Genomic DNA, 72089 nt, shown 5'->3' on the forward strand with positions numbered 1-72089 from the left:
TTATCGCTTTCTTAGATTAGTTTATTTGCTTAACTAATTTAGTTGGTCCGTAATATTTAATTAGCTAGTCAGTTAGTTAAATTGTATTATTCTTTCGGTCCCTCCGAGGGAGGGCAAATTTGTAATAAGTGTGGGTGCGTATGTGCATGTCTTCCAACCCCCACTTCTTTCTCCCTTTTATTTACCTGCTTTTGATGGTTAGTATTAGGACATGTTTACTTTATCATACCTTATGCTATGCATGCGTGCATCATCCATTAGTCTTGCATGCACCGGGCTCGGCGCATCATGCTAACTGCATAAGTATTTCAAAATCTAACTTGAATACACGCTACTTGTGCATTTTCACATATCATTCATAGACTAGCCGAGCCTGCTCTAGTGACATTCCGTATGCGTTGCATTAGGCATTTAAACATGGACTTGGATCATGCATTGATTGCTAACGAGTTCTTTGTTTTGGCACGGAGTACAATGTAAGCTTTTATGCTTTAGCATCTTGCATAAGTGTGAGTGTTTGCCATGACAGCATGCTTACCATGTGGCTAGATGCTTATGTGATATAAACTGCTTGAATGCCTGTGGGTGAAGGTTAGATTGTTTGAGTTGGAACATCTCGTTAAAATCCGTGCTTTAGCTTACTTGCGAGTAGCAAATTTCAAACTGTTTTTCAAACAAACGGATATGAAATGTTTTACTCCAATTTAGGCAATTTGCTCTATACTTGTTTGCTGTGCGCATAACATAGTAATTCTAGGCTAATAACTAGAATAAGAACACATAACATTTTCAAAAACGGATATCACGGTTAGTAGAGGCCGATCTTCGGATCGGGCAAGAGGGGGTGCTCATAGCTGACCTTCCCCAATCATACCCAAGCTCCCGAGCCGAGGCAACTTTGGTGATGACGGACACGTGGCCTTTGGCACCGAGTCAGGGTTTTCTAAATTCCCCCATAATAAAATATTTAGGTGGCGACTCTGTATCTGGCAAAGCAGTCCATGTTTGGCACTTCTTTTTCAAAAAAATCTGTTTCTCAAAACGATTTGCCAGATTTGGGCTCTTTGGTTCAGATTAAGAACCGTGACACAAATTGAGTCCAAACTGTAGCACGAAGGCCTCACGCGGGCTTGTCTACAGTTTCGGGCGACTCTGCCGGGGACTTTAGAGAGCTTGACTCGAATTTGTGATATCCTGTTTTGATTTCATTTATGTGTCTCTTTGCATTTGCATGTGCATTGGTGCGCCTAGGACACCGTGTTTGCCATATGCCATTCCTGAACGGTTTGCCGGAGGCTTGACTTTGTCAAAGCATGCCATAAGGCTGACCGGTTGTGGGCTCTGACAGTATGGGAACACAAACCCTGGTTTTATCGGGGCACCCTTTTCGACCATTCGGCCTAGTGCATATCGAAATCCATAGTGACCATTCCAAATTAGGACAGGTTGCTTACCCGATGTTAGGTTGTTTGAAAACTGCTGCGTGCATAGTGAAACCCTAGCTCCTGACAAAATAGGACAGGGAAACCCTACCTCTCCATAGGGGTGTATTGGCTCTCTTTACTTGCTATGTGTTTTAGAGTGTATCTATGCAGGGAAACACACATATTAGCTCGCAAGTTTGAGTATCAGACCTGAGGGCATCAGTGTCGGTTTATGAGAATCAGTTATATCTGTGGGTATCCGATTCAGTATTTTTGGGGGCAGTGATTTCGGGCAAAAGTGATCAGTAGTAGAGTACAGTTATTCATCTATACTAGCGTCCGTTTTGGTTGGTCTGAAATGCTGCATGTTTTCTCTTTCAGTTCAGAGAGTTGATACAGAATAGCTAGTGTTCCTCCTTGCTGAGGCAAGATAGATATCTGATTCGTCAGTCACCGTTCAGTACAGCGAACTTATCATGACGCAGAATTCAGAGGAAATTGTGGTTATGACGGCCGCATCAGATCAAGGAATCACTCTGCAAAGCGAGACCAATGTCGATATACCGCATCCACCCAGGTCGCCTGTCGCGCACCCAGTCTGGACCCCCCAGTTGTATCAGGCTCGTGAGCCCACCACATTTGAATTGATGGGAATGATAGGCGACCTCCAGAGATCCGTGGCCGATCTGGCCTATGGAATGTCGGCTTCGCCGCCAGCGGCACCGTATGCCGAGAATTTCATACCACAGGAGCCCCCGCTATTGGGGCGGATTATGATAGAGCACAGCCAACCAGAGTTTGCCTCCAGCTACAGCAACGACGTGTCAGCAACAACCGGGCTTCGCTCTGATGAAGTAACCCAAACCCTCGATCAGGATGAGGCCAGAGGCAAGAACAAAATGAAGGCAGATGCCTATCCCATTGAACAACTGCTGCGGGCAGTCGAGGCTTTGAAAGCCGGGGGGATGAACAAGCAACAAATATCCGCAGTTATGGCAAAAAACTGTGGAGGATGCTTTCCCTACTCCACCTGAGGGTAGTTCAAGTCAGTTAGAAAATCGGGATAGGCCCCGTCATACCAGAACAGTTCCTCCTATTCCCAACCCTGCACCTGGGAAAGATCAGAAAACCAAGGCAGTGCCCGCCGATCCTTTCGCTAGTGTGTCTAGCAAGAATACTCAACCTTCAAAGTACCTGCCCCGAGGGCGCAGGGTCTTTCACGCTCTCTATATGCCGTTGTCAAAGGCACTTCAGATTCTTGCCGAAAGGGGGCACTTCAAACCCCTTGAACCTCGGCCTCTCCCGAAGAATCTCCCTCTCACACATGATGCTGCTTTGTACTGCGCGTACCACCAACAGACCGGTCACGCCACCGATAACTGTTTTCGCCTTCGCCATGAAGTGCAGGATCTGATCGATAATGAGGTCATTCTTCCACCTACCTCAGCGAAGTCTTTTACCACCGAGCTGTTGGACTTTGAGGATACTGCGAGTATGTGATCAGGGATTGGACCACCTGCGGGCGGCGCTCGGTGTATTTCAGATGTGGCGTCTGGCACGCACTTTTTGAGCATTTGTAAATGCAGTTTTGTAGCTTCTGGCTTGGGTTTTGAGTCAGTTCTTTGTTTTGTTTTTGAGTTTGCCTCTTCGCTTTGAGTCAGTCATTTTGTTTTTGGGTCTGTCTTATGGTACCGAGTCAGCCCCGTTGTACAGAATGTCAAGTAATTCTAGAGTTGTTGCCTTGAACACCATTTTGGTTTTGTAAATCCCCTTTTGTTTTGAGTCTGTCTCTGTTACGGAGCCAGTTACAATCAGGGAATTTGAATGGAGCAGTTGCGGCTATCATGTTTCCATGCTTATTGCTAATTTTGAGCTAGTTGTGACAAAGGATTTGAAACGGCCGTGCATTCCACTTGTTCAGTTGTGCCCTGAAAATCATTGCATTGACCTATGTTTTTCAAAACCTCTTTAACACTGCAGTGAAAACAAAGGGGAAGGAATTCCCCGAGTTTTGCAAAACGTTGATCAATTTGAGAAAAGGAGAGCATGCTAAGCCTTTAATGAATGAAACCATGCTTGTTAGCGTGAGTACTGAGAAAGACCCTGGCTTGATCCAGATTGGTTCCACACTATCTTCGGCGCGAGCGATTTGTCGCTTTCTTAAAAACTTTCAAAAACAAATGTTTTGCATGGCCCTGTGAAGACCTGTGTCAAATCGCTCTTGAGATTGTGCAGCCTAGGATCGCTCTCAGCCTCAAGATTCAACCCGTTTGTTTTCGAACCTTGAACCCGTTCAGAACGTTCAACGGTCAACTGCCATGTGAGGTCTGTGTGGCCAGATTAGAAGCAGCCCTCGAACAAGAGGCACCAAAATCAGATCAAGAAGATCAGATCTCACCGGAAGAAGTGTGTGAAGCAACCGTGATGGATCCTTCTACAAATCAACGCAACAGCCATTCTCCTGGATTCAGATGATTTCGGGATCTCAAAACCATTTGGCATGGACTTGTTACACTTTTACCCTTTGAGAGGCTCGCTGGGTCGAAAACCCGGAAGGGCGTCCCAAGCAAAAGTTAGAGCAAGAGAAAAATACAAAAAAATGAAAAAGAAAAATACAAAAAAAAAAGAGAAAAAATATATATACAAGAAAAATACAAAAAAAAAAGGGAAAAGAAAAATAAAAAAAAAGAAAAAATATATATACAAGAAAAATACAAAAAAAAAAGAAAAAATATATATATACAAAAAAAAAAGCTCGCAAGGTAGAAAACCCGCTACGGGTGCCTTGGCGAAAGTTAGAGCCTAAAAAGTGAAGGTTAAAATACCCGAGTGTACCTTAATCGGAACTACGTAAGGCTTGATTCCCATGTTTGGGATACGTAGGCAACTTCATCCTGAAGTCCAGCCTCCAACACTTTCAAAGCGATTTTGTCCATGTAATGGTTTCGATCATCCTTGCCTTCTCTAAATCCAACAGTTCGATTGTGACAACATGGACCACGTGGGCTTGATTCCCATGTTCGGGATACGTAGGCAACTTCATCCCGAAGTCCAGCCCCCAACACCTTCAAAGTGACTCTGTCCATATATTGGTTTTGACCATCTTCGTCTTCTCCGTATCCGAGAAAGTTCGGTCATGATCATCACTGGTAAGGATTGTTTACAATATGTTGCGGCATCATCCAGACAAGGGGCAACTTTCCGTTGCCATGAGTCGCCGTTCAAACCAGGGACAACTTTCCGTTACCGTGCAGCGTCCTTCAAACAAGGGGCAATTTTCGATTGCCTTTGATCCGAGGTTGTGCATCTCGAGAATGAGTTCCGCGCTCGTTTGGCGGCGGCCGTTTGCCAAAAAAATAAAATAGTTTTTGAGAATTTTTACTGAGGTTGACCATTTTCTCGAAAATTATTTCATTTTCCAAAACTGGACCATTTTCTTGGACCCAAAAAGGAAAATTTTCAGTTCTCATAGCCTGACTTGCATGATTTTCAAACCAAAAATCACGCAAGCATGTTAATCTAACTCTCATATTGGTCAAAATTTTTTTCGTAGAAACCAAAACAAAAAAATGGTCATAATGATGAACTAAGGGCACGGTTGAGTCAGGCTTCCTATTTTTCCCCCATCACCAACATACTTGCCAAGAAGGGCACAACTCAAGCTTTCATTAAAGGGCTGAAAGCTCTCTCAACCTCTGAGCAATGAGGTATCGAACCTCGTGCGAAGTACGAATCCAAAGGGATCAAGGTACTCCGTTCCCTTACCTGGGGCATCGACCAAACGCCACCAGAAGAAACAACCGTGAGCTAACCATGTCGGGTGTGAACCCACAACTTCCTATTCATCCATTAAACACCCCAGGGAAGGATAAAAATGAAAGAATAAAGAATAGAGAGGTGTAAGTTGAGAGAAAAAGCGAGACAAAGGGATTTTGTGAGAAAAAAATTTACTTGAGTGCCAGAGGGATGTGAGGATCACAAATGAGAAAAGGGTGGGAAACACTACCCGGATAAACTGGCTCCTCGCGAACAGAGAGGTCTCTTGTCTTTGTAACACCTCTGTGTCGTGTCTTTTGTTTTGTTTACCTTAACTCTTGTTTTGAGTCTTTTTCAAGTGTTACTCGATGTGTTTAGGTCGTGTACTTTTTGTTGAGTCATAGTATGCTGAGTTCAGTTGTAGGCTCAATACCCCGGTTTGAAAAAAAAAAAACCTTTTTCAATTTAAAAAATTAATCGTTTTGTGCGCAGAATGCTGTGCCATTCTCTACATTTGTGCAAAAACATGATTTGGTTCTTTCATACAAACTGCAGGGTCCACCCCCGATAAGTGTGAACAGGAAAAGCTGGGCCTCCTTGAAGCTTCTAGGTTTCAGATCGCATCTGAGTGTGCTTCAACTTCAGTGGATTCAACCTTCATGGTCCGTCTTGTCAGATTTGGGCTGTTTGTTCAAGATCCGCTGTGTGCAAAATGAGCCAAGCACTGTGTTATGAGCTGTATGCAGATTAATCCCCAGTACAGTATGAGCCGAATGTTCAAAATTTGCAGTGGTTGGTATGGTTTGTTTTTTGCTGTTGACTGGTTCGTTATCTGATTATTACAATGCAAGTGTTCAATTTTCAAACAACAGATCAATTTCATTTCATTTGAGGTGCAACATGATGCAATGCGATGCAATATATGGAATGTACAAATGCAACACTTTTTCAGACAAAAAGTTTGTTTCATTTCATCATCTTTTTCAAGTACATGGTTTTGGAAATAAAAATCTACCCGCGGCAGTACAAGGTACTCTAACTACCAGCAAAAAGTACAAAAGAAAAAGAAAAAAAGAAAAACCAGCAAAAGTCTAGATCAATGACAAAAGCCCGTGGGTCTAAGGGTCCGTCCTTGTCCTCTTCCTGGACAAAGGTCCAGGAACATCATCAGCGCTGTCATCTGAGTCCGAGTCTGAGCCGTCTCTGGTCTCATCCGACGACGACTCTGCCTCCGCCTCCGCCTCTGACTCCTCATCATCATCATCAGGGACGGGTGCCCGTGAGCTACTCCCAACGTGAGCGCGCCCCACCTTGGTGCGGGGGTATGCTCTGCCATCTCCTCTGGTAGGAATAAAAGGTCCAACTGGAACACCACCCACAGTGGGAATCTGGAAAGGAGGCTGAAAAGTATAAGAGGCAAACGCATCAGTATGCCGTGAGTAGTTTATCAGTGCAGAATGCAATGCAACGTGCGAATGCCGTGAGTAGTTTATCAATACAGAATGTAGTGTATGAGTACAGTGTGCAAATGCCATGAGCAGTTTATCAGTGAAGAATGTAGTGTATGAGTGCAGTGTATGAATGACGTGAGCAGCTTATCAAGTGTTGTGTTGTGCACCAGATTATGTGAAGCAGCTTATGAGTATGGTTTGAGGCTGTGATCAGAAGAACATACCAGAATGCTGTAGAGGGCCAGGAGGTCGAAAGTCCGCTGCAACATCCCCATCATGGAGGCATTCAGCTCCAAGGACTGCCGGTATACTCGGAAGAAGCCTCCAAAAGTATCAAATGCTTCAGTATTCTACGGAATATCAAAATAAACTAAAATAAAATGACAATGCAAGATGCAAGATGAAGTAGTGCATACCGGAGGTAAGTCATAGAACCCGACCAACTCATGGTCAGCCGAAGGAGGAGCAAAGGGAATCTGGTACGTCGCTCCACCCTACCCTCGGCATGTCATCATCATGGGTAGCGCTGGCCATCTAAACCCCCGACCCCTCCGAGCTCCGCTCCTGCCACGGACACGAGCCGTCCTCGACGTCCCTACTCCAGCTACTGGGGCCGCAGGTCCCCCTCTCTCAGCTCAGCAGCCACCACTCAGTGGCTGCATACTGTAGGTCTGGACGTACTCTCGGAAGTCGCCCTTGCCCCTGAAGTCCTCCGCGTCCCAGCCGATCGTGTAATCGGCCATCTCCTGGGCAGTCAACCTCTCAGTATCTCTCATGTGGGCAGGAGGTGGACCCGGGACTATCTGCTCTGGTAACCCCAGGGTCTGGCGTAGGAAATGCTCGCCCAGGTACCAAGCCCGACAGACCGGGCCATCCAGCAAGATCCGAAAGCGTGCAGTCTCCTCTGCCTTAGCAAACCGATCCCGGGTCACGGCTGGCAACGGAGCCCAAGGCTGCCAGGTCATCTGAAAATGAAATACGGTTTGTTATCTACTGTTATTGAAAACTTACAGTGAAAAGCGAAGCTCAAATAAACTCTAAAGTCGAACATACCTCCGCGGGGGTGATGGTGTCAAAATAGCGACGAAAAAAGGTGAATGTCTCCCGGGGCCACCGCATGCACCTCCCGTCAAAGCGGCGTGAGAACGGGACGACGAGAGGGGTCTCCGCGTCGGGTACTGGGGCTAACCTGGGAAAGTAAGCGTAGACCCACAACTGCAAACCAAATACCAATATGATCATCAGATAAAGTAGGACGCAGAATAAAACAGAAATAGCAGAGTCGTGTGCAATGTGTTGAGCAGAGTGTACAGTGTGAGCAGTGTACAGTCTGTGTAAAGCAGAGTATGTGTGTGCCGTGTGTACAATATACAGTCAGTATAAAGCAGGCCACAGCGTGTGCAGTGTACAGAGTACAGTACAGAGTATAGATGATCGAAAGCAGAAATGAAATGTGAAGAAGAAAAAGGAAATGTACCTCCCAAGCGCGCCAATAGCCCCCGAGCAACTATCCACTACCACGGGAAGCTGAGCTCATGTACCCATAGAGGGTGGCCAGAGCGGCACCACCCCAGTCATAGTGCAAAATCTGCCTGACATCCACCAGTGCACTGAGTAAACAAAGGGGCACGATGTTCGCCCGGTCGGCGAAAATGGTAGTCCCCAGCAGAAACATCAGAAAGCCGCTGGCATACTGCTCCACTACTTCCTGGGTCATCAGAGCCTCCTCGGTCAAAGCCGGCTGGACCCTGAACTGCACCTCGGACCACGAATATCGGACGAAGCTGGGATGCGTAAGAGGCGGCATCTCGCCGAGCAGATGGATCTGAGCAACCGTCCACTCGTCCATATCAGTATCAAAGGGGATCGGATCACCCCCTACCTCGATGCCTGTGAGCATCGAGAAATCATAGGGAGTCATCGTCATGTCTCCCATCGCAGAAAGATGAAACGAGTCGGTGATGTCCCACCACGTCTTCGCTAGAGCAGCAAGGAGAGGCCTGCTCGTAGTAAGTCTGGACAGCCCTCTGCAGAATGCACCAAAACCGGCCTGGTCCACGATGTGGCGGACCGCATCAGGTAGCTCTGCGTACCAATCCTGAGCGGCGATGTTCCCATACCCCCGGACGGTATGGGAATCTCCCTGTTTTCGAACAGACAATTGCGAAGCAATGATAAATATACCAGTTTTGAAAGGCATTCAGAACTCAGGCAAATATAGCATGTGTGCAAGTCTTTCAGATTCAAACAGATACCGGGTGCCGGTGTGCTTATAGTGAACTGCAACGTGTGATGTGTCGGCATGTTTGAATGGTTCAGTGCAAGTATAGCATGTGTACATGTTTTCATTGCCGGTGTGCTCGTAGTGAACTATAGTGACTGGTGTGTCAGTTTGTTTGAGTGGTTTAGGGCAAGTGCAGCGTGTGTGCAGGCGTTCAGATTCGAATAGATAATAATTGCAAGTGTGTTCACGGTCGATTACAGTGTACAGTGCCTCAGTGCATTTGGGCTAAGCAGTTAAAGAGCATAATCAATTATGGCAACTAGGTGTTCTACGTTGCGGAAAGTAAAGCAGAGGGAAAAATGTTACCTCGAAAGCGCCGAAGGACAAATGAGATGTAGGCTCACACAAGAGAAGCTCTGGAGGCACGCCCCTCTCGAAACTCCTGAACTGGCGCAGTCCATCAAGAGGAAGGATGTGAATCGTCGGTCGGTAGGTCACCGGGTCGAACGGGCGAACGCTCAAGGGGAAGAGCTCGGCCCCGGGGTCCATCTCGTGATCCGGAGGAGTCCCGCCCTGTGGGATATCATCCTCCATGTCAATGGTCATGAGAAAATGGCCAGAGAAGCGAAAATCAAGCTGGAATATGAAAGGTCAACGGAAAGTCAACCCACGAGAGGGTGGAAAATGGCCGAAAAAGCCGGGAAGTGAAAAAGGTATAGGAATCAAGAGGAAAATGAGGGGAACAAACCCCAAAAAGTGGAAATGGCAAAGGAAGCACCGAAACAAAGAAATGTTCGGTTCAAAATGTTCGAAACGCGAAGAACTTCGCGAAGCCAACAATGGAACGGGCGTAAAACGTGAGAAAAATGGGGAATAAGGCTCGGGAAATGTCCTAGAGAGAGGGAGGAAGCAATTTCGACTACAGGGAAGTAAGAAAATAGGGTTTGAAACCCTATTTTAAAAGACCCGAGGTGAAAAGTCAACACTGTCCCGATTCAGGCATTTTTGGCCGGTCGGCTACATTTTTGGCCGGCCGGCCAAATATTTGGCCGGTGATGTATTTTGATGGCCGATGAACAGCCGGTGACTCCCCCTTCTGGCCGGTGAGCCCCCTACAACATTGTTTGGGTTAGATCTGTAGTTTGGGGCCTTCATTGCTCAAGTCAGTGCAAGAATAGTGCATTTCTGAAGCTCAATCAGCCTCCATTTTGGCCTTGGACCGTGTCTTCTGTGCGTGGCACTCGAATATGTGCGAGGAGTATCCTTTTTGTATCCTTTTGTTCCCTACAAGATGTGAAAGTTGCCTTACTTGCATTGCATTACGACGCTTTGTCATGAACGCGCGCAGGTTATGCGTTATCTAGTTCGCGTTGTTGCGCACATATCTTGTAAGTATCATTTCAAATCCATCGTACTGTCTTGTGCATTTCAAATCAATCGCACTGTCTTGTGCACTCGCGTTGTCTAACGCATCGCGCTATTTTGCGCATCTCATTGCATTTTGCATGCATTCCATCATGCTATCTTGCGCATCGCACTGTCTTGTGGACTCGCGTTGTCTATCGCATCGCGCTATTTTGCGCATCTCAATGCATTTTGCATGCATTCAATCACGCGATTTTGCGCATCTCATTGCATTTTGCATGCGTTCCATCGCGCTATCTTGCGCATCGCACTGTCTTGTGCACTCGCGTTGTCTAACGCATCGCGCTATTTTGCGCATCTTATTGCATTTTGCATGCATTCAATCGCGCTATTTTGCGTATCTCATTGCATTTTGCATGCATTCCATCGCGCTATCTTGCGCATCGCATTGTCTTGTGCACTCGCATTGTCTAACGCATCGCGCTATTTTGCGCATCTTATTGCATTTTGCATGCATTCAATCGCGCTACTTTGCGCATCTCATTGCATTTTGCATGCATTCAATCGCACTATTTTGCGCATCTCATTGCATTTTGCATGCATTCCATCGCGCTATCTTGCGCATCGCACTGTCTTGTACACTCGCGTTATCTAACGCATCACACTATTTTGTGCATCTTATTGCATTTTGCATGCATTCCAACGCGCTATTTTGCGCATCACACCGTCCTGTACATACGACGGTCTAGGAGACCTTAAATCCTCGGAAGGTGCAAGACCTTTGGTGCATTGATGTGCACATTCCATTTACATTGCCATGTACCTCAATAACCGCACGTTGCCGCGCATTTAAAGTTCATGTATTATCATGCGTCCAACGCCGCGCGCTGTCGCGCATTTCAAAAAAGCAACATGCATCATTCGCATTTCATCAAAAAAGCAATAGTGCATATGTCGTGCATCATTATAAATAGTGCATATGTCATGCATCATTGTAAATAGCGCATATGTCATGCATCATTGTAAATAGTGCATATGTCATGCATCATTGTAAATACTGCATATGTCATGCATTTTACTGTAAATATTCCATTCCATTGCATATCGTAGATATTGCATTATAGCTTGCATGCACCCACTGCATCACCTCCATCTAGGGTTTGCGCCTTTCCTTGTTGAGCTTGGTCTGGTATGTGCCCATACTTTTCACGTCTATACACTCATAGTTCTGTATGACCGTTCTATGTTAGACGTGGTTTGTTTGTGTCCATGCCTTTCCTAGGCAAGATTTGGTTTGGCCCGCTTGCCATATCCATTATATATTACATTGTAGTGTAATTTTTGCATCCAGCATTAGGATCATTAGTCTTTCTTCAGCGGGTCATTTCCCTCACTTATGTCATTCCACCCAATTACCTGTTCCTGTGTCCGTCTACATCACTCATAGTTCTGCATGTGTATGCGCCTATTCCACGTTGGTATGTTGGTTTGAGGGTTGCGACACCTTTTCTATGGTAGACGGACTTGTTAGTTCCATCAATCTATTTGACATTTGTGTGGTTTTTAACCGCTTATGATTTGATTATGATTCAATTGCATTGCATTTTCATCTGCATTACTATACGTAGTGTTGTATATATTGCATATCATTTTGCATTCATTTTGCATGTTATGTATGTTGCTAACGATATCTGTACCTGTTAAGTTTTCTTTCTCTTTCAGACACGATATTGTATGTACGGTTCATTTGAGGCTGGTGCAACCAGACGAACCGCGCAGGTATTGTATTCTCTGAGTGAGACGTATCGAGAATTACATAATTCTCTTACATCCTTTCTGCATAGTAGTGTAGTTTGGTGTGTGCTAGCTTAAAACTGGTGCATTATTATGCTTCGTTATAGCTTTCTTTGCATGATCATAAGTTATGTTCGGCTTTGTGCATTTTCTTGCATTTTGCCCCTGCCTTCGGCCGTATATCTTGTCTGTCTTGTATGTTTGTCTAAGTCTTCGGCCTTGTCAAAAATGGGTCATCTCTGGGCTTTGACATTCACTCCCGTCATTGTTATGACTTTCGAGTTCTGTCAAAGAGGGGCAACTCTAGACACCCCATTTTTGACCGTCCTCAAGACTTGGATGTCACCGCTTGAACACTCGGTGATCATCCATGTTTGTGTTCGCCTTGAGTTCTCGGAGGTCTCGGATACGCGCCTTGCCTCAGGATCTCTCGACTCGACTGTTTTGTGTCTGGTTTTGCACCAAACACTTGTGTTTTGCCTTGAAGGGGCAGGGAATGCCTTGTGAGGCATCTCCACACATCACCGGCCAAGGCTCGAGGCCACCGGCCAGTGATTTTATGCCATCGGCAATATATATATTGCTGGTCGGCATTCTTTGTTGCCGATCGGACATTTATTTTGTCAAAATGGCAATTTTGGATGGCCGATCATTGTTCATCTACTTTTAGTAAATATTTTGTGCCAGCTGTGATAGCTGGCACCCATCTTTGCTCCCCTCCATACACGTGTATGGAGGGATTTCCCTCTTAGCAAGTTTATTTTGTAAGCATTGCAAGAGGGAGCTTCTATAAGAGGAGGGCTCTCCTCCCTCTTTTAAGGTTAGAAAACATTGTTAGAGAAGCTCTGGTTCTAGGTTTAGGGTTTTATATCTATCCTATATCTATATCTCTCCTTTTGTATTATGTGTGTTTAAGCCATAGTTTTGTACACAAACACCTACTACTACACCTTTCCCTTGCAACTGAGGTTCCAGAGGGTTGTTTTGGAAGTTTTAAAGCTAGTTTGGACCTAAGGAGACTGCTGGTCCACAATTTGTGAAGAGGGTCTATAAGGGTAAGACTTTTGTCCCTTTTTACCCTATTTTTGCATAGCTTTTTAGCCTATCTTGCATCTGTTTTTGAGCTTAGTGTATAACATAAAAAAGTTCTATTTTTAGGCCCTCTAAATAGGTGGTTAAGGTTGCTTCAATCTTTGGGGTTGTTTGACCCCTCTTAAGCCTTGTAAGGCTCCATTTTGTGACATTTTGGGTGAGCTCCCAGACCTTGGTGTTTGGGCCTCCTCACCACTGAAATCTTGAGGGATTTCAGAGGTGAAGATGGTGCCTTGAGGTCCCAAGAAGGAGAGGGCCACCCCCTCTCCTTATTGTCCTTGAAAAGGATCATTTTTGCCTCTTGAGGGAGCACCTAGCTTAGGCTCATGTTGACCATGCCTCGCCTATTTTTTATGCTTATTATGCCATGATATAGCATTGTTTTAAGTTGGTTTTGGTACACCATGCTTGCTTAGCATACATGCCTTGTAATGCCATTTTGTTGCCTTAACATGCCTTAGGTTGTAAACCATTGTTGTAGCATGCTTTAGGCTTAGCTTTGTGAAGCTTTCATGTTTATTTTGCCATGTTTAAGGTCTGTCCTTAGTTGTTTGGGTCGACTTTAGCATGCATTGCATAGCCTCTTTGCATTTTAGCATGTAGGCTTCAAGGATGTGAGTGTGTAGCATGCATCCTTGCCCCATTTCAGTGGTTTGGAACCACTTGCCATGTCATTTCAGCCCACTTAGCATGCTTGTATACTTGCATTTCATGGCTCTTTGATGTTTCAAGAGTTTGTGTTTCATGCTCCTTGAAAGTGCATTTGTGCATGCTTCCATGTGTAAGTCATTTAGATGTCATCTAAGTGGTTTTTGGGGTTCATTTTGACATGCTAAAACCCTGATTTTAGTTGCTTAAATCATGCCATGTTCGGTCTTGATAAGTGTAGTCCAATGCCTCTTTGGTGAGCCTTAGGCGTTGGGCTTGGTTGCATGATATGCTTGCTTTGTTTAGTTGGTTTGGCACCTCCTATAGCATGATTTTCAGAGCTTCATTTGCATGTTAATTGTCCATGCTATGCCTCTTTTAAAGTGCGCTTAAAAGTTGCCTTTATGTGCTTAAATGTTGGTCCATGTTGTCATGTATGCTTGCATGTGCATTTGCCCTCATTTCCTTGGTTGATGGCCACTGTTTTGGGCTTCCTTAAGGGCTGCCCAAACGAGCTTAAGTCCATCCTTTGCTTGTTTGCATGCTTACCTTGCATGTTTGCTTGCATACTTGCAAAAATGCATTGTATGCCCATGTTGCATGCTAGTTCACATGCCTATGTTGCACTCCATCTAGCGTGCATGCCTTGTTCCTTGATTTAGTGATGGGAGTTGGGCCTTTGTTTGTTGGTTTGCATTGCATTTGAAATCAATATGCATAACTTGGTCTCTTGGGCCATCACGCATTGAAATGCGCGATTGATGGTCCGAGAACCAAGGACCATGTCCCTTTGAGTCATAAACATGATAAGGGATATGGTTGGTGCATACATTGCTTGAATTATATTGCCGTGCAAAGCTCTGTCCTCTACTGCTGTCAAACAGATTCTGCAGGAACTTTTTGCCGATCGACTGCACAGAGTGCCGACCGGCAATCCATCGGTGGCCGATGGATTCATTTTTGCCCGATCGACACCAAATCACAGCCGATGATGATTCCCTCCAGCCGGTGGCATTCCCCAACATCCAGTGAGCACATCCTGAGACTTCGGCAGTCTTCAAAGGAGTATAGCAGGGAAAACAAAGGCAGTTTGTGCATGGCGGTGGACTTCCGAGCAAGACCGAGCATGCATTGCATTGGGCTCTTCTCCCGAGGACATTTATCGCTTTCTTAGATTAGTTGATTTGCTTAACTAATTTAGTTGGTCTGTAATATTTAATTAGCTAGTCAGTTAGTTAAATTGTATTATTCTTTCGGTCCCTCCGAGGGAGGGCAAATTTGTAATAAGTGTGGGTGCGTATGTGCATGTCTTCCAACCCCCACTTCTTTCTCTCTTTTATTTACCTGCTTTTGATGGTTAGTATTAGGATATGTTTACTTTATCATACCTTATGCTATGCATGCGTGCATCATCCATTAGTCTTGCATGCACCGGGCTCGGCGCATCATGCTAACTGCATAAGTATTTCAAAATCTAACTGGAATACATGCTACTTGTGCATTTTCACATATCATTCATTGACTAGCCGAGCCTACTCTAGTGACATTCCGTATGCGTTGCATTAGGCATGTAAACATGGACTTGGATCATGCATTGATTGCTAACGAGTTCTTTGTTTTGGCACGGAGTACGATGTAAGCTTTTATGCTTAAGCATCTTGCATAAGTGTGAGTGTTTGCCATGACAGCATGCTTACCATGTGGCTAGATGTTTATGTGATATAAACTGCTTGAATGCCTATGGGTGAAGGTTAGATTGTTTGAGTTGGAACAACTCGTTAAAATCCGTGCTTTAGCCTACTTGCGAGTAGCAAATTTCAAACTGTTTTTCAAACAAATGGATATGAAATGTTTTATTCCAATTTAGGCAATTTGGTCTATACTTGTTTGCTGTGCGCATAACATAGTAATTCTAGGCTAATAACCGGAATAAGAACACATAACGTTTTCAAAAACGGATATCACGGTTAGTAGAGGCCGATCTTCGAATCGGGCGAGAGGGGGTGCTTATAGCTGACCTTCCCCAATCGTATCCAAGCTCCCGAGCCGAGGCAACTTTGGTGATGACGGACACGTGGCCTTTGGCACCGAGTCAGGGTTTCCTAAATTCCCCCATAATAAAATATTTAGGTGGCGACTCTGTATCTGGCAAAGCAGTCCATGTTTGGCATTTCTTTTTCAAAAAAATCTGTTTCTCAAAGCGATTTGCCAGATTTGGGCTCTTTGGATCAGATTAAGAACCGTGACACAAATTGAGTCCGAACTGTAGCACGAAGGCCTCACGTGGGCGCGTCTACAGATGGCCAAAGATCCAAGTTGTACACTTCCAATAAATGCACAAAAAAAGACTATAGACCGCTATCTTATCATGAATGATCAAAGGCAATAGAGACAAAGGAGATTGGCTCATTTCATCACCTTGAGTATGAAATGCTCCAATCTATCTTGTGTTCAATATAACATCCGATTGAACACATGTAATGCAAAGACAACATGCTTAACTTGCTCAAGTTTTACTTGTCATGTTTTATTTACTCATTTTACATTACCAAACCATTCTTTAACCGGTTAACTCCAAGACGAGTGTCCTCTAATGAGAGAGGGGTCAACCAAAGGATTACTTAAGACATGAGAGAGATCATGTCGTTGGTTTGTAGAAACCCTCAAAAGAGAATTAAAACCATTAAGCACAGGCTCTATCTCAAGCTTAAACACAACCTTAAGGCTAACCAACCCTTAAAGCAAATGAAAAAGTGATGAAATGAGCGAGGTTGCAAATATTTCAGTACTGAAATGACATGCAAAATGATACTACAACATGCAAGCAACTCATGCACAACATGTCTAAAAGCCAAAAACACCTAACTAGTGAAGAGCACTACATTATAGGCATGCAATACAAAGCTCAAAAGGTACAAACACTTCAAAATAGTCCTAAAGCAGCTTAAAAGGAATCCTAAAACATGCTTAAAGTAAGTTAAAAATAGCTGGAATGAAAGGCCAACACATAGCACAAACTAGACTATTAAGCACAATTGCACCACAAGCATACAAAGCAAGCCTCCAGTGGCCAAATCAGCTCAAAACAGAGCTAAAGCTAGTAAAAAAAAAGTAGCAAAAAACATTCTGAAATCAAGTCACAAAAAGGTTGAAAAACAAGCTCACATGTTAGGCTATCTACACTTGCAAACAAGACACAAGGAGGGGAGGCTACCCCCTTCCATTTTGGACCTCAAAACATAGTTTTTACCACAGAAAATCCCCTAGAATGCAGTAGTTAAGAGAGCCAAAAAAATTATTTCAGAAAGCTTTGAAAGATGGCACAACAACCTGCAGACCGCCTGAACTCTCTCCGCGCGCCCCACATTCGGAGAGGGCGCGAATTTGGGTCCCTGCTAATACAGTTCGGACTGCTATCACGGTTCTAAATCTAAGCTCACAAAGTGCAATGTAAGACTGATAAATCACCAAAGAGTCCAAATCTGACAATTGGTTTTGGAAAATCAATTTTGAATCAAAAGCGCCAAACATTGACTGCTTTGCCAAATTATAGTTACCACCTAAATATTTTGTTTTTGGGAAATTTGGGAAACCTTGACTCATGCCAAAGGCCATGTGTCTGTCATCACCAAAGTTGCCTCGACTCAGGAACTTGGGTATGAGAGAGGAAGGTCATAACATGAGCACCCCCGCTCTCCTGATCAAATGATCGGCCTCTACTAAACATGATACGTTGTTTTTATAAACACATTGTGGACGCGCCCTCGTGGGCTTATTGCCTTTCCACAATTCGAACTCAAATGCCACGGTTCTTAATCTGATCCTACAATGTGCGATGTGAGATTGATAAATCACCAAAGAGTCCAAATCCGGCAAATCGTTTTGGAAAACTGATTTTTGATAAAGAAGTGCCAAACATGTACTGCTTTGCCAGATACAGAGTCGCCACATAAATATTTTACTTTGGAGGAATTTAGGAAACCCTGACTCGTGCCTAAGGCCATGTGTCTGTCATCACCAAAGTTACCTCGGCTCGGGAACTTGGGTACGATTGGGGACGGTCATCTATGAGCACCCCCGCTCGCCCGATCAAAGATCGGACTGTACTAAACATGATATTTTGTTTTGAAAAATATGTATTCTTATTCTGGTTAATTAGCTAGAATTATAACCCAACCTTCACCCACAGGCATTCAGGCAGTTATATCACATAAGCACATAGTCTCATGGAAAGCATGCTATCATGTTAACACTTACACACATGCAAGATGTTAAAGCATAAATACTCATAGTGTACTCCGAGCCAAAACAATGAACATATTAGTAATCAAATATATGATCCAAGTCCATGTTAAAATGGCTAATGCATCGCAGGCAAAATCTAACTAGAATAGGCTTGACTAATCTAAAGTGGCATATAAGATGCGACATTTCGATACATGTATTCAAGTTGAAATTTAAATACAATGCAGTTAGTATGATGTACCGAGCCCGGTGCATGCAATACAGATGAATGAATGCAAACATGCATAGCATAAGATATGCTAAATCAAATATGCCCTAGAACTAACCATCGTAAGAGGTTAAGTAAAAGAGAGAAAGAAATGGAGGTTGGAAGACATGCATCACACACACGCACGCTTATTACATAATTGCGCCCTCTCGAGGGAGGGACCGAAAGAATAATACAGATTAATTTACTAACAAGCTAATTAAATATTACACAATACTTAATTAATTAAATGAATTAATTAAGCTATGAAAGCAATAAAGAGGCCTCGGGAGGAGGGATGAATGCGTGCATGCTCGGCTCCGCTCTGAAATCCATCGCCATACTCATGTTGCCACTGCTTACACTGCTCTGTGCTTCTGAAGACTTCACAAGTCCCAAGGAGGCTTCAAAATCACTCCCTGAGCACTGTGGGATGTCACCGACCAAGAGGTGAGGCCACCGGCCATGGGAAACTGGTCATCGACCATTTGTGGTAATCTCGGCTAACAATTAATGGCCGGCCGGCACTGAAGATGGTCGACCGGCCATCTCTTCTTGCAAAATCCTGTTTTGTTGCAGCAGAGGACAAACAGAACATGGCGATGTATTTTCAAAGCAATTTATGCACCACCACACTCCTTATCAGGTTTGAGACTCAAAGGAGTATGGTTCTCGACCTTCGGACCATCACTCACGCATTTCAATGCATGATGGCCTAAGGTGCCAAGTGTGCAAATCAATATGGAATGAAATGCATATAACACGTAAGGGGGTCCTCTCCTCGATCATGGTTGATCAAGAGGCAAGGGATGCATGCTCGATGCTATGCAACCTAAACATGCGAGCATACTACTGCAAAATGAGCATACAAGCAACAATGTTACACAAGGCAATTAGCATATAACAATATGCAAAGACAAGCATGCAAACATGCATGTGACTTCATTCAATCATGTAACAACATGTGAGGCAAACATGTAACAACATGTTAAGCAATGTAAAAGCAAAAGAATGCTTGCCAAATGCACTACCGTTTAAGAATGCAACAACATATTGATTGGCCAAGTATGCAACAACATGCAAGGCATGCATGCAACAACATGTGGGAATGGTCTTAAACCAAAATGGGCAGCTCTCGAATACGCCCAAATCAGCGGCCAAAATGCTAAGGGATAAGGGACAAAACCACATACAAACATGCATGGCAGTTGGCCTAACACTTAAGCATCAAATGGAGACTTTTAAGCACACTTAAAAGGAATGAAAAAAAAAGCATGCAAATGTGACAACATGTTAAACTCTGAAAACATGCTAGGAATGATGCCAAACCAACTGAACAAAGTAAGCAAAGCGTGCAACAGAGCCTAAAGCTTGAAGCTAGCCGAAGGACTCAAACCAAGGCTACATGAAGCAAGCCCCAAAGGGACAAGGGGACCTAAAACATGCAATGACCCAAGCCAAAACAAGCTAAAACGAAGGGGCAAAACCATGAAGCATGCAAGGCCAACAAAGAGGTGTTACACTACACTTAATACAACCAAACATGGCATGATTTAAGCGACCCAAAACAGAGTTAGGACATGTCAAAATGAGCCCAAAAACCCACTTAGATGGCATCCCAATGACTTAAACATGATGGCATACACAATGACACATTCATGAGGCATAAAACACGAACTCTTTAAGACAATAAAGGAGTGATAAGTGCAAGTATTCAAGCATGAAATATGGACTAAAATAACATTCTAAGTGATGCCAAACCACTGAAATGATCCACATAGAGCATGCTAGCAACTTGGACACTCAAAGCTAACAAGCTAGGTTGCATGGTGGCTATACAAAACAATGCAAGAATGACCAAGAAGACCAAAATCAGAGCTCAAGCATGCTACAACAAGCCTAAAAGCTTCATGGAGTTGGGCCAAAACATGTAAGCATAGTAGTCTAAATGCTAGCTACATATTAAGGCAAATCATGGGTTTACAAGACAAGTATACAAAGCAAGCATGGCATGTATAAACCAACTCAAAACAGAGGTGTATCATGGCAAAACAAAGCCTAATACATGCTGAAATGGAGCTAAAACGAACTAAGCATACATGCTACCACATAAGTCATTTATGCAAGCATTAAAGACAACAAGGAGAGGGGATGACCCTCTCCCTTTTCAGACCTCAGAAGCCACCTCTCCACCACTGAAAGTCCTCTAGATTTCAGTGGTAGAGAGGTCATGCAAAGACCAAAACAATGGCCAAAAGGTATGGCCTAAAACAAGGCCTAAGAAGGCCTTGGAGGGAGGGAGACAACCCCAAACCTCAAAGTGACCTTAAACAAAGTTCTAAAGCACACAAAATCAGAACTTTTATCAGTTATAGTTGAAGCTTAAAACAATAAGCAGGATAGGCTAAAAGCTTGTGCAAAAATGGGGAATAAAGAGGATAGTTTCTCACCCTTGAAGAACCTTCTCAAGAACACCACTCCAACAGGTTTTCTAAGTTCAAAGCAACCTAAGAACACCAAAATCCACCTCCAAGGACCTCAGCTCCAAGAGGATGGTGTTCTAGTGTGTGTTTGTGTACAATAGTAAGACAAAAACACACTTTTTGAGTACAAAACAAAACTAGACAAGGAATTATAGATACAATACTATATCTAACCTCTCTAACCCTAATTCTCTGAACCTTTGAGGAGGGAGGAGGAGCTCCCTCTTTATAGAGGTTCAAATGCTAAGCTTCCTAAGCAAGCTAAGCAAGAGGGAGGTATGGAGGGGGTGTAATGTGGATGCCAGCTATAAAATATCAGCCAAAAGCAGATGGAAAGGGGTCGGCTAGAAAATATGGCCGATTGACCAACAAAAATGGCCGACCAACCAAAAACATTGTCGACCGACCAAAATATTTGGCCGGTAGCAAGAAAACAGGGACGGTGGCATCAAGCTAAGGCCGGTGAGGTGTGGGGATGTCCAACAAGCCATTCCCTTCCCTCATAAGCAAAAACACAAGTGTTTGGTATATAACCAAGCACAAAACAAACAAGTCGAGAGGTCTTGAGGCAAGGCACGCAACCAAAGCCTCCGAGAACTGAAGACGAACACGAACATGGATGATCACCGAGTGTTCAAATGATGACGTCCAAGTCTTGAGGACGGTCAAAAATGGGGTGTCTACAGTTGCCCCTCTTTGACAGAACTCGAAAGTCATAACAATGACGGGAGTGAGTGTCAAAGCCCAGAGACGACCCATTTTAAGCAAGCTAAAAAAAAAAACCAAACTACATTACAATGCAGAAAAGATGTAAGAGAATTATGTAATTCTCACTACGTTTGACGCGGAGAATACAATACCTGCGCAGTTCGTCTGGTCGTGCCAGCTTCAAATGAACCGTACATACAATATCGTGCCTAAAAAAGAAAAAAAACTTAACAGGTACAATATTGTTAGAAACATGCATAGCAACACAAGTGAAAAGTGCGTGACAACGCGAGTGAGAGGGTGCATGACAATGCGGGTGGAAGGGGTGCATAACAACGCAACCCGAGTGTGTGCATAACAATGCAATTTGAAACAAGCATAACAATGCTACGAAGGCACAAACACAAGTAAGTAAAGTATATGCGACAACGTATAGAATGTGTGAAGGTGAGGAAAAGTATACACATGTAAGTAAAGCACGTGCGGAAACGCATGCAATGTGTAAAGCAAAGAATAAAATGTACACATGTAGGTAAAGCACACGCGGAAGCGCATGCAATGTGTATAGAAGGAATGAACACATGTAAGTAAAGCACATGCAACAATATGTACAATGTGTAAGGTAAGGAATAAAATGTACACATGTAAGTAAAGCATTCGCGTTAACGCAAGCAATGTGTATAGTAGGAATGAAATGTACAAATGTAAGTAAAGCATGCGCGCTAACGCAAGCAATGTGTGTAGTAGGAATGAAATGTACACATGTAAGTAGATACGTCCACATGCGGCACATGAGTGGAGAAAAGTTAGATACGTCCACATGCGGCACGCGAGTGGAGAAAAGTTAGAGTGGTGCGAGACAATGCAAATGAAATATACGACAATGCGAAAGATTGACGTGCATGATAATGCAAATGGAAGATGCCTGACAATGCGAGTTGTTCGAAATGCATGATAATGCAAACAAGAGATGCATGACAATGCACGTTGTTGAAATGCATGACAATGCGAATTATTGAGACGCATAACAATGCGAATGAGACACGCATGATAATGCATGAACCGAAATGCATGACAATGCAAACTATTGGAATGCATGACAATGCAGATGAGACACGCACGACAATGCATGAACTGAAATGCATGACAATGCATGAACTGAAATGTAGATGAAAGATGCATGACAATGCGTGTAATTAGAATGCATGATACTTCATGATTTATTGAAATGCATGACAATGCATACTGTTGGGATGCACGACAATGCAAATGAGACACGCATGACAATGCATGAATGAGAATGCATGACAATGCATGAACTAAAATGCAGATGAAAGATGCATGACAATGCGTGCCATTGAAATGCATGATACTGCATGATTTATTGAAATGCATGACCATGCATACTATGGGGATGCACAACAATAGAAATGAGCTTGAATGCGCGACAATGCTCGCTTCTTGAAATGCATGACAATGCAAATGAACTCAGATGCGTGACAACGCACGTTTGTTTTTTTGAAATGCATGACAATGCAAGAGAGATATGCATGACAATGCATGATAATGCAAATAAGGTATGCATGACAATGCATGATAAGGAAACACATGACAATGCATGATAAGGAAATGCATGATAAGGAAATGCATGATAATGCAAATGAGGTGCACATGACAATGCGTGACAAGAAACATGCATGACAATGCATGTGAGGTGCACATGACAATGCGAGATAAGGAAAATACATGACAATGCATGTAAGGTGCGCATGACGATGCGTGATAAGAAAAATGCATGACAATGCATGTAAAATGCGCATGACAATGCGAGATAAGGAACTGCATGACAATGTAAATGAAATGCGCATGACAATGCAAGATAGGGAAGATGCATGACAATGCAAAGTAAGGAAATGCACGACAATGCATGTTTAAGGAAATGCATGACAATGCGAATGGAATGCGCATGACAATGCAAGATAGGGAAGATGCATGACAATGCATGTAAGGTGCACATGACAATGCGTGATAAAGAATGTGCATCATAATGCAAGTATGGCGTGCGTGACAACGCACAAAATGTGTTTTTAACAACACGAGTGAAATGATGTATAACCAACGCGCGCTCATAACAAAACGTTGTAATGCAACGCATGTAAAGCAATTTCCGAATTTCTCAAGAGACAAAAGGATACGAAAAAAAAACGATACACCTCGTACGTATCAAGTGGCACGCACGAAAGACACGGCTCGAGGTCAACACGGAGACCGGTTAAGCTTTGAAAATGCACTTTCTAGCACTATCTTGAGTACTGAAGGTCCATAACCACATAAATGACCCAAACAAGGGTGTAGGAGATGTACCGGCCACCGGGGAAGACCACCAGCCATCCATCGGCCACGAGATAAGGTCACTGGCCAAATATTTGGCCGACCGGCCAACAATTTGGCCGACCAGCCACATATTGCTGTATCGGGGCAGTTTCGTCCTTTGGCCACGGGTCTTTAAATATGGGGTTTCAAACCCCATATTTTCACTTCTCTCACAAGCTCGAAAACCTCTCCCTTCTCTCTCTAGGTGATTTTCCAACCCTCGGTCAGAGTTTTTACAGTGTTTTAACGCCCTTTTCGTCGTTCGTTTCACGAAAACCTCCTTGTTTCGCATGTTTTGAAACGAACAAATCTCAATTTTCGTGTACTTTTCTCGATTTCCACCACTTGGGGTTTGTTTCCCCTGAGTTTACCTCGATCTTTGTGCCTTTTTCAGACTCCGACCTTTCTGCCCATTTTTCATCCTCACGGGGTTGACTTTTAGGTTGACTTTACACATTCTTGCCCGGTTTTAACGCTTTCAGCCATTTTCACAATATTCTTGAGATGGCAGACGACATTCCAAGCGGTGGGGCTCCCCCAGAGTTAGACATGGACCCTGAGGCCGAGCTCCTACCTCTTCACATTTGGCCGTTCGATCTGATAGCCTACAGGACGGTGATAGACGTGCTGCCTCCTGACAGCCTCCGTCACTTCAGGAGCTATGAGCGATGCGTGCCACTGGAGCTTCTGCTGCGCGAGCCAGAGTCACATCTGTCCTATGGCACTTCTGAGGTACACTCTTCCCTATTTCATTTTCTGCAATGTGGAACACATAACTGCAATAGTGATTCTGTTCTTTAACTACTTAACTCAGGCACACTAATGCATCGCATGTTGTAGTTCACTGCGAGCACACCCGCACCCGATATCCGTTTGAATCTAAACACGTGTACACAAGCTGTATTTTCCACTAAACCACTCAAACACACTGGTACATCACATGCTGTAGTTCACTACGGGGACACCCGCACCTGGTATCCGTTTGAATCTGAACACGCACACACACGCTGCATCCTCAACTGAACTACTCAAACGCACTGATACATCACATGCTGTAGTTCACTGCGAGCACCCCCGCACCCGATATCTGTTTGAATCGGAACACGCGCACACACACTGCATTTTCATCAATTCTGAGTACATTCAACACTGTATTTGTAACACTACTTCGTAACTGTTTGTTTTGACCACAGGGAGATTCCTATGCCTTCTGGGGGTATGAGAATGTTGCTGCCAGAGGTTGGTACATGGAGCTGCCCGATGCGGTTCGTCGTATTGTCAACCTGGCCGGCTTTGGGATTTTTTGCATGGGACTCTCGCGCCTCACCGCGAGTAGGCCCCTCCTTGCTGCTCTGGTGGAGAGGTGGTGGGACACCACCGACTCCTTCCACCTTTCTGCCACTAGGGAGATGACGATGACACCCTTAAACTTCTCCATGCTCACAGCATTGGAGTGGAGGGTGATCCGATCCCCTTCGATACAAACATGGACGAGTGGGACGTCACGCAATTATACCTGCTCTGCACTCAGCCACCTTGTCACGACCGGAACCCGCGCCCATCGGTTAAGGACATAACCGGCCAGTAATCCTGAGATTACCTACTACCTCAAACCAAAATAGACAAAAGTCAACAGAGTAGAGGGGTCAAACGGAAGCAATAATCAAAAACTTTGTCCATAGAGCCGTGCTTATATGCACTTCAAAACAAACCAAACTCATATACGTTAATAACCCACGTCAAAAGTACAGTACCATAAAATTCTTTACAGACAGGATCATCTAATTAAGTCAACCCATGACAGACTATTTACAAATATACATAAAGTCCTTGTCGGCAACACAAAATATAATTACATATCAAAAAGGCAAGGATAGGTCTCAAGAGTGAGACGCAAGGCTGACTTCCTCAAAACTCGTATTTTTCCTAGCACACTTCACTGGGACTGGGTTTGGACTTCCCTTGGCTCACCTACAAACACATGAATGAGCGTGAGCGATAGCCCAGTGAATAATATCAAATACAGAAGTCATATGAACAATATGTACATTTATATCAAAACGGCCTTTGGCCCATTCATTCTTGTCAAAATGGCCTTCAGCCCATTCATTTATATCAAAACAGCCTTCGGCCCATTCATTTATACCAAACGGCCTTCCGCCCATTCATTCTTGTCGAAACGGCCTTCGGCCTATTCATTTATATCAAAACGGCCTTCGGCCTATTCATTCTTGTCAAAACGGCATTCGGCCCATTCATTTATATCAAAACGGCCTTCGGCCCATTCATTCTTGCCAAAACGGCCTTCGGCCCATTCATTTATATCAAAACGACCTTTGGTCCATTATCTCTATAAAAACGACCTCTGGTCCATCCATTTATTCGTATCAGACTTTTGTCCACGATCCCAATTAGCAAATTCATAAGGCTTATAAGGGAATAACAATTGGACATTCACAAGCTTTCAAATATTGATATTACTCACAGTGATCGGCTTGTGGATTTGCCCTAGAGCTTGAACCTACACATTTCATGAACACAAAAGGGTCACTAACAGTTCAATCCGTTCTTTGCTTCACATGTTCCTCATTAGGCTTTATTCATATCTCATTAATTCATTTACAATGCTTAACATATACCTAAGAGTGCTTACAAGTGAAACAGAACGGAAAACAGAACTCAGAATGCAAAAATAGAATCTCAGAAAATAGGGTCCCCGCTCGAGCATGGACTTCCCCGCTCGAGCGGACCCCTGGGGCCTGCAAAAGTACTGGATATAGGAAATCTACGCTCGAGCGTTAAATCTGGCGCTCGAGCGGAAGGCCTCTTTACATGGCTCCCCATTCGAGCACGAACTTACCCGCTCGAGCGGAAGCCATGCTTGCAAAAAGTTCTGGATGTCTCTTTTTTACGCTCGAGCATTACCTAGGACGCTCGAGCGGAAGTCCATCCTACGTAGCTCCCCGCTCGAGCGTGGACTTTCCCGCTCAAGCGGACATCAAGGGCTGCAGAAAATATATTGGGAGCACTTATTTCCCGCTCGAGCGGCAGTTCCCCCGCTCGAGCCGACATCAAAATCTGGAAATTCCAGATTAAGTTCTTCAGCTCCAATTCGAAATCTCAGCCTCAATACTTGCATGCAAATGGCTCAAATCTCAAATATAATCATACTAAATGGTACCAATGCAAGATTATAACATTATGGAGCTCAATTTCTTGATTTATCTACATGCATGCCTCACAACATGTCAAACTCAACATCAACATAACAAACTCATGCATTCAAGCTCATGTCTTCTCAGATTGTACATGCATGTGATGAATTAGCCACATCCTCAACTTAGATGTCACAAATGATGATTATAACATGAGCTTCAATTAAAATTATACATGGATTATACAAAACATGCAAATTCATGGTACTTTCTTACATGCATGCACATAATGGCCTTCAATTCAACCAAACCACTTCAATTTCCTCATAATCAAACTAAATCATGTTCTTGACTATTATTTCAACTTGAATTCACAAAATTACAACTTAATATCCATGAATTCACTTACCTAGAGGCTTGATTCTCCCAAGCTATGGTCAAAACTTGAATAATCTTCAAGGCTCCCAAGCTTTGAGCTAAGTTTGCTCAATTCTCTTCTCTCCTCCTCTCTACAGCCGGCTCTCTCTTCCTCTCAATAGTCTAACTCAGATTTTGAGTTCATACGGGCTAGAGGGGAGTGTAATGCTATCATACAACAAGGCCCACTAACATAATATTTCAATATAAAATATTTGGGCACTAATTCATCAATTAAATCGACTTAATCTGGCCCGAATCAATTTTTCAATTAAATTTTACCGTAGGCTCTAAAAATTACGCTAATCACAAGGCGTAATCAATTTCGGGTTTTGTAGCCGATAAGGCCCTCAATTTAATTTCCAAAGCGGATTATTCAAACAGATATTCCTACGGTGAACAGATAGAATTGCAAAATCACTTATATTCACATAATGGCACATAAAATCATGCTAAACACATAATCACATTCAAATTAAGGACCAATTTAGCATATTACGGAACAGAGGTATCACAGTCTTCCCCCCTTTAGGAAGTTTGGTCCTCCAAACTTAATTTACCTTCGTCGGGAAACAAATGTGGGTAGCGTGGTCGTATTTCCTCCTCTTTTTCCCATGTAGCATCTGTCCCATAGTGTTCTTTCCATTCCACTTTTACCATTGGGGTGGATTTGCTCCTCAACTGTTTCACTTGCCTGTTAACAATCCGTTCCGGCCATTCAGCATATTCCATGTTTTCATCAGTAGCAACCCGGTGATAATCAATCACAATAAACGGGTCTCGGAGGTAACCCCTCAACATCGACACGTGAAACACATTATGGATTTGCTCAAATCCCAGTGGCAAGGCAACTCTATAAGCAACTGGACCAAGCTTTTCCAAAATCTGAAATGGCCCAATGTAGCAGGGCGACAACTTGCCCTTGCTCCCAAATCTGACTTGGCCTTTCATCGGAGAAACACGGACGAACACATGGTCACCAACCTCATACTCAAGAGGTCTTCTCCGAACATCTGCATAATTCTTTTGCCTATCCTGAGCTGTTTTGAGCCTTTGATGAATAGTCTTGATTTTCTCAGATGTGTCTTGCACAATTTCTGGCCCAAGCAACGCTCTATCCCCGACCTCTATCCAACAGATAGGTGATCTACACCTCCTACCATACAAAGCCTCGTATGGTGCCATACCGATGCTGGAGTGGAAGCTGTTATTATAAGCAAATTCTGTAAGTGGCAAATAATCTTCCTAACTCCCCTGAAAATCCAAAGCACACATGCGAAGCATATCTTCCAAAGTTTGAATCGTTCGTTCTAATTGCCCGTCTGTCTGTGGGTGAATTGCAGTACTGAACCTTAGTTCTGTTCCCGTAGCTTCCTGTAAACTCTTCCATAATCTAGACACAAATTTCAGATCTCTATCCGATACAATAGATACTAGAACTCTGTGTAAACGAACAATCTCGTCAACATAAATGGTAGCCAATCTATAAGCAGTAAATGTAGTTTTGACAGGCAGAAAATGTGCAGACTTAGTCAGTCTATCAACTACAACCCAAACAGAATCCATACCTCGAGAAGTCCGAGGTAGGCCAACAACGAAATCCATAGTCCCATGTTCCCACTTCCATTCAGGAATAGGGAGAGGTTGAAGTAGGCCTCCTGGTTTCTGATGTTCAGCCTTAACTTGCTGACACTATAGGCACTTGGACACATATTCTGCAATCTTTTTCTTTATTTTGGGCCACCAATAGGTTTGTTTCAAATCCTGATACATTTTATTGTTACCCGGATGCATAGCAAATATGGACCTGTGGGCCTCATCTAAAACCCTCTTCTTTAGTTCTGGGATATCTGGGACACATATCTGATTTCAGAATTTCAACATTTCATTATCAATACTGAATTCTGCTTTCAGACTTGCCTCGATTTCATCAATCACTTTGTTGAGGTACTCATCCTCTTTCTGTTTCCGTTTAATTTCATCAATGATCGCTGGCTTGGTTGTAATAGCGGCTATCAATCCGCCCTGTTCACACATTACCACTTCAATTTCAGACTTCTCAAAGTCTTGCAAGATCTCTCTCTGTTCAGTAAGCAAACAGGCCATACTCCCCATTGATTTTCTGCTCAAGGCATCAGCAACTGTATTAGCTTTCCCAGGGTGGTACTGAATTTCTAGGTCGTAATCTTTTATCAGTTCCAGCCACCTTCTCTGACGCATATTCAACTCTTTCTGCGTGAAGAAGTATTTCAGGCTCTTATGATCCGTGTAGACTTCACACTTTGCCCCATACAAATAGTGCCGCCAGATTTTCAAAGAAAAAATGACTGCGGCAAATTCAAGGTCATGTGTTGGGTAGTTCTTCTCATGTGGCCTCAACTGTCGAAAGGCGTAAGCAATAATCTTTCCGTTCTGCATTAACACACAACCCAAACCCTTATAAGATGCATCACTAAAGATTACGAAATTTTTCGTACCTGAAGGTAGTGTTAAAATTGGTGCAGTAGTCAATCTTGTCTTCAATTCATGAAAGGCTGATTCCCTTTCTTCGTTCCACTCATAAGGTTGCCCCTTGCGTGTCAGTTGGGTAAGAGGCACTGCCAATTTTGAAAAGTCCTTCACAAACCTCTTGTAGTACCCCGCCAAGCCCATGAAGCTACGAACTTCTGTCACATTGGTCGGTGTAGGCCAATTCACAATTGCCTCTATCTTCTGCGGGTCCACTGAAATTCCTTCCTTGCTGATCACGTGCCCTAAGAAAACAACCACATCCAACCAAAACTCACATTTCTTTAATTTAGGAAATAGTTTCTTTTCCCGAAGTATTTGTAAAACAGTCCTCAAATGATGTTCATGTTCGAGTCTATCTTTAGAGTATATCAAAATATCATCGATGAAGACTACAACAAACTCATCAAGGTAGGTTTTAAAAATTCTATTCATTAAGTCCATAAATGCTGCCGGAGCATTAGTCACTCCAAATGGCATAACAAGAAACTCAAAATGACCATACCTCATTCTGAATGCGGTTTTCTCAACATCCTCTGCCTTAACTTTCAGCTGATGATACCCGGATCTCAAATCAATCTTATAAAACACCTGTGATCCCTGTAACTGGTCAAATAAGTCGTCAATACGGGGTAAGGGATATTTGTTCTTTATCGTTTCCTTGTTCAATTCCCGATAATCAATGCACAGGCGCAAAGTACCATCCTTCTTCTTTACAAATAACACTGGTGCACCCTAAGGCGAAGTGTTAGGCCGGATAAACCCTTTATCAAGAAGGTCTTGCAACTGTTCCTTTAATTCTTTCATTTCGGCGGTAGCCATTCTGTAGGGAGTTTTAGAAATAGGCTGGGTGCCTGGCACAGTTTCAATGGTAAACTCAATCTCCCTGTCTACCAATCCCCCTGGTAATTCATTCAGAAACACATCCGGAAATTCTCTAACAATAGGAATATTATTCAATTCAACATTCTCAGATTGTTTAGACAACACGTAGCACAAATAACCGTGGCACCCTTTCCTAATCAGTTTACATGCTTTCATTGCGGATATCAAATAAGGTGGAGGCACTACCCCGTTACCCACAAACACAATCTCTTTTTGTTCTGGTAGGTTAAATACAACCCTTTTTTTCACACAGTCTATGGTGGCATAGTACTTGGTCAGCCAATCCATGCCCAAAATTACATCGAAATGTCTAAAGTTCAAGAGCAAGAAATCTACATATAGCATAGCATCCTCGCTATGCATGTCACAAAACCGATATATATAATCACATAACACAGACTCCCCCGATGGAGCGGACACACATAAACAATATGGCAATAACTCTAGGGGTCTATTCAGTCTGGATGCAAATGTATATGTTACAAATGAGTGTGTTGATCCAGAATCAATTAATACAAAGGCATCCTGATTACATATTGAAATAGTACCTGAGACAACGGCATTGGCATTCCGTGTATCGCCCGGAACAAGTGCAAAGACTCTCCCCTGTCTCACTGTATCCCCAGCAGTAGTAGATTTCAAAGTGTTCCTCGGCTTCGGGATCGATGCAGTGGAACTAGCTGCTAGTTTCCCACTGTTCTGATTACATTCTCGGGCTATGTGCCCTTGCTTCCCACATTTGAAACAGGCTCCTGATGCACGGTAACAGACTCCACGGTGCCTTTTGCGACAAATATTGCACATGGGAGCTGCGTCTCGGGAAGAACTCGAAGTATTTGAGGAGCCCGTGTTTTGCTTTTTCAGAAATTTCTTCTTCAAAAAGAAACCTTGTCTTTTGTTGCCTTTCCATTCTGTCACTGGCTTAGCTTGTCTGGCTATGTTAGCCTCTGATATGATGGCTCTGTTAAGCACCTCAATGTAGGTTTCCAATTTCAGGACATTCACCCTCTCTAGGATGTCATTGCGGAGCGCACCTTCAAATGTCTTGCTTTCTTATAGTCCGTGTCAATTACATGTGGTGCAAACCTGGCCAATTTAGTGAATTTGGCCTCATACTTAGCTATAGTCATGCTATCTTGCTTGAGTCCCATGAATTCTGCCACTTTCCTATCCCGGACACACTGCAGAAAGTACTTGTCATAGAATATTTCTAGAAACCTTACCCAGTTAACATCCCTATGATTTTCTCGCATCAACGTCCACCATCTTCTTGCCTCGTCTTCTAGCATAAAAGTGGCTAGAAGCACTTTCTGAGTCTCTGAACAGGGGAACACTTCAAATAATTTCTCAATGCCGAGGACCCACACTTCGGCTTTCAACGGATCTAATCCCCCGTGAAACTGTGGTTTCATTTTCTTGAATTCCTTAGTGAGAGCTATAATCCGGTCATCATTCTGATGATCTGGCACGGGTGGTGTCGGAGGTGGAGGTGGTGGGTGTGGTTGCTGCCACTGTTGTTGCCACTCCTATTGCTGTCTCAAAGTTTCTGCCATTTCCTGTATCAGTCTTTCCATCCTGTCCATTCTGGTAGTTGAGGATTCTTCTATTTCATCTCCTCTGGTTCTCACCATCTGATTAAACTTGCATTATATTTTATAAGAAAGGTACACAAAGATGCATGTAACAAGGAGCATACATATTCAGGTAATTTGCAATGCAAGTAATTCACAACTCATAACTTATAATTGTTCATATAAAAACATTTAAGCATATAATCAATGCTTCAAAATTCATATTTATCACATGAATGCATCCTAGATCTTATCTAGACGCTTATTGCTCTTTTTGGACAAGTGTGTGAGTTATTAACTCGTGCTCTGATACCACTCTGTCATGACCCGAACCCGCCCCCATGGGTTAAGGACGTAACCGGCCAGTAATCCTGAGATTACCTACGGCCTCAAACCAAAATAGACATAAGTCAACAGAGTAGAGGGGCCAAACGGAAGCAATAATAAAAAACTTTGTCCATAGAGCCGTGCTTATATGCACTTCAAAACAAACCAAACTCATATACGTTAATAACCCATGTCAAAAGTACAGTACCATAAAATTCTTTACAGACAGGATCATCTAATTAAGTCAACCCATGACAGACTATTTACAAATATACATAAAGTCCTTGCCGGCAAGACAAAATATAATTACATATCAAAAAGGCAAGGATAGGTCTCAAGAGTGAGACGCAAGGCTGACTTCCTCAAAACTCGTATTTTTCCTAGCAGACTTCACTGGGACTGGGTTTGGACTTCCCTTGTCTCACCTACAAACACATGAATGAGCGTGAGCGATAGCCCAGTGAATAATATTAAATACAGAAGTCATATAAACAATATGTACATTTATATCAAAACGGCCTTCGGCCCATTCATTCTTGTCAAAAGGGCCTTCAGTCCATAAATTTATATCAAAACGGCCTTCGGCCCATTCATTCTTGTCAAAACAGCCTTCGGCCCATTCATTTATATCAAATGGCCTTCGGCCCATTCTTTCTTGTCAAAACGGCCTTCGGCCCATTCATTTATATCAAAACGGCCTTCGGCCTATTCATTCTTATCAAAACGGCCTTCGGCCCATTCATTTATATCGAAACAGCCTTCGGCCCATTCATTCTTGTCAAAACGGCCTTCGGCCCATTCATTTATATCAAAACGACCTTTGGTCCATTATCTCTATCAAAACGACCTCTGGTCCATCCATTTATTCGTATCAGACTTTTGTCCACGATCCCAATTAGCAAATTCATAAGGCTTATAAGGGAATAACAATTGGACATTCACAAGCTTTCAAAATGTTGATATTACTCACAGTGATCGGCTTGTGGATTTGCCCTGGAGCTTCACCCTACACATTTCATGAACACAAAAGGGTCAATAACAGTTCAATCCGTTCTTTGCGTCACATGTTCCTCATTAGGCTTTATTCATATCTCGTTAATTCATTTACAATGCTTAACATATACCTAAGAGTGCTTACAAGTGAAAGAGAACGGAAAACAGAACTCAGAATGCAAAAACAGAATCTTAGAAAACAGGGTCACCGCTCGAGCATGGACGTCGCCGCTCGAGCGGACCCCTGGGGCCTGCAAAAGTACTGGATATACGAACTTTACGCTCGAGCGTTAAATCTGGCGCTCGAGCGGAAGGCCTCTTTACATGGCTCCCCGTTCGAGCGCGAACTTACCCGCTCGAGCAGAAGCCATGCCTGCAAAAAGTTCTGGATGTCTCTTTTTTACGCTCGAGCGTTACCTAGGACGCTCAAGCGGAAGTCCATCCAATGTAGTTCCCCGCCCGAGCGTGGACTTTCCGCTCGAGCGGACATCAAGGGCTGCAGAAAATATACTGGGTGCACGTATTTCCCGCTCGAGCGGCAGTTCCCCCGCTCGAGTCGACATCAAAATCTGGAAATTTCAGATTGAGTTCTTGAGCTCCAATTCGAAAGCTCAGCCTCAATACTTGCATGCAATGGCTCAAATCTCAAATATAATCATACTAACATGGTACCAATGCAAGATTATAACATCATGGAGCTCAATTTCTTGATTTATCTACGTGCATGTCTCACAACATGTCAAACTCAACATGAACATAACAAACTCATGCATTCAAGCTCATGTCTTCTCAGATTGTACATGCATGTGATGAATTAGCCACATCCTCAACTTAGATGGCACAAATGATGATTATAACATGAGCTTCAATTAAAATTATACATGGATTATACAAAACATGCAAATTCAAGGTACTTTCTTACATGCATGCACATAATGGCCTTCAATTCACCCAAACCACTTCAATTTCCTCATAATCAAAATAAATCATGTTCTTGACCATAATTTCAACTTGAATTCACAAAATTACAACTTAATATCCATGAATTCATTTACCTAGAGGCTTGATTCTCCCAATCTATGGTCAAAACTTGAATAATCTTCAAGGCTCCCAAGCTTTGAGCTAAGTTTGCTCAATTCTCTTCTCTCCTCCTCTCTACAGCCGGCTCTCTCTTCCTCTCAATAGTCTAACTCAGATTTTGAGTTCATACGGGCTAGAGGGGAGTGTAATGCTATCATACAACAAGGCCCACTAACATAATATTTCAATATAAAATATTTGGGCACTAATTCATCAATTAAATCGACTTAATCTGGCCCGAATCAATTTTTCAATTAAATTTTACCGTAAGCTCTAAAAATTACGCTAATCACAAAGGCGTAATCAATTTCGGGTTTGGTAGCCGATAAGGCCCTCAATTTAATTTCCAAAGCGGATTATTCAAAAATATATTCCTACAGTGAACAGATAGAATTGCAAAATCACATATATTCATATAATGGCACATAAAATCATGCTAAACACATAATCACATTCAAATTAAGGACCAATTTAGCATATTCCGGAACAGGGGTATCACACACCTCTCGCTCGGGCAGGGTTCGTGCAATACTCATGGTTCGAGGATCATTTTCGGATCCAGGCGTCTACTACCCGGGTGGAGGAGGAGCAGTACGCTCGCGGTTTTATCATGTTTCTGCTAGGAACCACACTCTTCGCCGACCGAGCGAACACCGTCGCCCTCTACCTACTGAGTGCGCTTGTGGATGTGACACAGATCCGCCGCTATGACTGGGGTGGCGCGGGCTTGGCCACTCTTTACAGGTACATGAGCTCATCTTGCCACCTCAGCGGGCAGTTACTTGGAGGCTACGGGCGAGCCTGGGAGGTACATATTCCCTTTTCTGCCTTTTCAATTCTTCCTTTCATTATCTATACACCATACACACTGCGCACACGCAATCTGTTCTACACTGATTATACATTGCACACACTGCACAGCACACCGCACACATTGTACAATACACTGCACACTGTTCTCTGATTTCCGCTTTTATCTGTATACTGATTTATCTGATAAGCCTACTGGTGTTTGCTCTATTACACTTTGCAGTTGTGGATATATGCCTACTTCCCTAGGCTTGCCCCGATACCAGATGAGGAGATGCCCCTCAGCGTCCCATTTTCTCACCGCTATAACGTGAGATGCGAGCGGAGGCCACGAGAGCCTTTCATGTTCTTCTGCCGCTACCTTGATACCATCCCCGCAACCGAAGTATGTCAAACATTTCAGTTTATTAGTTTTTCTTTGCAATGTACCTTAAATAACAGATAACAAACTGCATTTACTACTTTTTACAGATCACCTAGCAGCCGTGGGCCTCGTTGCCCATCGCAGTTCGGGAGCGGTATGCCAGCGCTCAAGAGACTGCCCGATTCAGAGTCTTGTTAGAGGGACCGCTTTGCCATGCCTGGTACTTTGGGGAGCGCTTCTTGCGGCAGATCTTGGGCGTGCCAGAACAGCCAGTTGCAGCACCTCCTCCTACCCATGCGAGGGACACTGAGAGATATTCCTTAGCAGAGATGATGAGTTATACCATTGGCTGAAGCCATGAGGGCTTTGTAGACGAGGGCGACTACGCGGAGTTCATGCAGACCTATATCATGCGGTCTCTGGCCGGTGCCGGCCGAGTTGAGAGAGAGAGACCAGCAGCGCCAGCTGCAAAAGCAAGAACATCGAGGGCACCTCGGGCCCGAGGTAGGAGTGGGCCCCGGAGAGGGCAGGGAGCTGGGTGGCCCAAGCTACCTACTATGATGACATGCCGAGGGCAGGGTGGGGAGACTTACTAGATCTCCATCGCTCCCTCTCTGCCTGATCACGAGCTAGTCAGATTCTACGGCTTGCCTTCGGTAAGTACTACTGCATTTTGCATCTTGTACAGTCATTTCATTTCATTTCTCTTGATGTTCTGCAGAATACTGATGTTTCTAACACTCTTGCAGACTTCTGCCGAGTACACTCGCCAGTCTTTCGAGTTGACTGCTTCCGTGATGGGGATGCTACAGCGAAGCCCCGACCTGCTGGCTATTTACAGTATCCCGGTAAGCTCTTTCAACCACAATCTCAAACTGTGCATAACCTATTTCACACATAATCTGATGCATCGTGCTGGCAACATGGCACTTGATACACGGCCTTTACGGCTTTGATACACTGTAACCCACAGATTTGTTCACAACATTGCTCACGGCATTCATACACTACACCCAGTCATTGCATTCTGTACTGACACACTGCTCACTGTACCCAGTAATTGCATTCTGTACTGATACGCTGCTTACAGTACTCATACACGACATTCTGCACTGATATATTGCTCATAGCATTCATACACTGTACTCATACACTGCATTATGTATTCATACTCTACTTTGCGTAGCATAACTGATGTATTTACCATTTGTCATTTTCAGCCCCCATTCCAGATATTGGCTGTAAGGGGTGCTCCAGCAGGACCATCCGTGTCTGGCCGAGGAGTAGGGAGAGCAAGACGAGGGACTACAGTACCCTCTCACACCAAAGCGGGGCGCGCTCATGTTGGGAGCAGCTCGCGGGCATCGATTCCAGATGATGATGAGTCCGAGACAGAGGTAGAGGCAGAGTCGTCTGAGGATGAGACTGGAGATGACTCGAGCTCAGGCTCAAATGGTGGGACCGGCAACGATGGTCCTGGACCTTCGTCCAGGAAGAGGACGATGACAGACTCTCATGCCTGAGACCAGTTGACGTTGATCTAGACTTTTGCTGTTTTTCTTTCTTTTTACTTTATTTTCCTTTTAGGTAGTAGTTTGAGCACTCTGTACTGCCTCAGGTAGCTTTTATTTTCCTCAAAACTATGTACTTGAAAAGATGATGTAATGAAACAAGCTTTTTGTTTTGAAAAAGAGTGTTGCATTTGTACATCGTATCGCATTGCATCGCATCGTATCATACCATATCACATAACAATGTAATCGGATGGAAATTGAAAATGCATGTACTACCAGGTCAGGTAGACCAACGTAACAAATAAAACAAATTAACACTATAAGCAATAATGAGACTTAACAAGTTTACAACTTGATAAGCAGAGAGCAACAACTCGATAAGCAAAATTGTGACAACTTGGTAATCAAATGAGTAACAACTCGATAAACAAATGAGTAACAACTCGATAAGCAAATGAGCGACAACTAGATAAGCAAAATGAGTAAATGAGCAACAACTCGATAAGAAAATTAAAATAATACAGGTGTGACTTTGCAAAATCAAAACCGGAAGGCACTGGAAGTGGAACTAATCACAAGTTCTCAATATGTTCAACGTATAGAGTGTTCGTTTTGAACACACAGCTCGCAACACAGTACTCTGTTTATTTTGGTCATACGGCTCATGCAGGACACTGCTGATTCTGAACACATAGCCCATTCTGAACATTGCTCATTCTGAACATTGCTCATTCTGAACTCACAGCCCATAACACAGCATTCGGTTTATTCGGCACACAGCTAATTCTGAACAAATAGTTCGATTCGAACAGACGGGGTGCAAAGATGGGATTGGCAGAAGTTGAAACATACTCAGATGCTCCAAACGTGAAAGAACAAATGTGGAGAATGGCACAGCACTCTGAGCACAAAACGATTCATTTTAAAAATCAAGAATGAATTCTCAATCGGGTATTGAGCCTATGACTGAACACAGCGAAAAAAGACTCAACAACAGAAAACAAAAGGTATACAACCTAAAGACAAACACAGACACTTGAAACGACTCAAGACAAGAATCGAGACAAACAAAAACAAAAGACACGACACTCGGACGTGTTACAAAGGTGAGAGGCCTCTCAATTCGCGAGGAGCCAATTCACCGGGTATTATTTCCCACCCTTTCTCATTTGTGATTCTCACATCACTCTGGCACTCAATCTCTATTTTTCTGAAAAAGCCATTTTCTCACTTTTTCTCAACGCACATCTCTCTATTCTTTAATCTATCAATTTTTTTTATCCCTCCCCTGGGCGGTTTGATGGATAAACAAAAAGTTGTGGGTTCATGCCCAACACTACCAGCTCGCAGCTATCTCCTCTGGTGTCATTTAGTCGAGGCCTCGGATGAGGGAGTGGAGTAACTGGATCCACTCAAATTCGCGCTTCGCACTTGGCTTGATACCTCGTTGCTTGGAGGACGTCGAGAGCTTTCGGCCCTTTGTTGTTAGCTTCAGCTGTGTGCTTTTTTGGCGAATACGGTGCCTTTTCCGGCAAGTATGGTGCCTTTTCTGGCAAACGCATGGATAACGGGGAAAAGACAGGAAGCCTGACTCAACTGTGCCCGTAGTTCATCATTTTAACCATTTTTTGTTTTGGCTTTTGTACTAAAACAATTTTGACCAATATGAAAGTTTGATTAACATGCTTGTTCAGGCTGTGAGCATTGAAAATTTTCCTTTTTTCGGTCCAAGAAATGGTCCTATTTTTTTGGAAAAATTGGAATAATTTTCAAGAAAATTAGTCAACCTCAGTAAAAATTCTCAAAAATTATTTTTACAAACGGCCACTGCTCAACGAACATAGAACCTACTCTTGAGATGCACCACCTTAGATCCGAAGCAATGGAAAATTGCCCATTGCCTAAATGGCACTGCACGGCAACAGAAAGCTGCCCCTTGTTCGAATGGCACCGCAGCACAGTATATGGCAACGAAAAGTTGCCCCTTGTTTGGATAGCACCGCAGAACATTGTAATCAGCCTTCAGAGTGATGTTCGAGGTGAGCCCTTCGAAATCACCCGACTATAACAAAACAGGACTGACTCGATACAACAAGACAGACCATAATCAAAAAGACTGACTCAAAACAATGAGACAGACTCGAAATAAAACCACAGAACTGACTCAACACCCGAGTCAGAAACTACAAAAGCTAGCATTCGCAAACGCTCAAAACAGTGTGTACCATACGCCACATCTGAAGTAAACCGAGCGCCGCCCGCAGTTGGTCCAACCCCTGATCACATACTTGTATTATCTTTTTGTTGAGCCTGGTAGGAGGATGACCTCATCATCGATCAAGTCTTGCACTTCGTGGCGAAGACGAAAGCAATTGTCGGTGGTGTGACCAGCCTATTGATGTTACGCACAGTACTGGGTAGCATCATGTGAGAGAGGGAGATTACTCGGGAGAGGCCAAGGCTCAAGAGGTTTGAGATGACCTTTTTCAGTGAAGATTCGAAGAACCTTGGACAAGGACATGTAGAGGGCATGAAAAACCCTGCGCCCTCGGGGCAGATACTTCGAAGTTTGTGGACCTTTGCTGGACGCACTAGCAAAAGGATCAGCAGGTGCTGTCTTGGCTCTCGGATCTTTTCTAGGTACAGGATTAGGGTTGGGAGGAACAGTTTTGGTACGATGGTCCATATCTCGGTTTTCCCTTTGGCTTGAACTGCTCTCAGTCTGAGTGGGGAAGATGTCTTGACCGCTCGGCTTTTAGAGCCTTGACCGCTTGCTGAAGTTGTTCGTAGTGATCAACATCCACCTTCATCTTGTTCTTTCCACTAGCCTCAGCTTGCTGTGAGGTTTGGGTTGTTGCTTCAGTGCGAAGCCCCGTTGTCGTTGATACGTCATTGCCGGAGTTTGAGACAGCTTTAGGTTGGCTGAGCTCAATTACAATTCACCCCAGTAGCAGGGTCTCTTGTGGCATGAAGTTCCCGACATATGATGTGGTTGGTGGCGAAGCCGACATTCCATAGGCGAGGTCAGCCACAGACCTTTGGAGGATTCCCATCAACTGAAACGTGGTGGGCTCACGAGTTTGAAACAACTGGGGCATCCAGATCGGGTGCGCGACAGGTGACCTAGGCGGATATGGTATTTCAACATTAGTCTCATCCTGCAAGATGACTCCTTGGTCCAATGCGGCTGCCATAACCACAATTTCCTCTGAATTTTGTGTCATCATAAGTCTGCTGAACTGAACGGAGATGATGTAATCGGTGACTGACGAAGCAGGTGAACCGGTAAGCCTTGACTGGTCTTTCCTCAACAAAGGAGAATGCTGGCTGCTCCAAACTGCATCTCTGAACTGAAAGAGAAAGTAGGCAACATCTCAGCCCAATTTTACTAGAACAGACATAACTTTAGCTAAATAATTGCATTCGACCACTGATCACTATTCCCCAAAATTACTGCCCCAAATCTGAATCTGATACCCGCAGATATAATTGATTCTCCAAGCACTGATGCCCGTAGGCTTGATGCCCAGACTTGCAGATTGTCAGGAGCTAGGGTTTCACTACGCACATCGCGGTTTCAAACAACCTATAATCAGGTAAGCAACCTGTCCTAGTTTGGAATGGTCACTATGGATTCCGAATATGCACAAGGTCGATTGGTTGAAAAGGGTGCCCCGGTAAAAACTAGGGTTTGTGTTCCCATCGTGGCAGGGCCTGTAACTGGTCAGCCTTATGGCATGCTTCTCAAAGTGAGCCTCCGACAAACTGTTCAGGAATAGCAGATCGAAAACACGGTGTCCTAGGAGCACCAATGCACATGCAATGCAAAGAAACACATAAGTGTAATCAAAACAAGATATCATGAGTTCGAGTCAAGTTCTCTAACTCCCCAGCAGAGTCGCCAGAAACTGTGGACGCGCCGTCGTGGGCTTAATGTTTTTCCACAGTTCAGACTCAAATGCCACGGTTCTTAATCTAATCCCACAATGTGCGATGTGAGATTGATAAATCACCAAAGAGTCCAAATCTGCCAAATCGTTTTGGAAAACTGATTTTTGAGAAAGAAGTGCCAAACATGGACTGCTTTGCCAGATACAGAGTTGCCACCTAAATATTTTATTTTGGGGGAATTTAGGAAACCCTGACTCGTGCCTAAGGCCACGTGTCCGTCATCACCAAAGTTGCCTCGGCTCGGGAACTTGGGTACGATTGGGGAAGGTCATCTATGAGCACCCCTGCTCACCCGATCGAAGATCGGCCTGTACTAAACATGATATTTTGTTTTGAAAACATATGTATTCTTATTCCGGTTAATTAGCTAGAATTACTATGTGATGTGCACAACACACAAGTATAGACTAGATCGCCTAATTTGGAACAAAGCATCGCATATCCGTTAGTTTGGAAATGGTTCGAAGTTTGCTACTCGTAAGTATGCTAAAACATGGATTTCAATGAATTAATCCAATTCAAGCAACCGAACCTTCTCCCACAGGCATTCAGGCAGCTATATCACATAAGCACATAGTCTCATGGCAAGCATGTTGTCATGTTAACACTTACACACATGCAAGATACTAAAGCATAAATACTCACAGTGTACTCCGAGCCAAAACAATGAACATGTTAGTAATCAAAGTATGATCCATGTCCATGTTAAAATGGCTAATGCATCACAGGAAAATACAACTAGAATAGGCTCGGCTAATCTAAAGTGGCATATGAGATGTGACAATTCGATACATATATTCAAGTTGAAAGTTAAATACAATCCAGTTATTATGATGCGCCGAGCCTGGTGCATGCAATACAAATGAATGAACGCAAACATGCATAGCATAAGGTATGTTAAATCAAATATGCCCTAGAACTAACCATCGTAAGCAGTTAAGTAAAAGGGAGAAAGAAGTGGAGTTTGGAAGACATGCATCGCACACACACACGCTTATTACATAATTGCGCCCTCTCGAGGAAGGGACCGAAAGAATAATATAGAATAATTAACTAACAAGCTAATTAAATATTACACAATACTTAATTAATTAAATGGTCGACCGGCCATCTCTTCCTGCAGAATCCTATTTTGCTGCAGCATAGGACAGACAGCACATGGCGATGTATTTTCAAAACAATTTATGCACCACCACACTCCTTATCATGTTTGAGACTCAAAGGAGTATGGTTCTCGACCTTCGAACCATCTATCACGCATTTTAATGCATGATGGCCCAAGGTGCCAAGTGTGCAAATCAATACGGAATGAAATGCATATAACACGTAAGGGGGTCCTATCCTCCATCATGGTGGATCAAGAGGCAAGGGATGCATGCTCAATGCTATGCAACCTAAACACGCAAGCATACTAGTGCAAAATGAGCATACAAGCAACAATGTTACACAAGGTAATTAGCATATAACAGTATGCAAAGACAAGCATGCAAACGAGCATGTGACTTCATTCAATCATGTAACAACATGTGAGGCAAACATGTAACAACATGTTAAGCAACGTAAAACCAAAAGAATGCTTGCCAAATGCACTACCGTTTAAGCATGTAACAACATATTGATAGGCCAAGTGTGCGACAACATGCAAGGCAAGCATGCAACAACATGCGGGAATGGTCTTAAACCAAAACGGGCAGCTCTCGAATACGCCCAAATCAGCGGCCAAAATGCTAAGGGATAAGTGACAAAACCACATACAAACATGCATGGTAGGTGGCCTAACACTTAAGCATCAAAGGGAGACTTCTAAGCACACTTAAAAGGAATGAAAAAAAAAAATCATGCAAATGTGACAACATGTTAAACTCTGAAAACATGCTACGAATGATGCCGAACCAACTAAACAAAGTAAGCAAAGCGTGCAAGAGAGCCTAAAGCTTGAAGCTAGCCGAAGGACTCAAACCAAGGCTACATGAAGCAAGCCCCAAAGGGACAAGGGGAGCTAAAACAGTCCCAAATCAAGCTAAAATGAGCCTAAAACATGCAATGACCCAAGCCAAAACAAGCTAAAATGAAGGGGCAAAACCATCAAGCATGCAAGGCCAACAAAGAGGTGTTACATTACACCTAATACAACCAAACATGGCACGATTTAAGCGACCCAAAACAGAGTTAGGACATGTCAAAATGAGCCCAAAAACCCACTAAGATGGCATCCCAATGCCTTAAACATGATGGCATACACAATGACACATTCATAAGGCATAAAACACAAACTCTTCAAGACAATAAAGGAGTGATAAGTGCAAGTATTCAAGCATGAAATACGGACTGAAATAACATTCTAAATGATGCCAAACCACTGAAATGATCCACATAGAACATGCTAACAACTTGGACACTCAAAGCTAACAAGCTAGGTTGCATGGTGACCATACAAAACAATGGAAGCATGACCAAGAAGACCAAAATCAGAGCTCAAGCATGCTACAACAAGCCTAAAAGCTTCATGGAGTTGGGCCAAAACATGTAAGCACAGTAGTCTAAATGCTAGGTACATGTTAAGGCAAATCATGGGTTTACAAGACAAGTATACAAAGCAAGCGTGGCATCTCTAAACCAGCTCAAAACAGAGGTGTATCATGGCAAAACAAAGGCTAATACATGCTGACATGGAGCTAAAACGAACTAAACATACATGCTACCACATAAGCCATTTATGCAAGCATTAAAGACAACAAGGAGAGGGAATGACCCTCTCCCTTTTGGGACCTGAAAAACCACCTCCCCACCAATTAAAATCCTCTGGATTTCGGTGGTAGAGAGGTCATGCAAAGACCAAAACAATGGCCGAAAGGTATGGCCTAAAACAAGGCCTAACAAGGCCTTGGAGGGGGTGAAACAACCCCAAACCTCAAAGTGACCTTAAACAAAGTTCTAAAACACACAAAATCAGAACTTTTATTAGTTATAGTCAAAGCTTAAAACCATATGCAAGATAGGCTAAAAGCTTGTGCAAAAATGGGGAATAAAGAGGATAGTTTCTCACCCATGAAGAACGTTCTCAAGAACACCACTCCAGCAGGTTTTCTGAGTTCAAAGCAACCCAAGCACACCAAAATCCACCTCCAAGGACCTCAGCTTCAAGAGGATGGTGTTCTAGTGTGTGTTTGTGTACCATAGTAAGACAAAAACACACTTTTTGAGTACAAAACAAAACTAGACAAGGAGTTATAGATACAATACTATATCTAACCTCTCTAACCCTAATTCTCTGAACCTTTAAGGAGGGAGGAGGAGCTCCCTCTTTATAGAGGTTCAAATGCCAAGCTTCCTACGCAAGCTAAGTAAGAGGCAAATCCCTCCATACATGTGCATGGAGGGGGTGTAATGTGGATGCCAGCTGTCAGCTGGCATAAAATATCTACCAAAAGCAAATGGAAAGGGGTCCGCTGGAAAATATGGCCGATTGACCAAAAAAAATGGCCGATCGACCAAAAACATTGCCGACTGACCAAAATATTTGGCCGGTAGTAAGAAAACAGGGCCGGTGGCCTCAAGCTAAGGCCGGTGAGTTGTGGGGATGGCCAACAAGCCATTCCCTGCCCTCAGAAGCAAAAACACAAGTGTTTGGTATACAACCAAGCACAAAACAAACAAGTCGAGAGGTCTTGAGGCAAGGCGCCCAACCGAAACCTCCGAGAACTCAAGACGAACACGAACATGGATGATCACCGAGTGTTCAAACGATAACGTCCAAGTCTTGAGGACGGTCAAAAATGGGGTGTCTACACACATATGTTCTTATTCAGATTATTAGCTGACTTACTATGTGATGCGCACAGCATACAAGTATAGGCTCAATCACAAGAATTGGAACAAAACAATTCATGTTTGTTTTTCAAAAATGGTTTGAAAGTGCCACTCACAAGTGGGCTAAAGTGCAGGTTTGCCACCCTCAAGTGGGCTTAAAACAACATGATTTTGCTACTCCACAAAGTGGGCTTAAAACTCACATTTATTGAATTGTTTCAATTCAAGTAATAAAGCCTTCATCCATAGGGATTCATGCAGTTTATCAAATAATCACATAGCCTCATGGTAAGTATGTTGTCATTACAACACTCACACTCATGCAAATATGCTAAAGCGTAAAACTTATAGTGTACTCCAAGCCAAAACAAAAGCTAGTTAGAAATCAATGCATGATCCTAGCTATGTTAAAATGCCTAATGCAACACATGCAAAATGCAATTAATAGGCTCGGCTATCTAAGATGGCATATGAATGTAATTTGATAGCATGCTTTGAAACACGTATTCAAATTGGTATTGAAATACAATGCAGTTTGAATGATGTGCCGAGCCCGGTGCATGCAATACAAATGAATGATGGACGCATGCATAGCATAGGGTATGCTAATCGAAATATGCCCTAATCTAACCATCGAAAGCTGATAAGTAAAAGGGAGAAAGAAGTAGGGGTTGGTAGACATGCACACACACACGCACCCTTATTACAACATTGTGCCCTCACGACGGAGGGTCCGAATAAACTAACTAAGCTAGCTACGCTATGCTAAGCTAAGCTACTTATTACAAACCAACTAATTAACTATTCTAAGCTAATTAATTATTACAAACTAAATTGGAACAAATAGCTATGCTAAGCTAATTAGAATATAACAAAACAATTTGAATGATTAATTATAACACGAGTATTAATTAGCTACAACTAACTAATAAAGCGTTAATGCGGCCTCGCAAGCGAGGGAGGCATGCAAGCTCGGATGGCGTCATCCCGAAAACGCCTTGCCTTGCCATGAGTTGCTTTGTTTGCATTTTCCTCAATTTTCTGAACAATGCACAAACTTCCAGATTCCCTCTGCTCCAACACATGAACACATTGGACAATCTTGGAACTGGTGGCCGTTCGGCTAGAGCAAGTGGTCAGTCGGCTACAGCAAGTGGCTGGCCGGCCACCCATTTTTCCAAACTTCTGTTATTGCTGCAACAGAGAATAACAGAGGCAAAGTAATGCATTTTTCAAGAAATGTGTGTACTGTCACCCTCCTTACCATTACTCAAGTTCGAAGGAGTGTGGCACTGTAGACGCGCCCTGGGGCCTCATGCTACAGTTTGGACTCAATGTCACGGTTCTTAATCTGATCTCACAATGTGCAATGTGAGATTGATAAATCACCAAAGAGTCCAAATCTGGCAAATCGTTTTGAAAAACTGATTTTTCAGAAAGAAGCCAAATGGACTGCTTTGCCAGATATAGAGTCGCCACCTAAATATTTTATTTTTGGGGGGAATTTAGGAGACCCTGACTCGTGCCTAAGGCCACGTGTCTGTCATCACCAAAGTTGCCTCGGCTCGGGAACTTGGGTACGATTAGGGAAGGTCATCTATGAGCAACCCCGCTCACCCGATCAAAGATCGGCCTGTACTAAAGATGATATCTTGTTTTTGAAAACACATGCGTTCTTATTCCAGTTAATTAGCTAGAATTACTATGTGATGCGCACAACACACAAGTATGGACTAGATCACCTAATTTGGAACAAAGCATCGCATATCCGTTTTGTTTAGAAATGATTTGAAGTTTGCTACTCGCAAGTAGGTTAAAATGCGGATTTGATGAATTGTTCCAATTCAAGCAATCCAACCTTCACCCGTAGGCATTCAGGCAACCTTCACCCATAGGCATTCAGGCATTCAGGCAACATTTGCACACATGCAAGATGCTAAAGCATAAACACTCACAGTGTACTCCGAGCCAAAATAAGAAACTAGTTAGAAATCATGCATGATCCTAGTTCATGTTAAAATGGCTAATGCAACACATGCGAAATGCAACTAGAAGTAGGCTCAGCTATTATAAGATGACATATGTAATGCGACAATTTGAAACATGTATTCAACTTAGAATTGAAGTACAATGCAATTAGTATGATGCGCCGAGCCCGGTGCATGCAGTACAAATGAATGATGAAAACATGCATAGCATAAGGATGCTAATTGAAACATGCCCTAAAACTAACCATTGAAAGTAGGTAAGTAAAAGGGAGAAAGAAGTGGGGTTAGAAGACATGCATCACACACACGCACGCTTGTTACAAAATTGTACCCTCTCGACGGAGGGTCTGAAAGAATAATACAAATCATCTAATTAACTAACTAACATGCTAATTAATTAATTACACGACCAAATCAAAATAAATAACTATTCTAAGTTATTAAAACACTAAAATGGCCTCGAGACGAGGGATGAATGCATGCTCGGACAGCTTCGCTCGGAAATCCATCACAATGCTTCATGTTGCCTCTGTTTGCACTGTTCTGTACGTTGGAAAATTGTGCCAACTTCTGTGACACTTCTGAATCACCTTGTGGGCATGCTGTGAGGCCATCGGCCAAAAAAATGAGGCCATCGGCCAAGGTAAACTGGTTATCGACCAAAAATAGAGCTCTCGGCCAAATGTTGGTTGTTGATCGGCACTGAAAATGGTCGATTGCCCATCTCTTCAAGTGAAAGCTCCTGTTACTGCAGCAGAGGACAAACAGAGCATGGCAATACATTTGCAAGACAATGTTTGCACAACTACCCTCCCTATCATGTCATGAGCTCCAGGGAGTATAGTCCTCGACCCTCGGTCCACCAATCACGCATTTCAATGCATGATGGCCAAAGGAGCCAAGTGTGCAATTCAATATGGAATGAAATGCACAAAAACACACACGGGGCCCCAACCTCAATCATGCTTGATCAAGAGGCAAGGGAATGTACACACAATGCAATGCAACCTAAGCATGCAAGCAAGCATGCAAACAACTCAAGCATGATACAAATCTAATGCAACATGAGCATGCGAGCATACAATATGCAATAGGCATACAACCTAAACATGTGGACATACATGGCATGCAACAACATGCAAAATGAAGCAAGCATGCAACAACATGGTAAGATGGACTTAAACCAAAAGATGGATAGACCTCAGCCATGCCAAAATCAGTGGCCAAAGTACTTAGAAATGATGGATAGAGCACATACAAACATGCATGCCAATTGGCCTATCAACTAAGCATAAGAGGACAACTTTCAAGAACACTTAAAAGGGAACAAAGCATGCAAGTATGACAATGCTACAAGCCCTGAAATGATGTTAGGAATGATGCCAAATCACACAATCAAGCCAAGCAAATCGTGCAAGATGGCTCAAGGCTTAAGGCTAGCCAAGGGGTTCAAACCAAAGCTACACAAAGCAAGCCGCAAGGGGCCAAGGGGACCTAAAATAGTCCCAAGGTAGGTTTGAACAAGACCAAAAACAAACTCAAAACTAGCCAACACAAGCACAAATGCAACACCAAAAACATGAGGCATAAAAGGCTACAAAAGAGGTGTTACACTACACCTATTAGAACCAAACATGGCATGATTTAAGCAACCAAAATCAGAGTTATGGCATGTCAAAGTAAGCCCAAAAACCCACTTCGATGGCATCCGAATGACCTAAACATGGTAGCATGCACAATGATCCAATCATGAGGCATAAAACATCAACTCTTGAAAGCATTAAAGGAGTGACAAGTGCAAGTATATGAGCATACTATATGGACTGAAATAGTATAACAAGTGATGCCAAACCACTGTAATGGCCCAAGTAAAGCATGTCAGTGACTTGGGCACTCAAAGCTAACAAGCTAGGATGCATGGTAGCTATACAAAGCATGGCATATATGATCAAGACAACCAAAATCAGAGCTTAAGCATGTTACAACAAGGCTAAAAGCTTCATGGAGTTGAGCCAAAATATGCAAGCATGATAGTCTAAACACAAGAACTATGTTAAGACAAATGAGAGGATTGAAAGGCAAGTACATGAAGCATGTAAGAGCCAAGTAAACCCACCCAAAACAGAGTCATGGCATGCGAAAATAGCACCAAAAACCCATGGAAATAGAGTCAACATAAGCTAGAAAGACATGCTTAAACATGAAGCATATAAGACTAGTTTGTGTGATTTACATTACAAGTGTATCAGGCATGCATGGAGTGACAACACGTAGCAAAAACAGTGCTATAGCATGGCAAAACAAAGCCTAATACATAGTGAAATGAAGCTAAAACAAGCTAAGCAGACATGCTACCAACATAAGCCATTTATACAAGCATACAAGACAACAAGGAGAGGGGATGACCCTCTCCTATTTGAAATCCAGAGGGATTTCAGTGGTGTGAAGGCCAAAACAAGGTGATCTCAAAGCTTAAAAATAAAGCACAAGAACAAGGTTGAACAAGGCCTAAGAGGGGGTAAACAACCCCAAACACAAAAATGACCACTGCTCGACCCACAGGTTGACCAACATGAGAGTTAGATTAACATGCTTATTCAATTTTCTGTTTTGAAATCAAGCAAGTTAGGTTATGAGCACTGAAAATTTTCCTTTTTTTGGGTCCAAGAAATGGTCCATTTTTGGAAAAGATGGAATAATTATCAAGAGAATTAGTTAACCTCAGTAAAAATTCTCAAAAACTGTTCTTGCAAATGGCCACTGCTCGACCCACATGGAACTTACTCTTGAGATGCACAACCTCGGGCCCATAATAATAGAACATTGCCTCTTGTCTGAAGGACACTGCATGGCAACGAAAAGTTGCCCCTTGTTTGAACAGCACCGCAACACGCTGTATGGCAACGGAAAGTTCCCCCTTGTCTGAATGGCACTACATGGCAATAAAAAATTACCCCTTGTTTGAATAGCACCGCAGTACACTGTATGGCAACAGAAAGTTGCCCCTTGTTTGGATAGCGCCGGGGCATACTGTACTCAGTCCTCAAAATGACGATCACAACCGATTTTTTGAATAGAGAGAAAGAAAAGATGATCAAAAACCAATACATGGACATTATCAATTTGGAAGTGTTTGTGGCTGGACTTCAGAATGAAGCTGCCTACGTATCCCAAACATGGGAATCAAGCCGTACGTAGTTTCGGTTAAGGTACACTCGGGTATTAATCTCTCTTTTTGCGCTCTAACTTTTGCCAAGGCCGCCCTTCTGGGTTTTCAACCTTGCGAGCTTTGTTTTTTTTTTTTTCTTTTCAATTCTTTTCCTCTTTTCATCTTTGCATTTTTTTTCTTTTTTCATTTGCTCTAACTTTTGCTTAGGTCGCCCTTTCGGGTTTTCTGCCCAGTGAGCCTCGGAAGGGTAAAAGTGCAGCTTTGTCCATGTCAAATGGTTTTGAGATCTCGAAGCCATCTGAGTCCAGGAGAATGGTTGTTGTTTGCTGATGATGTAGAAGTCCATCCAATGGGGGCTGAATTTGCCCATAGTGTTGCGGATAGGAACTCAATTGTCCTTCAGCAAAACTTTCTTCTTTCCTCCCTTCTGGGATTTTGCATTCTTGCCGATCTTCGTCTTTGACTGTTTTGTGAACATCTGACATTTTTGCCACTAGTTCGACGGGTGCTTCTGATCTAGCTTTGCAAGCTTCCTTTTGATCACATCTGATATTCTCGCCTCTAATTCATAGGCTGCTTCTGATCCGGCCACACAGGCCTTACATTGTGGTTAATCGTTGAACATTCTAAATCCAAGTTGAAGGTTTGAAAGCAAAGGAGGTCGAGTCTCGAGGCTGAGAGCGATCCTATGCTGCACAATCTCAAGAGAGATTCCACACAGGTCTTCGTAGAACCGCGCAAAATATTTTTTGAAATGTTTTAAGAAAGCGACAAATCGCTCGTGCTGAAGACAATGCGGAACCTATTTAGATCAGGCCACGATCCTTCTCAGTACTCACATTAACAAACATGATTTCATTCATTAAGGGGTTAGCATGCCTCTCTTTCTCTCAGTTGATCAAATTTTGCAAAACCCGAGGAATTCCTTCCTTCCTTTTTGTTTTCATCACAATGTTCAAAAAGTTTTGAAAAACTTAGGTCAATGCAACAATTTCAAGGCACAAAAAAGGTAGGTGAAAAAAAACTCTACTGTTTCATTCAAACTTCTGGCACAACTGGCGCAAGGCAGAAGCAAACACAAGAGTGTGAAAATTTACTGTTATTTCAGTCAGACCTTCTGGTGTAACTGGCTCCACGGCAGAAATAAAATCAAAAGAAAGTGAAAAGACAAACACAAAATAAAATAATGATGTCCGAGGTAACACCCCCGGAATCACTCGACTCCTATACAACAGGACTTACTCGATACAACAAGACAGACCTAACTAACTCAGTACAAAAAGACTGACTATATACAAGACAACAAAACTGACTAAATACCCAAGTCAGAAAGTACAAAAGCTAGCATTCGCAAATGCTCAAAATAGTACATGCCATACGCCACATTTGGAGTAAACTGAACGCCGCCCGCAGGTGGTTCAGTCCCTGATCACATCACATTATCCTCGAGGTTCACTGATCCAGTGACGATAGACTTTGCTGAGCTCGGTGGAAGGATAACCTCGTTGTCAATCAAATCTTGTACCTCGTGGCGAAGACGGAAGCAATTGTCGGTGCTATGACCAGTTTGTTGATGGTACGCACAGTATTGGGTAGCGTCATGACCAGATGAAAAATGAGCAGGGAGAGGCCAAGGCTCGAGGGGTTTGAGATGCCCCTTTTCAGCAAGGATTTAAAGAGCCTTAGACAAAGGCATATAGAGGGCATGGAAAATCCTGCGACCTCGGGGTAGATACTTCAAGGTTTGTGGATTTTTGCTGGATGTACTAGCAAGGGGGTCAGCAGGTGCTGGCTTGGTCTGCTGACCTTTTCCGGGTGCAGGACTAGGGTTGGAAGGAACGGTTCTGGTATGATGGCCCTTCTCCCAATTTTTCCCTTGGCTCGAACTGCCCTCATTCTGAGTGACAAAGGTATCATCCACAGTTTTTGTAACAACTGCGAGCACCTGTTGTTTGTTGAATCCCCCGGTTTTCAAAGCCTCAACAGCTTGCAGAAGTTGTTCATAGGGATTGAGGTCTGCCTCTACATTGTTCTTACCTCTTGCCTCAGCTTGGTCAAAGGTTTGGGTTGCTACATCAGTGCGAAGTCCTGTTGTTGTTGACATGTCATAGCCGGAACTTGGGATGGGTTCAGGTTGGCTGAGCTCAATTACAATTTGCCCTAATAGCAGGGACTCCTTCGGCATAAAGTTCCTAGCATGTGGCATGATCGATGGCGGAGCCGACATTCTGTAGGCTAGATCAGCCACAGACCTCTAAAGATCGCCGATCATTCCCACCAGCTCAAAAGTGGTGGATTCACGGGCTTGGAAAAATTAGGTTCCTAGATTGGATGTACAGCAGGTGACCTTGGCGGGCGTTGCATCTCAACATCGGTGTCACCCGGCATGACGATTCCTTGGTTTAAGGCCGCTGACATGACCACAATTTCTTCTGAATTTTGTGTCATCACGAGTCTGCTGAATAAAACAGAGGTGATGTGACTGGTGACTAATGGATCAGATGAACTAGTAAGTCTTGACTGAGCTCTTTCTGCCTTGCCTCAACGAAGGAGAACACTGGTTGCTCTGAATTGAATCTCTGAACCTTGAAAGAGAAAATAGGCAGCATCTTAGCCCAATTTTACCAGAACAGATATAAGCATAACTGAATAACTGTATTCGATCACTGATCACTGTTCCCCAAATTACTGCCCCAAAACTGAATCTGATACCCGCAGATATAACTGATTCTCAAAATACTGATGCCCGTAGGCCTGATACCCAGACTTCCAAACTGATACGTGCATTTCTGTAGGCGCACTCTAAAAGCACATAATTAAGTAAGTAAGAGCCAAAACACCCCTATGGTGGGGGTAGGGTTTCCTTGTCCTATTTTGTCAGGAGCTACGGTTTTACTACGCATGCAGCGATTTTAAACAACCTACAATCGGGTAAGCAACCTGTCCTAGTTTGGAATAGTCACTATGGATTCCGATATGCACTAGGTCGAATGGTCAAAAAGGGTGTCCCGGTAAAAATCGAGGTTTGTGTTCCCGTCGTGGTAGAGCCTGTAACCGGTCAGCCTTATGGCACGCTTCTCAAAGTGGGCCTCCGGCAAACCGTTTAGGAATAGCATACGGCAAACACGGTGTCCAAGGCACACCAATGCACATGCAATGCAAAGAAGCACATGAGTGTAATCAAAACAAGGTATCATGAGTTCGAGTCAAGTTCTCTAAATCCCCAGCCCAGCCGCCAGAAACTGTAGGCGCGCCGTGGGGCCTCATGCTACAGTTCGGACTCAATGTCACGGTTCTTAATCTGATTTCACAATGTGCAATGTGAGATTGATAAATCAACACAGAGTCCAAATCTGGCAAATCGTTTCGGGAAACTGATTTTTAAGAAAGAAGTGCCAAACATGGACTGCTTTGCCAGATACAGAGTCGCCACCTAAATATTTTATTTTGGGGGGGAATTTAGGAAACCCTGACTCGTGCCTAAGGCCACGTGTCCGTCATCACCAAAGTTGCCTCAGCTCCGGAACTTGGGTACAATTGGGGAAGGTCATCTATGAGCACCCTCGCTCGCCCGATCAAAGATCGGCCTGTACTAAGCATGATATCTTGTGTTTAAAAGTACATGCGTTCTTATTTCGATTAATTAGCTAGAATTACTATGTGATGCGCACAACACAAAAGTATAGACTAGATCACCTAATTTGGAACAAAGCATCGCATATCCGTTTTGTTTGGAAATGATTTGAAGTTTGCTACTCGCAAGTAGGCTAAAATGCGGATTTGATGAATTGTTCCAATTCAAGCAATCCACTCTTCACCCACAGGCATTCTGGTAGTTATATCACATAAGCAATTAGCCTCATGGCAAGCATGCTTTCATGGAAACATTTGCACACATGCAAGATACTAAAGCATAAACACTCACAGTGTACTCTGAGCCAAAACAAGAAACTAGTTAAAAATCATGCCTGATCCTAGTTCATGTTAAAATGGCTAATGCAACACATGCGAAATGCAACTAGAAATAGGCTCGGTTATTCTAAGATGGCCTATGAAATGCGACAATTCGATACATGTATTCAACTTAGAATTGAAGTACAATGCAGTTAGCATGATGCGCCGAGCCTGGTGCATGCAGTACAGATGAATGATGCAAACATGCATAGCATAAGGATGCTAATTGAAACATGCCCTAAAACTAACCATTGAAAGCAGGTAAGTAAAAGGGAGAAAAAAGTGGGGCTGGAAGACATGCATCACACACACACACGCTTATTACAAAATTGCACCCTCTCGACGAAGGGTCTGAAAGAATAATACAAATCAACTAATTAACTAACTAACAAGCTAATTAATTAATTACACAACCAAATCGAAATAAATCACTATTCTAAATTATTAAAACACTAAAATGTCCTCGAGACGAGGGATAAATGCATGCTCAGACGACTTCGCTCGGAAATCCATCACCATGCTTCATGTTGCCTCTGTTTGCACTGCTCTGTACCTTTGAAAATTGTGCCAACTTCTGTGACACTTCTGAATCACCTCGTGGGCATCCTGTGAGGCCATCGGCCAAGGTAAACTGTTCATCGACCAAAAATAAGGCTCTCGGCCAAATGTTGGTTGCCGATCGGCACTGAAAATGGTCGATCGCCCATCTCTTCCCCTGAAAAGCTCCTGTTGCTGCAGCAGAGGACAAACAGAGCATGGCAATACATTTGCAAGACAATGTTTACACGACTACCCTCCCTATCATGTCATGAGCTCAAGGGAGTATAGTCCTCGACCCTCGGACCACCAATCATGCATTTCAATGCATGATGGCCAAAGGAGCCAAGTGTGCAATTCAATATGGAATCAAATGCACAAAAACACGCAGGGAGCCCCAACCTCAATCATAATTGATCAAGAGGTAAGGGAATGCACACACAATGCAATGCAACCTAAGCATGCAAGCAAGCATGCAAACAACTCAAGCATGATACAAATCTAATGCAACATGAGCATGCGAGCATACAATATGCAATCGGCATACAACTAAACATGTAGACATACATGGCATGCAACAACATGCAAAATGGAACAAGCATGCAACAACATGGTAAGATGGACTTAAACCAAAAGATGGATAGACCTCAGCCATGCCAAAATCAGTGGCCAAAGTGCTAAGAAATGATGGATAAAGCACATACAAACATGCATGCCAATTGGCCTATCACCTAAGCATAAGACGACAACTTTCAAGAACACTTAAAAGGGAACAAAGCATGCAAGTATGACAATACTACAAGCTCTGAAACGATGTTAAGAATGATACCAAATCACACAATCATGCCAAGCAAATCGTGCAAGAAAGCTCAAGGCTTATGGCTAGCCAAGGGGTTCAAAGCAAGCCCCAAGGGGCTAAGGGGACCTAAAACAGTCCCAAGGTAGGTCCGAACAAGACCAAAAACAAACTCAAAACTAGCCAACACAAGCTAGAATGCAACACTAAAAACATGAGGCATGCAAGGCTACAAAAGAGGTGTTACACTACACCTATTAGAACCAAACATGGCATGATTTAAGCAACCAAAATCAGAGTTATGGCATGTCAAAGTAAGCCCAAAAACCCACTTCGATGGCATCCAAATAACCTAAACACGGTAGCATGCACAATGATCCAATCATGAGGCATAAAACATCAACTCTTTAAAGCATTAAAAGAGTGACAAGTGCAAGTATATGAGCATACTCTATGGGCTGAAATAGTATAGCAAGTGATGCCAAATCACTGAAATGGCCTAAGTAAAGCATGCTAGTGACTTAGACACTCAAAGCTAACAAGCTAGGATACATGGCAGCTATACAAAGCATGGCATATATGATCAAGACAATCAAAATCAGAGCTTAAGCATGTTACAACAAGGCTAAAAGCTTCATGGAGTTGAGCCAAAATATGCAAGCATGATAGTCTATACACATGAAACATGTTAAGACAAATGAGAGGAATGTAAGACAAGTACATGAAGCATGTAAGAGCCAACTAAACCCACCCAAAACAGAGTCATGGCATGCTAAAACAACACCAAAAACCCATGGAGATAGAGTCAACATAAGCTAGAAAGACATGTTCAAACATGAAGCATATAAGACTAGTTTGTGTGATTTACACTACAAGTGTATCAGGCATGCATGGAGTGACAACACCAATCAAAAACAGTGCTATAGCATGACAAAACAAAGCCTAATACGTGTTGAAATGAAGCTAAAACAAGCTAAGCAAACATGCTACCAACATAAGCCATTTATGCAAGCATACAAGACAACAAGGAGAGGGGAGACCCTCTCCTATTTGAAATCCAGAGGGATTTCAGTGGTGTGATGGCCAAAACAAGGTGATCTCAAAGCTTAAAAATAAAGCACAAGAACAAGGTTGAACAAGGCCTAAGAGGGGGTAAACAACCCCAAACACAAAAGTGACCTTAATCAAAGATCTAAAGTATGCAAAAACAGAACTTATTGTAGTTTATAGTTAAGCTTAAAACAATAAGCAAGAAAGGCTAAAAGCTTAAGCCAAAATGGGGTATCTAAAGCAAGAATGCTCACCCTTGAAGAACAGCTTAAAGAATAAGGCTTCAGCACCTTTCTCTGATCCAACCCACCTCAAGAACTCCAACACCAACTCCCTAGCACTTCAGCAACCAAGGATCGTGTTCTAAAAGGTGTTTATGTGCAATAGTAAGACAATACTACACTTTAGAGCAAGAACAAGCACTAAACAAAAGAGAGAGGTCAAATATATATATAGAGAGAGAGAGATATACATCTTATATCTCAGATTTTTAGAACCCTTGAGAAGGGAGGATGAGCTCCCTTCTTATAGAATTCCAATTCTAAAGCTTCTTGGAGAAGCTTAGAACAAGGTGCAAATCCCTCCATACACGTGTATGGAGGTGGTGAATTGTGCATGCCAGCTAAGCCAGCTGGCACAAAATATCTGCATAAAGCAGATGAATAGGGTTCGGCCAGAAAATATGGTTGATCGACCAACACAAGGGCCGATCGACCAAAAGGAGTGCCGATTGGCCAAAACTTTTGGCCAATGGCAAGAAAACAAGGCCGATGGCTTCAAGCCTTGGCCGATGGGTTTAGGGGACGGCGAACAAGCCCCCCTCTTCCCTCAAAAGAAAAAACACAAGTGCTTGGTCCACAACCAAGCACAAAACAGACAAGTTGAGAGATTCTAAGGCAAGGCGCGTAGCCGAGACCTCCGAGAGCTCAAAACGAACACGAGCATGGATGATCATCGTGCATTCAAACGATGACGTCCAACTCTTGAGGACGGTCAAAAATGGGGTGTCTACAGGCCCTTGGCTCTCAAGCCACCAACCAAGCATTTTCAATGCATGATGGCCAAAGAACCAAGCTTGTACGAGCTTAGTGAATGCACCAGTAAGACTCAAAAGGCCAACACCCTATCATGCATAATCAAGGGTGTCGGCGACCAAGAAGTGTAACTTGTTTCATCACTATGAGTATGAAACGTCTCACATTTCTTGTGTTTGGATTAACGTCTGATCCAAACACATGCAATACAACACAAATATGCATATCTTGCATGTTTTACTTGGTTCAATTCTTGTTTACACATTTTAGATTACCAAACCATTCTTTAGTTGGTTAAGTCCAATGTGAAAGTCCTCTAATGGGAAAGATGGCCTCAACTACAAGCACCTTGAGCATGAAAGAACCCTCATGCTCTTGGTTAGTAGAAACCCTCAAGAGAAGGCTAAAACCATTAGGCATGAGAGCCTCAATTCCATGCTCAAGCCAACAAGGGGCTCAAGACCACTTTCAAAACAAATGAAAGAGCGAAGCATGTAGGAAGATTGCAGAAATTTCAGCACTGAAATGGCATGCAAGAGACACTAAATCATGCAAGTAATGCATGCAAGGCATGCTAAAAGGCCAAAAAGCACCAAAGCTAGTGAAGTGCATTACACTAGAAGCATGCAATACAATGCTCAAATGATCAAACCAGCTATGGACAGACCTAAAACATGCCAAATTAGTGGCAAAAACATGCTGAAACTGGGACACAAAATCCAAGAAAAACATGAACACATGTTGGCTCGCATGCAAGACACAAAGCAAAACTCTTAGAAGCGATGAAAGAGTGATATGTGTGAGAGTGTGACAGAGGTATATGCTTTGAAATTACATGGTAAATGATGCTATATCATGCAAACATCACAAGCAAAGCATGCTAGAGGCCCTAAAATTGAAAGCTAGTTAAGGCACTTACACGACAACTATGCAAAACAAAGCTCAAACATAACAAACACTTAAAAACAACCTTAAAATAGGTCTGAAATAGCCCTAAAATGTGCTTGAATCAAGCTAATAAAAGCTAGAAAAATAAGCTAAAACATGGAGCATGTTAAGCTAGTAGACAAAACACAAGGAGAGGAGGCTACCCCCTCCATTTTTGGACTTTTCTATACCACTGAAATACCTCTGATTTTCAGTGGTTAAAAGGCCCAAAACGTTTGGTTTCAAAGCCTTGAAAAATGGCACAAAAAGCTATGCAAGCTAAGGAACAAAAGGGAGAGACAACCCTCTAACACAAAATGGGCTCAAACAATCATTTTTAGGATTGAAAAACAAAGGTTTTTTTAGAAGAAAACCAAGCCTAAAATAGTTTGCAAAGGTGGCAAAACAAGTGTGCAAAGTAAGCTCACAAGGTTAGACTTTTACCTCTTGAAGCACAGCACAAGAACAGCCACTTTCTTGGGCTCAAACAACCTTTCGACAGCTCAAATTAGGCTCCAAGGGACCTCAGCCCAAAGATATACAACTTTGGTGAAGGATGTCTAGGAAAACTAGAACTGTTTCTCTACGTCTATGCAGAAAATGGCAAGAGAGAGAGAGAGCTCTAGAGAGAGAGGCAGAGATTTTGTTCACAAAATTATAGAGAGAGAGAGAGAGATTTTAGAGAGAGAAGCTCCCGAACTTTCTAACCTTCTCAAATGAGAGATATAGCTTTAATATATAGCAAAATACAAGCCTTGGTCGAAATATCTAAGGCTTGAAATATCTGGAGCAGTGTAGGATAGCTGGAGGAGAAATATCAAGAAAATTCTGGGCTTTCTGGACATTTCTGGCTGACTGGCTACTTGTGGTGGCCGACCAGCTACTTTTTTAGCCGACCGGCTACTTTTTTAGCCGACCGGCCACAAAAATCTGCTTTGCAGGTCAAACGTCAAATGGGTATATCTCCTTCATATGGACTCCTTTTCAAGACATTCTTGTGTCCAAATTGAAGATCCGGAAGTAAGCATTCCAATGGTGGCAGCCTCACATTAAAATTCCAACTGTACTGAAAGATATCCCACTTTTAGTGAAGACTGCTCAATTTCGATCCAACCAGATTAATGCCCAACTTCAACCAACCATATCTCCCTCATCCGGACTCGGCTTTAGGAGGTTCATGAATGCAAAATGAAGCCCTGGAAGTCCTCTTTCCAATGGTGGTGGCCTCATAACAGAAATACAAGTGTGCAAATGGATAGGCCCGATTTAGCGAGGGCTGCTCGACTCTCTCTTGCCGATTCATGTCCATCTTCTTCCCCAACTGGGTTTCTTCTCTCCTCTCCTCTTTTCTCAACTCCAAACCTCTAACCAAGGTGTTTTGGAAGATTTTTTTGAAGAGTTCGCCTCTCTTTCATTCATTTCAACTTTGTCCTTGCTTGGTTTATTGAAAAGCGCAACATTTAACAAAATGCGAGCCTCGGAACATCGTAGAAACTTCTTCAAAAATATTTTGAAAGACAGGGTTTCAAGATCTAAAATATTTTTGTTCAAAATAGTTTTAGCCCAAAAGGGGTATGAAGTTGGGATTTGACTCTCTCCTTGCCGAAGATATCGAACCTTAGCACTGCACACCTTTCATCACCAAGCAAACAATCAGTAGCGCCCAAGTCTTATGGATGGTCAAAAATGGAGTGTCTACAGTTGCCCCTCTTTGACAGAGCTCAGAGTCATGAAATGACGTGAGTGAATGTTAATGCCTAGAGACGACTAATTTTTGAAAAGGCTGAAGACTTGGACAAGCAAATAAAATGTAAATGCAAAAACAGATGGTTGCGCCCGCAAGATGCCTACGTATCCCTTTGCAAGGAATCAAACCAGCGTAGTTCAGGGGCAATACGCAACGTGATACACAATGCAAGAAAACAATACCATGATATACAATGCAATGGAATAATCAAACCATAAGCAGTGCAAAACCACACAAATATCATAGAGAGACGAAGATGCAACATCAAACTAGGTTTAACACAAAAAAGGTGTCGGAATCCTCAAACCACAATTCTCTTAGTGGAGTAGGCGTGTGCACATGCAGAACTGTGTGTTTCACAGAAAGAATACAAGTAATTGGGTGGGATGATATAAGTGAGGAATGATTTGCTGAGGAAAGATTGTGGTCCTACATGCTGAATGCAACACAACAAAACAAAATACAATGCAATGGATGCAATGGATACGGTGAATAAGTCGTAAGCCGAACCACATTTCTACCTAGAAAAGGCATGGACACAAACTAGACCACGTCTAACACAGAAAAGGTGCCGACACCCTCAGACCACAATTCTCTTAGTGGAATAAGCGCGTACATTAACACAGAACCATGCTTCAACGAAGGAAATATATGAGCACATACCAGACTAAGCTTAACTTAGGAAGGATGCAGGCAATAAAATAGATAATTCAGTAAATGTAACAGATAGTGCAGTAGATGAGAAGACATACTCCAACCATGCGGGAATCATGAGAGGAGGAAGAATAATTTCCAAACACGCCGAAATCGTATGAGGAAGGGGACACTCAGACCACGCTGAAATCGTGAGAAGAGGTTTGAAGAAAAGCAATCAGGAGCGCACTCCACGCGTCCTGAGATAAATTCTGAACACGCTGAAATTGTGTGAGGAAAGAGACATTCTAATCACGCTGAAGTCGTGAGAAGATGTCCAAAAACAAACCAATCAGGAGTGCGCTCGACGCAACCTAAGATAAATTCCAAACACGTTGAAATTGTGTGAGGAAATGGGACACTCTAACCATGCTGAAATCTTGAGAAGAGGTCTGAAAACAACCAATCAGGAATGCGTTCCACACGTCCAGAGATAAATTCCAAACACGCTGAAATTGTGTGAGGAAAGGAACACTCAAACCACATTAAAATCGTGAGAAGAGGTTCAAAAATAACCACTCATGAGCGCGCTCGACGCCACTTGAGATAAATTCCAAACACACTGAAACCGTGTGAGAAAATGGGACACTCAAACCACAGTGAAATCGTGAGAAGAGGTCTAAAAACAACCAATCAGGAATGCGTTCCATATATCTCGAGATAAATTCCAAACACGCTGAAATCGTATGAGGAAAGAAACACTCAAACCACGCTGAAAATCGTGAGAAGAGGTGTGAAGAAAAGCAATCAGGAGCGCGCACGCGTCCTAAGATAAATTCCAAACACGCTGAAATCGTGTGAGGAAAGAGACACTCCAATCATGCTGAAATCATGACAAGAGGAAGGGACTCCCACGACGTTGAAATCGCGAGAGGAGGAAAGACAAATTCCAAACACGCTGAAATCGTGTGAGGAAGGGCACACTCTAACCACACTAAAATCGTGAGAAGAGAAAAACAGATTCCAAGCACACTGAAATCGTGTGAGGAAGGGCACACTCTAACCACGTTGAAATCATGAGAAGAGGAAGAAAACAAGTAATTAGGAGCATGCTCGACGCAACCTGAGATAAATTCCAAACACGCTGAAATCGTGTGAGGAAAAAAACACTCTAACCACGCTGAAATCGTGAGAAGAGGTTCGAAAACAACTGCTCAGGAGCGCTCGACGCAACCTGAGATAAATTCCAAACACCCTGAAATTGGGTGAGGAAAGGAACACTCTAACCACGCTGAAATTGTGAGAAGAGGTTCGAAAACAACCGCTCAGGAGCGCGCTCGACGCAACCTGAGATAAATTCCAAACACGCTGAAATCGTGTGAGGAAAGGAACACTCTAACCACGCTGAAATCGTGAGAAGAGGTCCGAAAAAAACAATTAGGGACACACTCGACGCAACCTGAGATAAATTCCAAACACACTGAAATCGTGTGAGGAAAGGAACACTCTAACCACGCTGAAATCGTTTAAAGAGGTCTGAAGAAAAGCAATCAGGAGCGCACTCATGCGCAACCTGAGAAAAGCCCCGAGGGACAATGACCCTAAACACAACTCAGCGTAAAAGGATAAATGATACAAGATAGCACAAGATGCAAATAAATGCAATAAGTACAATGAGATGATACATGTTTCAAGCAATGTATGATGTTTAGGGAATACAATAAACAAACAAAGCGACACTTTAGAAAGCACCTCATGGGGTGAGTGGCGATGAACCGCTCTACTTTGACAAGGATCTCCCTTTTTATTCTTTGAACTCTTACCTTCAACTCACAGTTCAAAGGTTCAAAATTGCTGACAAGGGGGTAACCTCTGCATGTAGAAGCCACGGATGCAGCTTTTCTTCCTGATCATATTCACAACTTTCCCTATTCTACAACGGGGTGACAGACTAGGTTGGTTTAGTATCCAGAATTGAGGCCCATACACGCTACCTCAACCTATGGGGCCTCCATACAGATTTCAGGCCTGGGATACACCCCTGGGTATTTAAACCAGACTTTAGTCTCAGAAATCCTGAACCTTTGTGTTCTAGGCATCGGCCATTCGAACTCTAGTTTCCACCGTCATAGTTGGTCTCCTAGGAACTCATTACAAACACAGCCAAGATGCCTCTGGCAGGGACCGGCATTTGGGTAGGAGCACTTCTGATCGCCATTCTGGCTTTGAAGCAGGCTTAAGCTTAAGCTTGAGGTAGAGGCACACTCATACTTTGGAGCATTGACAAGACCTGAGGAGGTGCATTTGGAATGCAATCTTAGAACTTTCTGAAGTTGAAACAAACTCAGATGCTCCGATTTTTGCTCTTTCTTTTGCTTTACAGTCCGAAACCTATATAGCTTCAAATAGGTCCATGTTCTACTGTTCTCACATGACCTGGGTTGAACCCTGTAGTTTATGAAAGAACAAATCTTGTTTTGCACATATGTGGAGAACGGCACAACACACTGAGCACAAAACGATTTTGGAAATTGAGAGTGAGAATGAGTTCTCAACCGGATATTGAGCCTACGACTGACCACAGTCAAAACGAATCAACAAAGGGAAAAACAAAGGTAAAACAACCTAAACACATCTATTGACACTCGAAACGACTCAAAATAAGAATCAAGGCAAACAAAACGAACACACAACACTCAGATGTGTCCCAATGACGAGAGACCTCTCGGTTCACGAGGACCCTATTTCCTCGGGCATTGTTTCCCACCCTTTCTTATTTGTGATTCTCACATCACTCTGGCACTCAATCTCTTTTTCTTTGAAAAGCCCTTTCCTCACTTTTTCCTCTCAACGCACATCTCTTTATTCCTTAATCTCTCTTTATTTTTTTATCCCTCCCCTGGGTGGTTGATGGATAAACAGGAAGTTGTGGGCTCGTGCCCCTAGCATTCTACTAGATTCTTCTTCTTCCGCTCACAACAGTGAGTTTTTCCACAAAAGGGGCTGTGATGCGACTAGGTGTGCAGTAGATCTACGATTGACATCGGTTGACGACACCCCTGGCTTAGCCTGACCGAGATGAATTATAGCATGTCCCACTGCCCAGGTATTGATTAGTTCCACACATTGTATTTTCTACGTCCCCATTCTGGGTCAGACGCCAGTTTGAGCATGATCGTCCCAGATGAGGGAAAAGAATATCCCGCTCCATTTCCAGTTCGTGCTTCGCACTTAGTTTTATACCTCATTGCTTGGAGGATACGAGAGCTTTTGGCCTTTTGTTGTTAGCTTCAACTGTGCTCTTTCTGGCAAATATGGTGCCTTCTCTGACAAGTATGTTGACAAGGGAGAAAAGACAAAAACCTGACTCAACTGTGCCCCTAGTTCATCATTTTGATCATTTTTTGTTTTGGCTTTCTGTTAAAACAATTTTGATCAACATGAGAGTTGAATTAACATACTTGTTCGATTTTCTGATTTGAAATCATGCAAGTCAAGTTGTAAGCACTGAAAATTTTCCTTTTTAGGTCCAAGAAATGGTCTAGTTTTGGAAAAATAGAATAATTTTCGAGAAAATTAGTCAACTCATTAAAAATTCGAAAAACTATTTTTGCAAACGACTATTGCTCGACCAATATGGAATTAACCCTCGAGATGTACAATCTCAGATCTGAACTTTGAATCATCTTGCAGCTGAATCTTCTAACAGAATAGGACAACTGAGTCTGAATGACGATGATCATGAAGATGAGCCACTTCACGTGGACAAGATAGCCGAGTTGAACAAGGATAAACCAATCAACATGGATGAGCCAAGAAGGCTGAAAATGGTTGGGGCCAAACTTCAGGATGAAGTTGCCTACGTATCCCAAACATGGGAATCAGGCCTAATGTAGTTCCGGGTTGAGGTTCACTAGGGTGTTGACACTCTCCTTTTGTGCTTTAACTTTTGCCAAGGCCGCCTTTCTGGGTTTTCAACCTTGCGAGCTATGTTTTTCTTTTCTTTCCATTTCTTTTCCTCTTTTCTTTTCTTTTCTTTTCATTTTTTCTTTTTCTTTTTCATTTTTCTTCTTTTTCTTCTTTTCTTTTCTTTTTCTTGCTCTAACTTTTTCCTGGGCCGCCCTTCTGGGTTTTCGGCCCAGCGAGCCTCTCAAGGATAGAAAAAAATGGAACTTGTCCATGTTGATCGGTTTGAGATCTTGAAGCCATCTGAATCCAGGAGAATGGCTGTCGTTCCCTGATGACGTAGGAGTCCATCCAACCGGGTCTAAATTGCCCCTAGTGTTGCGGATAGGAACTTAGTTGTCCTTCAGCAATAATTTTTGTTCTTCCAGCTGCTAGCATTTTGTTTTCTTGCCAGTCTTCAATGGTTTGAGAAATGACTCATCTTTTTAATCTTTGAGCACATCTGGCATTTTTGCCCCTAGTTAAAGGGCTACTTCTGATCTAGCTTTACAAGCTTCCTTTGATCAATCTGACCTTCTTGCCCCTAGCTTGAGGACTGCTTCAAATCTGGCCTGGCAGGCCTCCTTTGATGTCATGCGACTTTATTGCCCCTAGTTCATGGGCTGCTTCAAATCTGGCCATGCAAGCCTCACATTGTGGTTGACCGTTGAACATTCTGAATCCAAGTTCAAGATTTGAAAGCAAAAGGGGTTGAGTCTTGAGGCTGAGAGCGATCATATGCTGCACAATCTCAAGATCAATTCCACGCATGTCTTCGTAGGCCCGTGCAAAATATTTTTTGAAATCTTTTAAGAAAGCGACTAATCGCTCGCACTGAAGACAATGTAGAACCAATCTGGATCAAGCCAGGATCCTTCTCAGTACTCACATTAACAAACACGATCTCATTCATTAAGGACTTAGCATGCCTCTCTTTCTCTCCATTGATCAAATTTTTGCAAATACCGAGGAATTCCTTTCTCTTTGTTTTCATCATAGTGTTAGAAAAGTTTTGAAAAACATAGGTCAATGCAATGATTTCAAGGTACAGAAAAGACATAGTTTTGGTCAATTACTGCCATCTCATTCAGATCCTCTGGCACAATTGGCTTCATGGCAGAAACAGAGGCAAAAGAAATGGTGTAAAAGACAAACACAAAACAAACAAGTGATGTTCGAGGTAACACCCCCGAAATCAGTCGACTCTAACACAACAGGGCTGGCTAGATATAACAAGACAGACTCGACTAACTCAGTGCAAAAAGACTGACTCAATACAAAACAAGAAGACTGACCCAATACCCAAGTCAAAAAGTAAAATAACCAACATTTGTACATTGCTTAAAACAGTGCATGCCATCCACCATATATGGAGTAAACTGAGTGCCATCCGCATGTGGTTCATCCCCCGATCACATAGTCACGTTATCTCCCAAGTTCACTGATCTAGTGCCGATAGATTTTGTAGAGCCTGGTGCGACGATGACCTTGTTATCAATCAAATCTTGTATTTCATGGCGAACACGAAAACAAAGGTCAGTGTCATGACCAGTTTTTTGATGGAAGTCACAATACTTGGCCGGGTTATGTGAGGGAGGGAGGTTATTTGGCAGTGGGCATGGTTCCAGGGGCTTCAGATACCCCTTTCTGATCAGGACCTTCCAGGCCGCTAATAGAGACATATAGAGCGAGGTAAAAATCCTCTGACCCCAGGGTGGATATTTTGCTGGTTGCGGGGTGGCCGGGTTGGATGTACTGGCGAATAGATTGGCAGGGGCTGACTGGGTTTGTTGATCTCCGACAGATGTAGGACTGAAGTTGAGAGGGGTGCTTCTGGTACGACAGCCTTTTTTTCGACTTGCCCCTTGATTTAGAATGCTCCCATCCCGAGTGGGAAAAGTGTCATCCAAAGTCTTTGAAACAACTGCGAGCACTTGCTGTTTGTTCAGTCCTTCAGCCTTTAAGACCTCAACAGCCCACTGAAGATGTTCATGGGGACCAATGCCTGCCCCTACCTTGTTCTTTCCACTTGCCTTCACTTTGCCAAGGGATTATGTCGCTATATCAGAGCAGAGCCCGGTTGTTGTCGACATGCCACCACTCAAATCTGAGATGGCTTCCGGTTGGCCATTTTTAATTGCAGCTGGCCCCAAAATTGGAGAGCCTTTTCTATCATGTGATGTGGTCGATGATGGAGCCAATATCCCAAAGGCCAGATCGGCCATAGTTCACTGAAGATCTTCAATCATTTTCATTAGCTCAAAAGTAGTGGGTTCACGGGTTTGAGATGATTGGGGTTCAAGTGCGTCCATCATGCATAAGTCCATGCTTTCTGGAATGAACACCTCAGGGTTGGGCAAATAGGCCGGGGTGATGTATATGCTGGGGTTGTAGGTGGACGAGAGTGTATGGATTAGATTGAGATGGGAAGGTGACGGGTCAGTACTAGCCCGAGGTCCTTTTGGTGGAGCTATGGTCTCTTCATCAATAAGATCCTGAATCTATGACGGAGGCAGATGCAACGGTTCGTATCATGACCATGATGTTGATGATAGGCACAGTATTTAGCTGGGTCATATCTTGGTGGAAGAGGATTTGGAAGGGGTTGAGGTTCTAGGAGCTCTAGGTACACTTCTTCTCACAGCATTTTCAAGGCTTGAGAGAGACTCGTGTAAAGAGGATGGAAATTTCGGGCTTGAGGCCAAGTTGAAGTAGTTGGTTTTTGGCCATTGAAGGAAGTGGTGATAGTGTCTACGTCTGAGCATTTCGCAGCTGTGCTACCATCAGTAATAGCATTGGAACTGCGAACAACATTCTTCTTCAAAGGCTCATTATCTTCTGCAAAGATCCCTTGTCTGATGGCATCCTCGATTTGAACCCTCATTCTATGAAGGTCTGGAAAGGTAAACAGTGGTAGAACAATCATCTTCTATAGCAACTTGCCATGCAGATTCTGAACAATCATCCTGATCTGATCTTTGTCGGAAGGCCTTGTAGTCATCATCGAGGCCTTTGCTCTCCATCTCGTCATGAACTCTGAAAAAACCTCTTTTGTCTCTTGGCGGTTGATTTCGAGATCACGAGTTGTGACTTCGATCTGTGTGTTATAAGAGTATTGAGCAACAAAGGCATCAGCCAGCTCTTTCCAGTTCTATTTCACAGAGTCCTCCAATTGCGCATACCAGATTGCGGCTACCCCAGACATGGTTCGACCGAAGAGAGACAACTTCTGGGCTAGGGTTAGACCCATTGGCCTCAGGATATCAGAAAATAGGTGGAGGTGCACCATTGGATCTCCAGAGCCGTCGAAGCGGTTGATATGGGCATTTTGAACCGCTCCGATAAGGTAACTGCAGATTCAGTATACCCGTCCTCTAAATCCGGGATGGAGTTCACTCCTTGTGCTCGTTTGAATAACTTCTCTAGTTTATTGACCTTAAGTGCAGTTGGGTCAACCTCAAATTCAAATGGAGCTTCGGTTTGATAGGCAGGAGCTTTAGAGGCCTATTCTGGGATTGGCTCCGCCGAATTGCCCTAAATCTCTTGGACATTAGCAGTACGGGTAGTGGCTCTGGGTGTTGGGTTACCCGTGGGAGGTGTATGAGATGCAGAAGTCGCGGCTGGCTACGGTTGTTGTTGTTGTAGCCGGGTTATCACTTCAGCCTGACGAGCCATCACTTCAGTCTGACGGATTGCGTCCTGTTATAATGCCTCGATTATCTGTTGCAGGTGCTGTATCTATTCTTCTACACTAGCTGGGGGATACTGAGCCATGGGAATGGGTGATTGATCTCATGTTGAGCTGAATGCAGAAAACTGTTCCCAAACCAGACTAAACCCGGGTGAACTGAGAGGTGACTACTGTAGAAACCGCACTGGTGAATTCTTCCTAAACCTCCTTCATCTTCTAACCGATGGGGTGAGGTAAACACAGGTTGCTTCTAAACCAATTCTGACCTGACAAAGTCTATCGATACAAGTCCAAAGTACCCGGGGGATATTGGAGCCCTCTGAAGCTATGGTTTCATGACTACCTTGCAAAAAAGAAAACAGATAGCATCTCAGCCCAATTTCACTGGAATAGATATGAGCATAGCTGAACGACTATGCTCTCTACTGAATTCTGCCCCAAAATTTTGCCTGAAAATCGATACCCTCAGGTAAAACTAATACCCTCAAACACTAATGTCCTCATACATGATACCCAGACTTGCAACTGATACATACATTCTGTAGAGACACACCCTAACAGCACATATCAAGCAAGTGAGAGCCAAAACACCCCTATGATGGGGTAGGGTTTTCCTGTCCTATTTTGTCAAGAGCTAGGGTTTCACTACGCATGCATGCGGTTTCAAACAATCCTGCATTCGGGTAAGCAACCTGTCCTAGTTTGGAATAGTCTCTAAGGCTTCCAATATGCAACTAGGCCGATTGGTCAAAAAGGGTGCCTTGACAAAGCCAAGGTTTGTGTTTCCATCGTGGCAGAGCCCGTAACCGGTCAGCCTTATGGAACGCTTTTCTAAGCAAGCCTCTGGCAAACCGTTCAGGAATATCAGATGGAAAACACTGTGACATAGGCGCACCTATGCAAATGCAATGCAAAGAAACAGATAAAAGTAAATAAAACAACATATCATGAGTTTCGAGTCAAGTTCTCTAACATGAGCACCCCCGCTCACCCGATCAAAGGACCGGCCTCTACTAAACATGATTCCTTGTTTTCATGAACACATGTGTTCTTATTCAGATTAATAGCTAACTTACTATGTGATGCGCACAGTATACAAGTATAGACTCAATCACAAGAGTTAGAACAAAACAATTCATGTTTGTTTTTTGTAAATGGTTTGAAAGTGCCACTCGCAAGTGGGCTAAAGCGCGGATTTGCCACCCTCAAGTGGGCTTAAAACAACATGATTTTGCCACTCCGCAAAGTGGCTTAAAACTCACATTTATTGAATTGTTTCAATTCAAGTAATAAAGCCTTCATCCACAGGCATTCATGCAGTTTATCAAATAAGCACATAGCCTCATGGCAAGCATGTTGTCATGGTAACACTCACACTCATGCAAATATGCTAAAGCGTAAAACTTACAGTGTACCCCGAGCCAAAACAAAAGCTAGTTAGAAATCAATGCATGATCCTAGCTATGTTAAAATGCCTAATGCAACACATGCAAAATGCAACTAATAGGCTCGGCTATCTAAGATGGCATATGAGTGCAATTTGATAGCATGCTTTGAAGGGAGAAAGAAGTGGGGGTTGGAAGACATGCACACACACACGCACCTGTATTACAACATTGTGCCCTCGCGACGGAGGGTCCAAATAAACTAACTAAGCTAGCTACGCTAAGCTAAGTTACTTATTACAAACCAACTAATTAACTATTCTAAGCTAATTAAATATTACAAACCAAATTGGAACAAATAGCTATGCTAAGATAATTAGAATATTACAGAACAATTTGAATGATTAATTATAACACGAGTATTAATTAGCTACAACTAACATAAAGTGGCCTCGCAGGCGAGGGAGACATGCATGCTCGATTGGTGTCATCCCAGAAACGCATTGCCTTGCCATGAGTTGTCCTTGTTTGCATTTTCCTCTGTTTTCTGAACACTGCACAAACTTCCAGATTGCCTCTGCTCTAACACATGAACAAATTGGGCAATCTTGGAACTGGTGGCCCGTCGGCTACCTATCCTGGCCGGTCGGCTAGAGCAAGTGGTCGGTCGGCTACTGCAAGTGGCCAGCCAGCCACCCATTTTTCCAAACTTCTGTTTTTGCTGCAACAGAGAACAACTGAGGCAAAACAATGCATTTTTCAAGAAATGTGTGTACTGCTACCCCCCTTATCATTTCTCAAGCTCAAAGGAGTGTGGCACTTGGCTCTCAAGCCACCAACCAAGCATTTTTAATGCATGATGGCCAAAGAACCAAGCTTGTACAAGCTTAGTGAATGCATAAGTAAGACTCAAAAGGCCAACACCCTATCATGCATGATCAAGGGTGTCGGTGACCAAGAAGTGCAACACGTTTCATCGCTATGAGTATGAAACATCTCACATTTCCTGTGTTTGGATTAATGTCCGATCCAAACACATGCAATGCAACACAAATATGCTTATCTTGCATGTTTTACTTGGTTCAATTCTTGTTTACACATTTTAGATTACCAAACCATTCTTCAGTTGGTTCAGTCCAATGTGAAAGTCCTCTAGTGGGAAAGATGGCCTCAGCCACAAGAACCTTGAGCATAAAGAAGCCTCATGCTCTTGGTTGGTAGAAACCCTCAAGAGAAGGCTAAAACCATTAGGCATGAGAGTCTCAATTCCATGCTCAAGCCAACAAGGGGCTCAAGACCACTTTCAAAACAAGCATGGACGAAGATTACAAAAATTTCAGCACTGAAATGGCATGCAAGAGACACTAAATCATGCAAGTATTGCATGCAAGGCATGCTAAAAGGCCAAAAGGCACCAAAGCTAGTGAAGTGCATTACACTGGAAGCATGCAGTACAATGCTAAAATGATCAAACCAACTATGGGCAGACCTAAAACATGCCAAATCAGTGGCCAAAACATGCTGAAACTTGGACACAAAAACCAAGAAAAACATAAGCACATGTTGGCTCGCAAGCAAGACACAAAGCACAACTCTTAGAAGTGATGAAACAGTGATATGTGTGAGAGTGTGACAGAGGTATATGCTCTGAAACTACATGCTAAATGATGCTATATCATGCAAACATCACAAGCAAAGCATGCTAGAGGCCCTAAAACTGAAAGCTAGTTAAGGCACTTACATGACAACTATGCAAAACAAAGCTCAAACATAACAAACACTTAAAAATAGTCTGAAAATAAGTCTGAAACAGCTCTAAAACATGCTTGAATCAAGCTAATAAAAGCTAGAAAAATAAGCTAAAACATGGAGCATGTTAAGCTAGTAGACAAAACACAAGGAGGGGAAGCTACCCCTTCCATTTTTGGACTTCAGAACCAGGTATCTACCACTGAAATACCTTTGATTTTCAGTGGTTAAAAGGCCCAAAAAGTTTGGTTTGAAAGCCTTGAAAGATGGCACAAAAAGCTATGCAAGC

This window comes from Camellia sinensis, chromosome 13, assembly GCF_055761805.1.
Source record: "Camellia sinensis isolate YWXY chromosome 13, ASM5576180v1, whole genome shotgun sequence".
Classification (NCBI taxonomy): Eukaryota; Viridiplantae; Streptophyta; class Magnoliopsida; order Ericales; family Theaceae; genus Camellia; species Camellia sinensis.